Source organism: Orbicella faveolata, unplaced genomic scaffold (genome assembly GCF_042242905.1).
Source record: "Orbicella faveolata isolate gen_17 unplaced genomic scaffold, um_ofav_v1 contig_24, whole genome shotgun sequence".
NCBI lineage: Eukaryota > Metazoa > Cnidaria > Anthozoa > Scleractinia > Merulinidae > Orbicella > Orbicella faveolata.
In genome coordinates this window covers 20,215,001-20,266,064 of record NW_028301552.1, presented here as the reverse complement: position 1 = coordinate 20,266,064, position 51,064 = coordinate 20,215,001, and the positions used below count along the sequence as shown (strand labels likewise).

General features: G+C 39.5%; 2 protein-coding genes, 1 long non-coding RNA gene and 1 pseudogene across 4 annotated transcripts; 2 read left to right on the top strand and 2 right to left on the bottom strand.

Annotated features, from left to right (window-relative positions):
- Positions 1-556: 556 nt before the first annotated feature.
- Positions 557-23,449, top strand: LOC110057111 (sodium channel protein 1 brain-like; the record flags this gene model as incomplete). Its single annotated transcript, XM_089291273.1, has 23 exons — positions 557-811; positions 1,420-1,568; positions 1,795-1,875; positions 2,674-2,802; positions 6,814-6,905; positions 7,574-7,768; positions 8,385-8,442; positions 8,800-8,944; positions 9,704-9,841; positions 10,169-10,606; positions 11,559-11,732; positions 12,232-12,579; positions 13,040-13,328; positions 14,291-14,631; positions 15,754-15,927; positions 16,494-16,604; positions 16,927-17,196; positions 17,957-18,010; positions 18,541-18,678; positions 18,930-19,043; positions 19,135-19,273; positions 20,305-20,436; positions 21,034-23,449. Coding segments are annotated over 23 exons (4,884 nt in total), but the record flags the coding sequence as incomplete, so codon positions are not given.
- LOC110045210 (uncharacterized) lies at positions 4,855-5,198 on the bottom strand. Its single transcript, XR_016207767.1, has 2 exons — positions 5,122-5,198; positions 4,855-5,072 (listed from the first exon to the last, which is right to left on the bottom strand). It is a non-coding gene; the product is annotated as an uncharacterized LOC110045210 (long non-coding RNA).
- A 23,287-nt stretch (positions 23,450-46,736) lies between the features above and the next one.
- Positions 46,737-47,974, top strand: LOC149110832 (uncharacterized). Its single transcript, XM_089291232.1, has one exon. The coding sequence runs from the start codon at positions 47,069-47,071 to the stop codon at positions 47,819-47,821; it is 753 nt and encodes a 250-aa protein (XP_089147358.1). The 5' UTR covers positions 46,737-47,068; the 3' UTR covers positions 47,822-47,974.
- On the bottom strand, positions 47,948-50,817 carry LOC149110831 (uncharacterized; annotated as a pseudogene). The gene is made up of 2 exons (XR_016207740.1): positions 50,075-50,817; positions 47,948-49,401 (listed from the first exon to the last, which is right to left on the bottom strand). The product of XR_016207740.1 is annotated as an uncharacterized LOC149110831 (transcript).
- Between the last annotated feature and the right edge of the window lie 247 nt (positions 50,818-51,064).

Here is a 51,064-nt window from a genome sequence, read left to right as displayed (position 1 = left end):
GAATACATTACAAAGTAGCGTATAATTAATTCATATTAAAGCTATTATTTGCTTGTTGGGTTGTAATGTTTATGTGCCCGCTGATTCTCACTGCGTGCGTCATCATGCGAACAAAGGAAGTCAATTTATTCTTAAGATTTTAAAAATCGTTTTGGTTAATAAAAGTCGTATCTGATATTTAAAATGCTTACGTTTCTAGGGGCGCTTTTCATTCAACCGAAAAATTTCGGAATTTTTGAAACGGGAAGCAGATGGTTCAGAAATTTCCTTGCAAAGTTTCCGGAAAATCTGAATATTGTTAAATTTCCGAAATGCAAACAATTCAACCAAAAATTCCGGAAACTCTAGAATAAAAGTTCTATGGAACAGAAATTCCCGGGAAGAAATTTTCAGAAATTTGCGTATAACCCAAGGGGGTTGTCTTCTTTTCCAAAAATTGTGAAAAATGCTGTTATTTTTTATTCGCCACTGAAAATTTCCGGAAATAAAAACCGGAATTTTTGGTCGAATGAAAAACGCCTCTAAGGGTGATCTTAGTCTACTTGTCAATGATTGAGTTGCAGGGAAGACTCCCAATGGAGCCGCGATAAAGGGTATTGATAAAAAGGGCCAAACAAATACTTCAAACCGCCAAGGGCCTTCAACAAAAAGGGTTAAGTTTGATTCAAGTTCTAAGGAAGAGGAAATGGAGACTGAGACTGAGGACCCAGGTGTGATCATAGATGAAGGTCCTGAAAGTACTAGCGTGGCTCGGGCCCCTTCGTTTTTTATTGGGAAGCCGCTGAAGGATTATGACGCCAGCAATGGAAGGGTAAGTCAACGTGTAACTGCTAAGATAATAATTATGTGAACGTAAAAAAATAAAAAAAAAAACCTATGCTGCCCGCAAGAACTTTTGGCATTTGTACTGCCGGCCTTCTGTGTAGACAATTTAGGCTAGTTTCTATTTATGAGAATATCAGCGTACTTAAATTGATCTTCTCCTGTTTTTATGGATTACTCTTTGGACATCAGTTCATTAATGTACGAGAATGATTATCTTTGATAAGAATGGCTTTGAAAATCAACGTACTTCAGATAGTCAAACATGAAGCCTCTGGGAAATCTCAATCGCCGAGCCCAAGGAAGATATGACGAATTTCCGCTCGCTTTACCCGCAGGGAACGTGTGCCCTTGGACCTTCCCGGTTTAAAATTATCTCTTAGACTCAGGTTTGGCAGGCAAGACATTCTATCTTTATTTTCGAGACTAACCGTTTTCATCATTCATTTATTCCGCACTTCGTCTGAAGATTTTATCGGCATGGAATGCATGTCGTGCCAAGAGTGCACCAGTGCTTCTCGAAACCGCATTGTCATAGAATCGCAATTTTGAGAGGTAGGGAGCCTACTTCATTTCATATTTCTTTTCTTTCCGCAGATCCCTTGCAATCACACTTATCTTGTCCTTCGCCGTCGTGGGGCTTCTCGTGCTGATCACGTGTACAGATTCAACAAGGCAGCCTCGTTAGGTCTGTTGGGACCTCTCAGTCCCCTCAGGCAGTTTGCGATAAGTGTCGTTACTAACAGGTATCCTTTAAATAACCTCAAAGCCCTCAAGTCATCCCTTCAATGGCGATATTAAATATGTATTTATTTGCCAGTTTTCGATTATGAGAACACTCAATTTTATTTTAGTGTTTGTCGGAAGTAAAAACAAGTTTGCCATTATTTTTGTTCATATTTTTTGTTTTGCTTCACATGCTGGCAAACCATTCAGTGGGTTTTGATTCCTATTCCTTAACTCTGATTGTAGATATTTTGAGTCGTTCGTTATTCTCACCATTCTGGCTAACTGTGTGTTTCTAGTGGTTGAATGTGCTCCAGAAGAAGCTGAGTAAGTAAACAAAACATATTTTCTTTTCATGAAAGAAGCTAATGTACTCACCATCACAAACAACAAACGCTTGTGGACTCAAAATCAAACATTAAGTTCACTTTTGCACTGCCATCCCAAAAGCATGTTGTCTGTCGAAAAGTAAGCCCTGAAAAATTGTTTAAACTCGGCCTCTAACGTAAATGGGAGGCGCGGTGGCCTCATGGTTAGTGTTCGCGTCTCCGGATTGAGCGCTCCGGGTTCGAGCCCTGGCCGGGGACATTGTGTTGTGTTCTTGGGCAAGACACTTTACTCTCACAGTACCTCTCTCCGCCCACGTGTATAAATGGGTACCGGCGAACTTAATGCTGGGGGTAACCCTGTGATGGACTTGCATCCCATTCAGGGGAGAGTAGAAATACTCCTAGTCGCTTCATGCTACAGAAACCGGGATAAGCTCCGGTCTGGTGGGCCACTTGGCTCCTACGTATGCAGACTTCTTTTACTTTATCTAACGCAGTTGCCAATTACTCCTCAACAAACCAACCAGTTTTAATATAAAAAAGTTTGCAATAGGTTCAGACTTGCCGCAAGTTAACCATTGACACTGCTAGAACGATTTTAACGAGGTCCTGAAAAACTCTCAAGCAAGCCACTTTATCAGTATGAGGGCAATTATATCAGAAAGAACTTTGGTGAGCCGAGCTCCAGGCCTGTCTCAAACGCTGTAATTTTTGCAACTTAGATACAATAGACGTAAACTTGCATCGAAGAACTCGCAATTTACTTCTTACAACTGACTTGGTTGTTTTATCTTAGATACGTCTTCTGTGGTATATACACCCTGGAGATGATTTTAAAGATCTTATCCCGTGGATTTATCTTTCACACATACGCTTACCTTAGAGACGCGTGGAACTGGTTGGATTTCATTGTAGTTGTTCTGGGGTAAGTTGCATTCCAATTGCACCTTATGACGGTCAATTCGCCACTAGTGCGATATAAAATTGTTGGAAATCCGCGATTCTGATTGGTTTTCGCATTGTTGAGTTCTTTGATAGAACGCGGAAACTGAGAGAACAAGGAAAAATTATCTGGATTTTTGGTTCAAAAATTTATTTAGTGGTAGTTTCTGGGCTACTCGTATTCATAGGATTGTCTTCCGAATCAGACTACTTATCCTCGTTTCCTAATCGCGCGGCTAGCAGGCGGTATAACTTATTGGCCGACCATCAGGTAAAAGCACAATCTGATTGGTTAAGCCGCAAGGTCAGTCTACCTGGCTGGTTAAGGACATCTGTTATGTAAAGACGACTCGGAACCTGGTCATTTTTAGACAATGACTTTATCTTATCGTTTCTGAAATAAACATTATTTTAAAGATCGGTCAGCTGGTACGGTAAAATAATTAGAGAGTTAAACAAGTAAAGAGAGGCGAAGTGTCGATATTTTTGGCAATTCTGATCAGTGAAAGCCCTAAATCTTCCGTGTCTCAAAAGTCGCGAATAACTTATTTATTACTGAGCTGAAAATATCAAGAACTAAATAAATTTCCCCAAAGTTGGAAATGAAAAATTTTAACCCCTCTTCAATTTTTGTGTGGAGGTAGGTTACCTTGGGGGATAAACAAAAACAACCATATTTGGATCGGCAGATGAATCGTTGCCATGGTAACCGCACTAGCTAACGTCGGCCTCAGGATCATGTTTTGAGTAAAAGTTCCCCTCTCACAAAGTAAAAGTAAACGAGTGTGGTTCTCGGGAGCATGGGAACCAATGCAAATGAAATTGATACAGATGGTAGAACCACTCTTCCAGTTTATAAAATTCGCCGTTAAAGTATTTTGGGTTTTATAAACAAGAAGAAAATGCTCGTCTTACTATGTTCTTTGTCAGCCATTTAAACAAGCAGGAAAAACGAGCACAACCATATTCGTAATTTCTCCGAAGGTACTCTTTCCCAAAAAAACAAATTAGCACCAGAGCTTACATAGATATTGAAGTTTCTCAATATCATAAAATTTATTTGGGGAAAATTATATTCTGGCCATGGGTGCTGAAGACACCTGGGGCAAATTGCAAAAAAATTGGGAAATTGTTATTTTGAGGGCGCTAATATTTGGTTCAAACAGGCTTTAGAGAGAGAAAATCAGCTTCAAAAGTATCTTTTATCATCTTGTCTGTCACCTACAATTAGTTAATAAGGTTTTGGCCAACGAATTTGATGAAAGATAAATTGATACAAAACCTACCTTGAAGGTTTTGGGAATTTCTTCAGGATGCTTTCGTCGCGTGGTTCTCTTCGGTTTCTCTCCATCGCTCGCTCCATTTTCTTGACCAAATCTAGGGCAGACTCTAATCTAACGGTTTCTCCCATGAATATCCAGTTTGCCGTGTTTCAGACCAGCGGCGATGATACAAGTAGCGCGCATACAGTTGACAAAGAACAGTTGACAAGGTCAAAACATGGTCGTTATACTTGCGATTTCTGCCGTCGAGTACCTAAATTGATCAATATTATCCAACCAGGAAGTAATGTAGACGTGTCGAGATCAATGTACAAAGCAAATGCATGCCTTTGAACAATCCAAAGTAACGTCTTTGGCTAAAAACCAAGAATGGTGAATAAACTGAAAGCGTGGGCCGGAAGTCCGAGAAGCATGACTGCTGACCGGATGTAACACAATGTAATGGGATGAGACACCAGATGTAAGTGTAATGATATCCTCTTGTAATGGGGTTGTTTTACAATGGCAATGATGGTGAAGAAAGCCAAAACGAGAAAAAAAAAAAAAAAAACGAAAAACCGAATAAAAGCATCAAAGAAAAATTAAACGTTGAGCAATCTCATATCCTGGGGAATTAGGAACAAGGTTGAAATGTTTAGGTGGAAAGTCTAACTCGGATTCATACGTATCACGGGCCCCCATGTTGAATTTTATTTTTCGTTGAATGGGTACAAGTGCAATCTGCATTTTTGGCACGCACAGCATGAATTTCCTTTTTCTTTTTTTCTTTTTTTTTTTTTGCATGCCTGTATAGACAGACAGAGTTAGAACGTCCAAGAGTTCTTAGAAAAACTAACTTCCTTGTTCTCATTCAAGTCTGCACACCCTTTGTTGTTAAAGAAAACCTGAACGTATTTTAACAACTGTCAGTACTCCTGGATGTACTGTAGCTAAAACAATAGACGATAAATAGTATCCTCTCTTATATAAACTTGATCCAGTGTAGTAAAGCCAATGGAGGCAATCAGGTTGCGTAAAACGATCAGAGAAGCGCTTTTCTTTTGTCCTCTTTTTTGACCACGGTAAAACAGTCATAAAAGCAGATCAAAAGTCCTCCTTTTATCTCTCTATCAATGATGTATTGTACCAAAAATATCTAAAGAGGAGACAATGCCATTGCGGCAATGTCGCTTTATCTGAAGCTACAAAAACAAACAAACAAACAAAAAAACACCTATATCGCATTTTAAAAGTACATCCGCTCAGTAGTTGTGCTTTGCGCATTTCCGGTCTACATACGGTTTGGTCGTAAACAACGATTTCTTCGCTTCTCAACCATGCACCACGAATGTGCGGCTCGATTTAGCCAAAGACGTAATTCAGAATCGTCGCAGACATGCATTTGCTTAGCTGTGGTCTTGATGTATCTATTTAACTTCCTGGAGGATTTCAAACTGATTATATTGATTAATTATTTCGATACTCGACGCACGACTGTGTTTGACCTGTTCGACTGTTCTTTATTCGGGTTAATGCATCATCATCTGTGGTCTAAAAGGAGATGTTGGGTGAGGCTAGCCAGTTAGAGTTGACCTTTCCGCTAGAGTCTGTGCAAGATTTGGTCAAGAAAATGGAGCGAACGAACCGAGGAGAGACCCAGACTATACGACAAAAGCATCCTGAAGAAATTCCCAAAAGTTGCAAGGTAGGCTTTGTTTCAATTTGTATTTCATCAAATTCGTTGCCAAAACCTAATCAATCAAATGTAGATAACAGATAAGATGATAGAAAATACTTATGAAGCTGATATTCTCTATCTAAAGCCTGTTCGAGCCAAATACTAGATCTCTCAAAATTTTGCAATTTTTTGCAACTTACCTCGGATGTCTTCAACACCCATGGCCAGAATATAATTTTCCCCAAATAAATTTTATGATATTTAGAAACTTCAATATCTATGTAAGCTCTGCTGTTAATTTGTTTTTTTGGGAAAGAGTACTTTCGGAGAAATTACGAATACGGATGTGCTTGTTTTTCCTGCTTGTCTAAATGGCTGACAGGAAACATAGTAAGACGAGCATTTTCTTCTTGTTTATAAAACCCAAAATACTTTAACGGTGGATTTTGTAAACTGGGAGAGTGCCTCTACCAGGTATGAATTTCATTTGAATTGGTTCATATGTACCCGAGAACCAGACTCGTTTGTTGTCATTTCTTGAGAGTGAATTTTTTGGTCAAAACATAGACCTCAGGCCGACGTGATCAAGTGCGGTTACCATGGGAACGATTCATCTGCCGATCCAAATATGGTTGTTTTTGTTCATTCCTCCAGATAACCTACCTCCACACAAAAAATGAAGGGGGGGGGGGGGGGGGAGGTGAAATATTTTCATTTCCAACTTTGTTTCACTTTCCTGGAGAACTGTTCTTAAAAATAAAACACATTCAATTTAAAAAAAACCAAACTTTTATAAGAGGCTTTTGTAAATATCCTGTTACATTGACATCCAGAAACAGCAAACTTATAAGGGTGCGTTCCTTTGGAATCCGGGTCAAGATCAGTGATCCAAGATCACTCGGATCAGGCTGCATCAAGGGGAATGATAAATCCTTCACAAGAGTGGGTTCATCAGCTCCTTCGTCGACTTCCTTATCTAAGTGATCTTGGATCACTGATCCTGATCTAGATCATCGATCCCTAAGAAACGTCGTTTCCAAACTTGTTTCCGTAGGTACATCACCGTAGCGCCAAACATCGCCAACTTGACAGGAATCAGAACAGTTCGTGTCCTTAGAGCGCTGAGAACGTTTTCTGCTTTGAAGGGTAAATTTAATTATCAGGAGCAGCTTATCTTTCAGTTTGAGTTATTTTACATCTTTCGCTGAGTCTGATCCGTCGAGGGTGCTATTTTGTGTATTTGTGAAGCAATAAATTATCACTGATGGAGTCAACTGGCATGCAGTTCGTACATGCTTAAGTATAATAAATCAACAACTAAACGTTTAGCAAAACATTTTTGGACTCATTTTGATAGAGCGGTTTTCAATTGCATGTCGTAAAACCAAACCAAATCAATTACTTACCAATTAGACGACTCAGCCAATCTTAAACCGTAGTGAAGCCAAAGCCAAACCAAAGTAATTGCCTGATTACGTTCGACAATTTTTTGAACACTGCCCTAAAATATAATAAATGAAAATAAATTCTTTTAATTTCAAGTTTTGTAAGGTTGTGTTGCATTAAGACAGTATCTTCTATTTGACGACTATTTCCAACCTTGAAGATTGACGAATTTTAAACTTGCACAAACTCATGCCCTAAGGACAAATCGTGGTTTGCATTGTGTTGAGTTTCGATTGAGCAACCACTGCTGCTCAGCCGTTCCAAAAAACTATTTCATTTTTCCACGTTGATTCTATATACTTCACTCAGTCTTTTTCATGTCTCGTGCACTCAATTTGGACAATGTATTGCATTCATATATTTTGCAGGTCTCCGAGCGATGGTAAACACGCTACTTCGTTCATTGAAGCTTTTGAGTGATGTCCTGGTCTTGTTTCTGTTCTTTCTCGGTGTCATGGCGCTTATTGGGCTACAGCTGTTTTCAGGAGAATTAAGGAACAAGTGCGTTCTCAATGTTCCAGACAACAGCTCAATAAACCTGCAGGAACGAGCCCTTAACGAAAGTAAGAAAATGGTATCATATAGATTCACTTTAGAAAATACTTTCTCTACCTACTCTTTTATTACTAATTTCGGTTCAGGAAACTCATAAAACAACCTTTAATCATTAGTTTAAATAGCTACAGAAACAGAAACAAGCGAGAGCAGGAGCAATGAGAAGAGCAGTGTGCACTTTTACAAAATACGCACCAGGTAGTTGAGAAATTCGCAAGAGGGTATTTCTACCTAATCGTTAAATGAACTTGGTTCAAGAAACTGCTGAAACGCCCTGTGATCAACAAGCTTGAGTTAAATCAGAAACAGAAACAAAAAGTGAAACAGAAGCGAAAGCAAGAGGAAACGGAACAGCATTGTGTACCTCCAGGAATGATGGACCATGCGGCTAGTTCAAAAATTGGCAAGACGTTATCATGTAAAATATATATATATACTCTATATATACCGTTATCACAGAAGAAAAAAAGATATATTTTTTGGTCAATCACATGCAAAACAAAACCAATCATGAACTAAATAAAGAGAGCTATCTTCTCTTGCAACCTGTTATCTTTTCTGTATCAACGAATGGCGAATGGCGAATAGTGAAATGAAAACTAACTAGAAAATTTTCTATTGCAGGTTTCTGGTTAATTCATGGCGACGAACCTTTGATTTGTGGGAACAGCTCAACTGCTGGGTACTATATGTCTTTCCACAATATAATATATGTCTTTCTACAAGTTAGTGATCTAAGCTGTAGAAGTATCTCTCACTTACGGATTTCTTGTACTTATTTTTCTTATTAGTATCCGGCGTGAAGTAGTGCGTTAGATTTTAAACATTCTTTTATCCGTGTAGTCTAGCTGTGAATGACCAAACTCGAAAATTGCGCTTCTTTAATTGTCTTGAATTCTATAAAATTATTAGGTCCGTTTCTTTTTCTCACTGTGTCCCTGAGTTATGAATAGTGCAAATTGACTTCCGTTGGGTTGAACTGATCCTATGTGTCTTTTTTTTTTTTTTTTTGTTACTTTTTTCTTTCTTTGCGCTTTAGATCTTGTCCTTCTAACTACACGTGCATGCCCAATGCTGGCCCAAACCCTGACCATGGTTACACGACATTTGACAACATTGGTTGGTCATTAGTCATGGCTCTACAGATACTAACGATGGATTTCTGGGAAAATCTTTATGACAAGGTATTTTTATCAACCTGTAGGGAAAAAAAAATAAGTAGAGTGCCAGCAGCACTCAGGGCGAGAACTCGGCGAGAATTTCTTATTCGTCTTTCGTCAACTGGCGTAAGCTATTGGCTTCCCTTCAATGTGAATTTGAGGTTGTTCCCTTCTTTTTTGGGATTGAGTCCCGTCTTCAACTTTTAGTCATTTATTAATAAAATAATCATTTTGACAGAGAGCGTTCTCGCGGGAAACTTAGTTGTCTTAATACCATTTTCTTTTTTACCGAGCCATACTTACATGTGCTTTAAGGCCATGAAAGTTTTGATTATTTCCTTTCTCGTAATTCAAAAAACGATGGTTTTTCTTAGGATCACTCACACTGAAGGTCTCCAGTCTTAATAGCTCCTGCAATTACTAGATAGGAAAATATATAAAAATATATATTACCAGGGCTAACGCTTCGGGAAGAAAATATCATGAAATAATCTAGGGAAGTCACAATCATTATCAAACCAGTCGAGACGTAATTATTGTTCGTCTTTGACCACGAAGATAGCTTTAATCTCCTTTACCAATCAGTGCCACAATTACACAGGAAGGCATGTGCTCTAGAGTAAAGTCTTGCCACCGAGAACACAACTCAACACACAATGCACAATGCGCACTGCACAGTGTGCACTGCACGATGACCTCGACCAGTGCTCGAGACCGGACCAGTCCAACGCACGAATTGTTTGGCCATTGCTTCTAACAACGTTATTTCGATGTTTTGCCTAGATCATCAGGTCTTCTGGAGCCCTGTACGTTCCATATTTCATAATTGGAATATTCTTCTGTTCATTTTACTTGATGAATCTGGTGTTGGCAGTGGTGTATCTGTCGTATGAACTGGAACTGTGTTCCGCGGAGAAAGAGGTAGCTCGTTGTGTCTTGTGAGCTTTTGATTACTATAGAAAAAAATCTAATCAACAACGGGTCGATGCATCTGTAAGGATTTTAATTAACAAAGTAAGGCATTTTTAAAGAGCAAAGAAATTGGAAGAGAAGAAACTTTTTATTCATGCTTTTTGTAGATGAATCTTTTAGTTTAAAACTGAATTCATGATTACCCCAAACCTATTAGGTTGAGTTTGAAACCTCCGAGACCAAGTTCCAACGTTCTATTTCTTAAAATAACCTCTTTGTTGGTTATAATATTCTGCAAACCTTACCATATGTTTTCAATGGATTTCAAAACCTTAGAGGGAAAAAAAGAATTATATGAGACGGACTGCCCCTTCTTACCAAGCTGACGAAGAGACACTTAAACATCTGGTTACCCTGGATGGGAGCTCTCCGCCTGTGCTTACAACTGACGCCCTAGACAAAGAGACCGCAAAAGGAGACTCTACGGATTCTACATCCAACGCAAACGAAGTTAAAGACACACAATTACGCCATTGTCTAATACCAGTATGCGCACGAAGGAATGGCTTAGGGATTAGGAAAGTACAGTGCAGGGTTGTCTTGCGCCAAGATTCTTGTTTTAAAACAATACGACAGCGCATGCGTGACATCACTGCCCATCCTGGTTTTGATGCCGTTATTGTGGTGCTGATTCTGTTGAACACAATAGTGCTAGCGGTATATCATCATGGGATTGACCCACAGTTTCGACACATCTTGGACAATGTGAACTTGGTAAGTTAATGTATACTTCGGCTAATGGGTTTTTAAGCAAACCTCAAAGGCAGCGCCAACGAGAACGTCACCAGACAAAATGTGTAATGAGAGGAGGATTAGCTCTTCCCGTGCGCTTTAAATCTTGATTAATTTGTTTTAACCGTTTTGCAAAGAACAATGCAAAATGGCCATTAATCCTTTGAATATTTTCGCAAAAAAAATCGCGGTGCATGGATAATTTCTGTATTTAAGTTCTTTTTCTGACAGAACACTTCATATAGCTTGATCAGTGAAAAAGAACTTCATGTTGTGTCAAAACATTCAGCGTACTGTGTGGAAACACAATCCAAAACGCTGGGAACTGTCATAAATGAACCATTATTTAAAGACTGGAATAGGTTGCAGCAATTGGATCTTAAATTCTGGTATTGATCTCGTAATAAGTACTACGTCATCTTGCTAATTACTGCGCCATCAACAATGGTCAGAAAACCTGCGATTGATATGGCTTAAAGATCAAGTTTGTTTGATGGGCTGCTTTTGTTGCTGCTATTGATTTTCTCGCTTGTCAGTGTGTTGTTTTTGCTGTTGTTTTCCATGCAGGGACCGCGGATACTATTTTAAAGCGGTATGCATAACAAATCCGACTAAGACAGACAAACATTTGGAGGTCACCATTTACCATGCATTTGCGCGCCATTATCCATGTCATATGGAGTCCTGAAAAATCCACCCAAGAAAAAAGTGGTAGATCTACATGTAAAGACCTACAGGACCCTCCCCTCCGCAGTCCCTGTAATGTTGTTGTTGTTGTCTGTCTGTCGTTGTTGGTGTTCATGATTTAATCATAATTGAGCATGTTCTTTTTGACAGAGGTACCGTTGCTGTTGTTACTAATGTTGCTGATATTTTCGTCGTCGTCGTCGTTGTTGTTGTTGTTTACCCCTACCTGTTCCTTTTCAACACTCAGGTTTTTACCGCGTTATTTGCAGCTGAGATCGTATTTCGGTTGGTTGCTATGGGACCAATGGCATTTATTCGCAGCAGATGGAATGTGTTCGATACCACTGTTGTTTCAGGGAGTTTGCTGGGTTACTTTTATAAATCTGCCGAAGGACTCAGCATCTTTCGAACTTTACGACTGGTAAGAACATAAGTTTAACCGGTATATCTGGTTTGAAAACGCTCATAAGGCCGGCGTAACTTGCAATTCCGAATTCATATCCTACGTGGTGATGCTACGGCAGTCAGGTTCACAGCTCACAGCTCATCGGCTATAAATGCAAGTAAAGGTGCACTTACAAAAATGATTAGTATAGGAGTTGTTCAGAGTAATTTAACAGCAGTATTATATTCTTGCAAAATCCAGACCTTTTCTCAAATCGTTGTCTGGATCCAGTTTTATCTTAGTAAGAAAGATTCAAAATTTAACTGCGTTTTTGACCTCCCGATATACCGGAACAAAACTATACTTCCACGCTACGCCGTCAGTAGTGATAATGTGATGAACGTTTGGTAAATGGTCAATGTAGCCGAATTCCTGCCTGTTGTTTAGCAAATCAGTGGCTGCTACTTCGTCAGTTGGGGTGACCTTATTACAACTTGCACCGCAAATAAATACCAAAACAATTTATCCTCTACAGGTGCGTGTGCTGTGTTTGGCCAAGTCCTGGAAGACAATGGAAAGACTGATGAAGGCCATCGCTAGAAGCGTAGGTCCGGTTGGCAATATAACGCTTATACTCAGCGTGGTTATTTACATATTTGCTGTGCTTGGAATAAAGATATTTGGTGAGGCCTACACGGCAGACAAGTTTGGAAAGGACGGTGTACCTCGCTGGAACTTCAATGACTTTTGGCACGCGTTCATGATGGTGTTCAGAGTGCTATGTGGAGAGTGGATTGAGCCTCTGTGGGACTGCATGAGGGCCACCAGTGCCGCTAAGGCAACACTATTCTTCCTAACTGTTCTTATCGTTGGAAATTTCATTGTGAGTAATAAACTTAAAAATTCTAGGACCAAACTCTTTGAGACTATATTCTTAAAAAAAAAAGCTTTCCAGACACCGTCTGATAACATATTAATTGCTAATTATTGATAAATTATTGAGCCAAACATGAACCAGTGATAGATCAGTCTCTTTTCCCTCCATTCAAAGTTATAGTCAAGGCAGTTAAAGCAACGCGCTCGAACATAATAATTATTGATTTTTTTAGACTTCCTTTTCTTTTTGCGACCTTTAAGCCCAAGTTTTGCAGTCAGGGCTGATTCTTAATATTTGATTTAGAGTAACAAGCGATTTCTCATATCCTGTTCGCTTTACTGAATGACGTGCCGGTCTGACCAATGTACTGATGGACCGGACGGACCAACTGACGGACCGACCGGTCTAAAGGACTGAGTTGTTAAATCGGTCAAATGAAACAATTTTTCTGGCTTACATTTTTCAGGTTCTCAATTTATTTGTGGCGCTTTTAGTAAACGCGTTTGACTTCAGAGAGGTTGATAATGATTCAAACGAAGAAATACAGTCGGAAGAGAATCCATCAAGGTGCTCCATAAAGAAAGTATTCCGAACCCGCAAGTCTCGCCTGTTTGTAGCCAAGTACCGTGAACCTTTTCGTCTGTACGAGTTACAGGTTCTTGAGAGCAGCTGCTGTCCAGTGAAAGACGATGGTCAGTTGGCGATATCCGATTCAGAGCATCATCATGCAGAATCTCCCAGCGCTACTCGTGAAGGTGACATGCCCTCAGTTGATTTAGTATACATGAAAAAATAACAATAGAGCACAAAATTACGCAATGTGTTTTTCTGTAAAGAAAAATTTTGGTCAGTGAGCCGGCATTGCTGACCATAGTTTTCCTGGGGCGGGTCCTAACTGTTAGAAAAAGAATTTGAAAAATTGTGAAGGGAACTTAACACACAGCTTATAGAATGATGTAAAGGACTGTTAACCAGAATGGTGTGACCTGAGGGTGGTATGCCTCGGCTAGACAAAGTGATCATTTATAGCGATTTGCGATGTTTTGAGACGTATTGGTTGCTTGAATGAGGTAGCTGAGGACCAAATCTCGTGAATTTGAGCTTAAATGTGAATGATGGAAATCACTGACGACCCGTTCGCTAGCCGTTCGTTTTGACCGTTAGGGTACGTTTTCGCGTGAGAGATCACATATGCAGTTTCGCAAAACCTCCAGTGATATCACTCAGCCGGTGACAAGCTTCCCCCCCGCCCCCCGCCACCAAAAAAAACACCATTGAATTCCTGAATTATTCTATTAAAGGTCATTAACTGTCTGCTAGACGATATGTAAATATTTGCAAAGACAAATTAGATGTTCACCGCGCTCAGTTCAGCTAAGAATTTATTGACAACTCTAGTACGCCAACTGAATTTTATTACCTTTCAGTACCATGACCAATACAAAAAGAGTGTGTCACTACGTTTGGCAAATAATGTACTTGCTTTTCAGTCTTACCGTTACGTTGCCAGATTTGAACAGGATAGAGTCTGTATTTGATTCTTTTTGTAAAAAAACTACTTTAAATCTGTATTTTACCTTCGTGTCCAATGGTATCCTTGTCAACAGTTATTTGGGTCGTAATGCACAGTATTGCCAAAGGTCGCAACAGATGTCAAAAGAGACAACTATTTGACCCTTATTTATCGATTTATTCAATTCTTACACATATTTTTCAGAGAGCAAGATTGACCTAGAAAGTGAAAACATTATCACGACTGAAACCGCTGTTGAGAAGGACTCTGTCCCATCAACTACGTCAACCAGTCAATACATTATGGGCACTGAGGACCCCATCTCAGAGCAAGGTGCCAGTCTATCGGCTACAAAGCCCACCCGGTACATGATGGAAATAGATGACTGTCTGCCAGAGTACTGCATGGACTGTCCGCTGTGGAAACCTTTCTCGTCAAGACGCTTCTGTTGGCTCAAGTTTCGCTGCAGGGTGCGGGTTCTAGTAGAGAAAAAGTACTTCGAGTGGTTTATTCTTGCCACTGTGTTTCTCAGCAGTTTTGCACTGGTACGTTGCACAACTCACTTTGAAATATAATGTCTTTGTGGTAATTCTTGGAAGTCAGCCTAATTTCCGGCAACTGAGCTCAGTTGGTAGAGCATCGCACCGGTATCGCGGAGGTCACGGGTTCGAGTCCCGTTGAAGCCCTGATTTTTTTCAGGCTTCTTCTTTCCAGTTGCTTAAATTGGAAAATTTACTGCGATGATCATACTTCACTTTCATCTACTACCGCAGTTCAAATATGAATTATTTCATATATACTTCACATCATTTCACTCACGGGAAGATATGAACTCAATTAATTGACCTCGCTCCCAATGTGTGGCTTCATAGCTCAGTTGGTAGAGCATCGCACCGGTATCGCGGAGGTCACGGGTTCGAGTCCCGTTGAAGCCCTGATTTTTTTTTTTTTTTTTTTTTTCAGGCTTCTTCTTTCCAGTTGCTTAAATTGGAAAATTTACCGCGATGATCATACTTCACTTTCATCTACTACCGCAGTTCAAATATGAATTATTTCATATATACTTCACATCATTTCACTCACGGGAAGATATGAACTCAATTAATTGACCTCGCTCCCAGTGTGTGGCTTCATAGCTCAGTTGGTAGAGCATCGCACCGGTATCGCGGAGGTCACGGGTTCGAGTCCCGTTGAAGCCCTGATTTTTTTTTCAGGCTTCTTCTTTCCAGTTGCTTAAATTGGAAAATTTACTGCGACGATCATACTTCACTTTCAGAGCGTTTTACAGTTAGAAACTGCCGAAGATTGCGAATGGCTGTGTCACTTAAACTTAAATAGCTACACTGTTGAGGGATTTCGCAAGCGTGTGAGATTTCTCAGCAGCCGAGCCTCCAACAAAAGGAGGCCGGGAGGAGAACAATGAGAAATCAAGTTAAGATCAAAGCTCAAGAAAATTTCTGGCTACCTCAGCCCCAAATGTATGCAGCTCCACCTCTGGTAAAAAGCACATGCACGCAAAATTCTGTCAGCTACGCAGGCTAAATACTAAGCAGCCTAGAACCGTCTGCTGAATAATTTGCTGGGCGGAACAAGATAAACAAGAAAATATTTGGTAAAGAAACTGTATTAGACCCAGCTATGAAGCAGCTTGCTTTTATATCTTGTAGATTTTTGAAGACGTTCATCTTCACAAGAAGCCTAAACTTATTAAGACATTGGAAATACTCAACTACGTTTTCGCAGCAATTTTTACACTTGAATTTGTTCTGAAAGCCATAGGATTCGGACTTGTCAAATACTTCTCCTCCGCATGGAACTGCCTGGACGCGTTCATTGTTTCGGTGAGTAAAACCTGAAGGGTCGGTTCTTCAAGTCGAATTGGGTTACTCCAGGTTAAAAGACGCTGTTTCTTCCAATTGAGGATTGGCCGATCACCAAATCATGTAAAATAAAAGATCCAAAAAGCAATAAAAACACGATAGATAAGCAACAATAGCTTCCGCTTTACCAAGATATAACAAACCAGAAAAATAACCACAAGCCTAGCAGTAACAGTTGCTTCCTCCTGCTCAAGGTAAAGTGATGTTCAGAAGAAAATTTCAATTTTTCGCACCTCAAGTCTCCTAACACTTCTGTTGGGCATGGTATTTTCCTTCCGTCTTCAGGCTAGTAACAAGCTGTCAGCTTCATTTTATTCACAAAACGTTTATTCAAAAGGCGATTAAAGTGGAAGACACGGTTGTGTGTCTTATTGATATATTACAGTCGTTAGTTCTGAATTCGCTTCAAAATATACATGCCACTCCTTGAAAACCTGCTTGTCAACGTGATGGTCGTGAACTTGGAACTGATATTTCAGCCTCAAATTATTATTTCTAGACTATACCTTGTACTTTTTTGTTCACAGATTTCACTCGCCTGTGTTTTCGAAGACAAGAATCTGTCTGTGTTTCGTTCCCTACGTACCTTGCGGGCCTTGAGACCACTGAGAGCAATCTCAAGAATGGAAGGAATGAAGGTAACAGATGCAGAGTTTATATACTAACGAGACTTGCACAGTGATGAAGGAGATGGAAGACTTGTCATCTGAGTGGCTGACAACCAAAACAATGGCCTACACCTACCCTCGTACTGATCAGCACCACCGCAGGTGGACACATTACATAGATGTACGCTTTTTACTGGTCTAAAAGGTGCAACCAAACACTGATAAAAACGTTTTTCTTGTGCAAAGGAAAGGGTGCCAGGGGCTGCCTGTGGCAATCGAAGTTCGACTTGTACAAAGTGGTGAAAACAGTTTATAACTTTCAGTAAAATGCTGCACTTGCTCTTCCTTGCAGGTTGTGGTGAACGCCCTTTTCGCTGCAATTCCAGGGATTGGAAATGTACTGCTTGTATCCCTGCTCTTCTGGCTGATATTTAGCATCCTCGGTGTTCATCTTTTCGCTGGGAAGTTTTACAAATGTGTGGACGAAGACAACGAGCCATTGCCAGCAACTACGATCCCCAGCAAGGCAGAATGCCTTAGGTATCCTGATAAATATCGCTGGGAAAATTCCAAAGTGACTTTTGACAATGTCCTGGCAGGGTTTCTCGCACTCATGCAAGTGGTAAGTATATTTCCAGTCTATTCGTACATCAAATCCCGAGGGAGTAGATACTCTCTATTTGACACTGTCGGCTTGTTTTACCTGTGGAGGGCTGAAAATCAGGTTTTGGTACCTAAAGGGTGTAACATCTCAGTTTTTGACATTTCAACATATCCTGGAACGTCTTAGACAAGTTTGCGGAGAAAGTTACAAAAAATAATAATGAGCTAAATGTCGGTTACTAAATGCGTTTACATCTGAAGAACTCTCTAGAGTAAGAATTAAGTTAGTCGACGCCAACAAAAAATGGATTCAAATATTTCCGACGAACTGCCACGTATGAATGAAGCTCTCCCAAGCACTAAAATTATTTTTAAAATAGCATAAATCTTTTGCACCAATAGATAAACGGCAAAATGAATCGAAATCTTATGAGTTAACAAAGCCAGACGGCTACGTTTAGCAACACAAACAACATCTTTCATTACTGAGATAAAGATTAATCACACGAAACAGGAACCGAACGAATGTTAACAAAGAGACGCCAAATGTAATCATAATCGTTCTTTATTAACATAAAAGGACTAACTGCATTGCCTTGATTAGGTTTCAACTAAGTTTCTAGCTAAATCCAAGATGCAAAAAGTTTTAGATTTGACGGCGTTGTTTTTCCATGTTAATTTTCATTTTATATGAGACCGTAACTGTTGCTAAATTTTCCGTTAATGCAACAATGAGTTTAAGCAAAGCCCAGTCTAAGTTTTCAATGACTCTTCTTCAGGCGACCTTTGAAGGATGGATGGAAGTCATGAAGGATGCCGTTGACTCCGCTGAGGTTTGTACAGTGACAGCATGTTCCTAAAATCATTAGACATTTCCTTCAGTTCCTTTTCCAGTAGAAAACTATCATCGTTCTTAAAGTTTTCCACGAGTAGTTATATTGTTTTTTGTTGTTGTTGTTGTTTTTTTTTTTTCTTAAAAATTCGTCTAACATTTCGCCAGCATTCTTACGTCTTACGACTTCCTACAGATAACATTCACGGCTGACTATTTCAAATTGATTCCAAAGCTTGACAGTTTGAAGTGGTAGGCGGCTATTTATGTCTTTGCATTTTACAGCGCTGTGTAAACGAAATGCAAACGAATTTCGTCTAATTACGTTCTTTATTCTCACGAAATTTCCTCGAAAATTATCATGATGATCGCAGAGATAATCTAGCGTACAATTTCAAGGCTAATAGCATGACATCAATAAGTCCTTTACAGTGCAACTAGATTATCCCGTGATTTTTGTTTCATCTTTAAGCGCTGATCGCACCACGTGACCACAGTAGCCATAATTGATACATTTTATATCTCTCGTAGGTGGACATGCAGCCAGAGTATGAAAACAATGTGGTGGCATACTGCTATTTTGTTGCTTTCATCGTCGTGGGCTCATTCTTCGTACTGAACCTGTTCGTTGGAGTCATTATCGATAATTTTAACACTTTAAAACAAAAGGTAAGTCAGCTTCGTACCTGTTATCAATCCAATCGAATCCATTAGTCGCCGAGGCCGGGTTCTCCCTGAGCAAAACGTTGCTTTCCGTCAAGAAGTGACCAAAATGACGTAGACGGTAGTCATAGAGGTATTTAACCCGGCTCAGACTCGTCGCTTCGTATTCCTTCTAATGCTCCGGCCTTTTAACAGACTAGTTTCAAACATGCATAGAGTATTTCCTATACTATTGTGTATTTTTTTTTCTTTCGCAGTACGAGGAACTGAACAGCATGGGAATGCTACTGACGGATACACAAAGGAAGTGGGTTACCTTCCTAAAGGAAGCTGCCAGAAAGAAGCCTCCGAAAAGACAAATTCGACCGAAAGTAAGTATTGTATCTCCACTTTGCTTTATTTTTATCTTTTGAAAGTCATGATTCAGTTAAATATTAAGACGCTTTTTGACTCATTCTACAGGAGAGAGTATTCGGTGTCTTATATGACGTGGTGACATCAGACAAGTTTGAGATTGCTATTCTGTCAGTGATAATGTGTAACATGGTCATGATGACGATACAACATCATGGACAATCGCCCGAGATCTCCAGCGTTTTAAATATCCTTTGCATAATTTAGCTAGCTTAAAGAAGTAAAATGCAATTGTTGTTTTTGTTTTTTGTTATTTGTTTGTTTATTCTTTTTTCTCAGAAACTAGGTTTTTTTATTGTTTTTAATCTTCATGCTAATCTTTTCTGTCAATGTGGCTTCATAATATGCATACCGATGAAGGCTATAGTCATTTGTCAATCTACTTTTACCTGTAAAAATCGCGTATCTGTCACCACTTGTCAAAGCTTTCGATAATTTTTTCATACGCTGTAATTAGCAACTTTCTGACGGCTCTCGTTTTAAGTTAGCAACAAGAAAGCAAAAACTACGCCGGAGAGTCGGAATTGTCATCTTAAGCTGTGTTCATATTAAAACCGAAACATGATTAGAGTAAACATGTTTCAACATGTTTGTTATTGCATTGTTCACATCAGATGCGGTTTCAAACACGTTTCATGCATGGTTGTATAATTTGTGCTGTTTCATAGTACTCGCTTTTGTCATTACGTTTTGCGGCAATGTTCTCCCAGATATTCTGGTTGCTACCCATCGCCGATAATTGCCGTTGTATTTCTTCATCGGCCCATATTTCAACAAGACATTGGCCTCACAATAGCCCCAGTTTTGGTTCTTTGGGGCACTCGCTTCCTCTCCGCGTCCATCCGCCATTTTGAACTTGTTTGGTCTGATAATGATTGAGACTACTTCGTGAAGCGAGGATGTTTCAATCATGCTCAGAATAATCATGTTTGAACCATAACTCGCGCAATGCATTGTCTGATGTGAACACTTTTCAGAACGAAGCATGTTTCATTCGTGATCAGACTATGTTTCGGCCTAGTGTGAAAACAGCTTTAGTTCTTTTATTCCCATTCTGTCAGTTTATGATCCTGCTGCGCTCAGTTCTTGCAGACCTTGGAGTTTGACTTGCTAGTTCGAATATAAGACTTCAGATTATTGGCAACAGTGCAGCGATCTCCGCTGTAAGACTAAGTTGTGGCTGCATATATTGACCATTTCCTTGACTGAGATTTCTACGAGTCTCCAATTTCGTATTTACCGGAATATTTGTTCTGGAAGCCATAGTCAAGATTGCCACTCTTAGGCTACACTACTTCAAGAAGCCGTGGAATGTGTTTGACTTCATCATCGTTATCAGCTCTCTCGTGGGTATGTAGCACGGATTTTTAAATTTGTATGAATCCCATCCTTAATTAGCTTTGCAATGCATGCTGATGAAGACAACGAGACTTAAGAGTAAAGCGACATTTGACACGCTGTCAATCTTGGTTTTTGCACCTGCAAGCTGATGGACGTGACATCACGGTTGAGATCAAAATACGATGTGAAGGGAAATCACAAAACAAAGCTGCATAGTCTGCGTGGCTGACCTCGTGTTCAAGCTGGGCAGGAAAAAAATAAACCTGGTCCGATTGCCGGGAGCAAGTACAGTTTGCTTTTAGGCAAGTGAAAATGAAAATTTCAAGGCAGTATGGTAGGCAAGTGAAATTAGACTCAATAATCGTGTTGGTGAAAATTCGTAATCAAAAACAATTTCAAAACTTAAGACTACAAGATGAGCAAAACAATAAGTTGAAAGCATAGATTAATTTAAAATCCAAACATACTTGATTATAAAGAGTACTTAGTAAGTGATGTAATTGATTTAGTTGATGAGGCATGAACATTGCACGCCTATTGGGCAAGTATTGTAATATTTTAGTGGGGGCAACTGAAAAACTACTCGTATTTCATTTTGATCAACAGACGTTGTACTAGACGAATTTAGTGCAAACGAAGGAGCCGTCAGCCCTAGCCTGCTCCGAGTTCTTCGAATCTTTAGAATCGCCAGGTTACTAAGGCTGGTGGAGTTCGCGAAGGGAATAAGGCAGCTTTTGTGGGCTCTCATGATCTCGTTACCAGCTCTCTTCAACATTGGCACTCTACTGTTTATGGTGATATTCATCTACGCAATCATCGGTATGTCTGCCTTTGGAAATGTCAAACGAGAAGGCGAGTTGAACGACATTGTCAACTTCGAGACATTTGGTACTTCGCTATTGCTGCTGTTTCGACTATCAACAGGGTCGGGATGGAACGACATCATGGATGCGTTGCTGCTAAAACCGCCCTACTGTGATCCAAGCTACATGGGACTTCCTCATGGTAACTGCGGCTCCTTCAGCGCCATTGTATACCTGGCCAGTTATGTCATAATAGTGTTCCTGGTGATCGTTAACATGTACATTGCCGTTATCCTGGAAAACGTGAACCGAGCACACGAGATCGAAGACTTCTGCATCACCAAGGAAAACTTCGACAGCTACTACGTTACGTGGGGTTTGTTTGTCCCGGACGGGAAGCCGTACCTTCCGTTGGATCGCTTGTCAGAGTTTGTAGCTACTCTCGACAAACCTTTCAAAATTCCTCAGCCGAACGCCGGTGTTCTGAGGCAGCTAGAGATTCCGGTACGAGCAGGAGAACTTATTCATTGCTTTGATCTGTTGAAGGCGCTGGTGCGACGCGTTTTGGAAGAACATGGTGAGTCTCCAGAAGTGTTCAAAGACATTACTGTGAGAATGGAGGCTAGCTTCAATAAGTCGTTCATTACGCACAAGAGAATTTCGTCGCTCAGTGGCTCTACTAAGACTAAACTAAGCGTAGACTTAAACGAAACTGTCACTTAAGACATGCAAAAACAACATTTGGCCAAAGTGGAATTACTCGAAAGAGGGTATTTTTCAAGGAAATGCCCCGGTTTAAAATTATCAAGCCTAGCCCCTAGGTTTAGCAATTTGTGGATGTGACACTATTTGTGTACACGTTGTCCGACCAATGTAGACCTTTCTAGCTTCTTACAACGTGGAAAATTTAAACCAGGTCCATTTGAAATTGCAAAGTTACAACAGGGTTTGGCAAAGTTGAAGAAAAAGTGCTGCTACTAAGCTAGAGCATAAATAAGACAGCCAGCAATAACTGGAAAAGACGCAATTTATATCGAGCTGCTTGACATTTTAACGCGTTTTGTATACCTGCACATTTGAGAATTAGCTTTTCCAAGGTTAGTATGCAAAGACACTACTGAAGGCAAAATGGCATCTAGAGCTTTAGGCTTGAATTAGATAACGGTGAGATGTAGCCATAGAAAAAAGCCGGCGAAGTGATTCTCGCTGCAAGGAGAGGAAATTGAGACAGGTTACAATCAATTTTCTTTTTTAACCCCCATGAAAGTTTGTTTTCCAAAATGGGTATATATATTCTGCCGACGGGTTTTTTTTTTACTTCAGTTCTACCTTAATCTCCTCACCCTGCCGTGAGAATCATTTTGCCATTTCAAGGTTGATCTCTCTTGTTTAAGAGAATGAATGTGAATTGAATATATTTTTTATATACCCGTAATCGATTTTATCACCATCAATAATTGCGTGGCGTGATGTTAGTCAACTTGCTGAAATAAATGTTACCTACTACAACGAACGGAGGAAGCCTGAGGGACTTCAGGGAATATGGGTGTGCCACAAACGTTTTGATCTCTCTGCGTTGTCTATTTGCAACACTATTTTTAGCTTAAACTCAACACGAGCGTAGCAGTATAACTCTAGATGAAACAGAATAGTTTTATTATTTTACATTTGAGTCCATCACTAAAGACAACTTTTGTCATGTTTGCTAAAGGGACATGACTTAGCATTTTAGGACCTACACAAAGACCTTTGATATATATACTAGGAACTGAAAGATACCCAACAGCGAGGATTCCTCTGTTTATGTAGCGTGTCGGGGCAAAAATGTTTTTACATCACGCATCCCACATTGATGGCACTATATACAAAACCAATCTATCCACTGGTTAGACTCAGGAGCATAATGCAACGCACTTCACTAAGTATTTGGATCGTCACGCAATGGGCACTTTGCATGAACTGTTCAGATAGTAGAGCCTCCAAAACCGTTTGAGCCAGTCAAACTTGACTCCTCTTTGCTTTAGATATCCCAGTGCGTAGCTTTCCATCCGGCATCGCAGATTTTGTACCACGTGACCGGTTCATGCACAGGGGCTCATTCTACATAGTGGTTGGACAGAGTATTAGGTTCAAATGTGATTGCCGAGTGACTTAAACCGACAGGCAAAGATTTGTAAACATATTAGAAACTGTAAAGCAATAAAACGTTTGGCACTTAACTTTGTTGTAACCTTGGGCAGCATCAGCTTTTTTCTTGTTACTAATCTATAAGTTACTCTGGAAGGATTTCGATTCGTGCTTTTGCAATCTCCAGCAAACAGTTTTCTCTGCTCTCTTGCGTCTTGAGGTTAACGCAACACGACCCAATCACCGGAACGGGAAGTCAGAATTCGATAACTCCTGTTATGAAATAATTTAAACAGAAGAAACATGCTACTTATTCGAAAACATGCAAGCTGTTCACGACCATGTTATTATGGACAAAGAGTAGACGTCTCAACTGGACTTGCCAGGAAAGTTGTGACTCAGTTCCTGTACAGATAGCCGTAACAGTATTTATCTATTCAATGCTAACAACTTGATAATTTGACGGAATGGGCGTTTAAGAAATCCAAAATGATGGAAAACAGCATTGTATACAATGCAGCCTAAAACGAATCAGCATTTACTTTAAAGCTCTCTTGCATAAACGTTGCATGTCAATGTGATGTGCCACTGAAGTGAAATGAAAGAATTCTCGCCAGCCACGCACCGATCAGCATTGAAACATTGCACGGCAAGTGATTAAAGGACCAAATCATTACTGTAGCTATACGTCTACAATTTTGTTTCCTCTACAACACGGACGTTGGGCTCCAATGTGACAGGAGTAGATAGGGGATCAAAGGCGTACTTTCTCCCAAAGGGATGAGAGCTGGCCTTCCATGGCAGTGTAACATTGGTTAACCCCCGATTAGTTGTCTCGGTAAAGGGCCACTGCGTTGGATTGCAGGATTTCCTGCTACTCAATGACGACACTTTACTTTTGAGAGGCTTCCGACGTCGGGACCATTCTTGTCGAATGTCGCGCAAGCTAAGTACTTGGTAATACTTATTCACTGCATCGGCTGCTTCTTGGTCACGCTCTCTCTCCACCTGTATCAAGTGACATCTCTCTTGACGATGCCGTTTAGATAAAGCTTCGACATTTTTCTTGATACTCACGAGGAAACTTTTCACAAGAGGCAACATCTCCTTCTTTAGATCTTTACTCTGCCTCAAAACTGTAAGAAACAATGAAAAATTTTGAAGCTCATTCGAGTTCCTGTAATGACGAAATGACAAGAACCACGTTAACGTCACTTGATCAAACATTAACGACCTTGGCGTGTATTGTTTGTGCGCATCCTTACCGCACACGCGATTCACACGCCACGCCATGCATCGACTGCACACTCTAAGTAATCAAGTGAATAATAATAGTGTTTGTGAGCACTGATATAACTTTACGTGGTCGGATTGAGCGATTTGTACGTAAATCGCTTTCTTCACCCAGTTCAGAAGTCTTGGGAACTCAAACTGGTGAATTTTTCAGAGTGATCTTCGCATAACAGTGCAAGTCCTCTATTTGTGAACACGATCAATGAGATAGGTTTTCAAGGATGTATTTTGAAATAAAAAGTGGTTAGTTATAAACGAACATCGTAGCTTCATTGTAAATAGTGTCGCTATCAATTGAGCGCTTGTTTTCTAGAACAAAAGACTGCTGGCAGCCTGTTTTTCTCTCGAAACTCGCGTTGGCGGGGGTTATGAGGCGAGACGTTTTACCCTAAAGGGAAATGGGACGAGGCATGGGCATGCCCCTTCTTCCCTACTTAGCCATACCGCCCTTGTCTCGCCTTCTTGCCTAAACGGCCACCGCCATATCGCACTTTTGCGTTCGCGATGACTGAACGCTCGTCTAAGTGACCCTTACAGAAAAAAACCGGCTGCTAGCAGACTACTAGAACAACAATTCGAATCGGATGGGTACCTTCTGAAATCAACACGATTGTAATGGACTCGTCAATGCTCTTTAATGCTGAATTTATACCCTTGAAGTAAAAAAATATGTATACAGGAGGTGGCATTACGTTTTAATTTCTGCAAAAGCATGAATTGCCAAGCGTTAGAAAAATCACATCCCAATACAATTGTCAGTAAAGAATTTGTTACCTGTGCTGATCTTTCTTCGACGACGTTCATAGATGATTCCCAGGATACAAGCTAATAACAACAAAGCCATGATGATTATGACCGTGCTGACGTATTTTGTTGACCTCACGTTAAAAAGGCTTATGGACTGCTGTTCGGCTAGGTCAAACTCTGGTTCCTAAATAAGTTTAAAAAAAAGATTGGACGACCATTGTAATGATTTCATCCATTGCTGCTACTACGCAGTTTCTGTGGCCGACTACACGGGAACCTCCCACCTTGGCCCTCAGCCCCATTCTGCTCGGTTGTTCTTCACTGAACCACTTATCAGTAACTCACTCACTCTCTTACTCACTAGCTTACATTATGTACATTAATATATTTCAAAAATGTATGTTTCTTTTGTGATAGTGTATATGACTGTGAGAGTAGCAACCGTTGATGTAAAATTACAGGGAAACATACTCATTTCAGGTAGGGAAGATCAAACATTATTTAGACCGATTTAGGTATGGATTTGAAATTATTAACTTCTTAGTAACTAATTTAAATAACAAAGGACGTTAACGAGATGAGACGCTGTATTCGCCAGACGTCTTCTTTAGGTTTATTGATTTTTGTGGCACAAACGACGCAATATGGATGTAGACTCGTGAAACCAACCATTAAGCGTTTCATAAAAAAAGAGGATGCGTTCTTGAAAATCAAATCTTTCGACAGCCAACAGTCAATTATAAACTCCTAATTAAGAACAGTGTTCTCACCTGAAGACTGTTGCTATTTTGTTCGATCCTACGAAACACCTTTTCTGTATTAGCCTTGGTGTACTCTTTAAAGCACTTTTCCAGCTTCATAGAGTGACCTGCTAGGACCACACCGTAACTAGCCTTGTAATCATAGACGCGGACGATCCTGAAGCGAGGGTCATCAAATAGATGCTTGTGAGAGGACAGCGCATAAAGGTCCACCAAGGCTCCTCTGACCTCTCCGTTTCTCAGAGCTTCGCTGATTTCCTCGTAGGTCTGATAGTTCCGCACTTAATTGTGGTAAGTGAGATAAAAATCGACAAAGTGGATCAGTGCACATCATAGTCAATTAAAACCAGTCAGTCGCTAGCTAAGAACTTCCTACGTTGAGTTTAAGGAAAGCGTAATGTTCCCCCAATAACAAACTCAGTTGTCACTAGTTTGAATTCTACAGAAAGACTGGAAAATCAGTCATATACTTTTTTTACCAGGTGCCTCATTGACTGCTCACTTAACTCACCGACTCGTTCTCTCTGTGTAGCCCCCCCCCCCCCCCCCCCCCGCGTATGCCAAGCGAGCCTTCTCGCAGGAACTTATTGAAAACTCCACATGATTGTTACACAACCAGTCAAATGTATAACAGCTAGCTAAGATGTTTAATTAATACATTATCTTTTTCACTTTACCTGAAATAGTACCTGAAACAGACCAACACACTTGGACAATCTAGAGATTTACCTGAGTTCATCCTGGCACTTTTCAGCACACCGAGTCGAAAATCGGAATTGTTGGCAATTGCTGCAACCTGCAATAAAACCAGATCGAACAAACGGAACAAAGAGATTTTAACGAGACGATTATTTCGAAGTTGCCCTCGAGTTACCACCACTGAAGTAGCGAACTTCACTAACCTCTGCACCATATAGTTCCATGTTCGTTTCCATATACTTGTAGTCTGTGAGAGCCGTGGTGATTCCTCCAATTAAAATGGCCATCACTACCAAACCACATAAGGCCCAAGCAATAGCAAACACACGAGACAGCACCCCTCTTGGGCAGCGGTCACCATAACTAAAAGGATTTCGTTTAGAGATGTTAGACTGGGGTTGTTTACCATTTACCCAAAAATTCCGGAAATTTCGGTCAGAATGTGGAGGTAAAACATTTTTGCCTCGACCAACCAGGAAATTTGTGAGATAAAAGGAACGGCCTCAAAGGTACTCCAAAATTTCCAACCGAAATTTTCGAGTGGAAAATTTGCTTATCATTTGCAATTCTTCATTTTCCATCTTGGAATTATAATCAGGTCGCAATCGTCCTAATCTCTTTCGTCAAATTGGGCTTTTTTTAAGTAAATGGTAAATGGCCAATCCGAACGGAAACCTTTGACAAACCGGTTTCTCCTAGTAAATATTAAACAACCAGGGTTCTTTAAATCCTCTGACTCACCCCACTGTAGTGGATGTAATGAAGGCCCACCAGAATCCTTCAAAAGCTCCTTGACAAAAGGACCTCGGAAATTCCGCTCTATTGGATCGAGTTTCCTGATAAGTAGAAGGAAGAAATTGTTCATCACTTAACGCCTCAGTGTTGTATAATTTTGTATTGATTATGTCCAGTGAAGTGCACTTTTTGGCAAATCCAAAAAGATCTAGATTGTTATTAATTCAACAGAAAAATACCAAAGAAAATTAGTTTCATGACCTCTTGTCTCTCATTAAAAATAGCCAAAGCACCAGCCGCCCGCCCCAGAGTATTTTCCAAGGACGTAAGAGCCTATTATCACTTCGTTAGCCTTCAGTGTAGGCCTTATTTCGGAGCGGAACGCTAGATAAATCGGTTGGATGCCGCCATCTTGGATTGTAATTGGATGCTTGGCCAATCCTTGACAGTTACCGAATCCAAGATGGCGGCCTAATACGAAAATGTGCACTGGCGCGCCCAAAATACGCCTGCACTGCAGGCTATCACTTTATCCCTACCCCCTTTCTTTTGCCAGCCTTCGATCCGCCATTGGCCATGCTGTTCGAGCAAAAATACCCGTGGTAGAAAACAAAATTTGAATTTGACCTCAATCACCCTCGTCTAAAGAACGTGCATTTGAGAAGTTGGATCCGGACAAACTTATTTCCGAAGAATTCATTTCTGCAAAAGAAGACCAAAACAGCAAGATTTGTGCACGTTTGGAAATAGAACCTTTTAGATGAAAATAAGTTCGATATGCATGAAAATGAACCTGTAGGGCGAACACATTTTCATATGAATAGTTTTGCCCGAAAACTCTTTTTCACTCAGAGGCAAAAGCCGACTCGAAAATGGCCTGTTGGACATACCATAATCCACATAATCATTCCAACCCCAAGCATCATGATGGACGTTAGCAGAAGCAAAGGCCATGTTTCAAAAAACAGATTTTCTACGATGATGCCCTTGACCTTGCGATCTATAGCAGCTATGAATGCCACACCCGAGGACTCAGCCAGCTCTACGTGGGAATACAAAGAATAGAGAATCTGCCCCCTGTGGACATTGACTGGAACACTAAAATCTGTCTGATTATCGATGCTGCCCAATAGTGCCTCAACGTCGGACTTCTGCGCCGGGTTTCCTTTTCCATCGAGCTCAAAGTTGATTATAGACGCTGATTTCCCATTGGGTAAGAGGCAGTCACTGCAGCAATATTCAACCGCGTCTTCTAAGATGCGAGGAATAAAGCCTCCCACTGTACCGTCCACGTACGTAACGTACGGGGGTGATGGATACCATGTTGTCTTGAACACCAGTGGGCAGTTACACGTCGCTGAAACTTAATTTAGAACAGATTACTTCCTGAAGTCACTGGGTTGGTCGTCACGGTTAAGGAAATGGGTGGCGTCCAAACAATAAGAAGTATTTGAAATGAACTAAAGCCTATGTGAAATTAGGTTCCAAAGTAAAAATGACCATGTGAAGAAAAGGGCGGACGCATGACCGGTATTTAAGTTGCCCCGGCCAACGACTAAACCTAAGAATTAAGTGGCATTGTATATAAGCCTTTCAGTAATGCGGCTGGACCTAGCGTGAGGTGCCGTTGCTAACGTTTATGTCTGTGTTGATGAAGTTTCAGTGTGCCATCATTCAAATAAAAGCTGTTTATTGATACTTTCATGTAGCACTTCTTTGTGCTGCACAAAGTGGCCCAAACTTTAAAGTCTGTGGATCAATCCTTGAGTGTTACTTTTCAAATGGCAGCAATTATGTGTGCAAGGCATCCTTTGCTTTAAATCTGTGGATGAAACTCACGTCTGTAAGCATTCAGATGAAAGCTATGGAAATGGAATAAAAATATATATATATAATTGAGAAATTACAGAGCCAGTACATATACGCCTCACTTACATCCGTCTTTGATTTGGGATCTCACTCCGTCACCTTTAATCGTGAAAGCTGCAATTTCTAAAGTATAATTGGTAAAATTGTTAAGCATTATGGTAGCGTTCTGTTGAGAAGGTCCAACAGTTGAAACTTTTGTGTTGGAGACATTGTTTCCGCCAAACCTTGGAGTCATCGGGTAGTAAATGCGATAGCCTAACAGAATACCGTGAACAAATCCATCTGGTACTGGACCCCAGGTGACCTCCACCTTGGAGTCCTCGCTGCTTGATGTGTGTAAAACGTTGGACGGTGGCATGCTGGGAACTAAAAGGGAAGAAAGGGAAACTTTCAGAGTTCATAAAGTTCGCTTGTGATTTTTTTTTTCCCAACAAATTTCTACAATTTGTGCTAAAAACATCCCCTGCTGATAGTTCGTACAACTCTTTTCAAATAAAATGAACAACTTTCAGGATACAATATCATTTGGTGACTTTCACAAAAATCTAGTGAGGTAGTATTACTCACACACACACACTGAGCGAACAAATGGCACAAAAATTTACAAAGAAAATGGACTTCAAAACACAGTCAATAATTGAATTTGGTTCAGTCAAAGGCGATTTGTTCAAATGAAATTCAACTTCTCTTCTTAAGTTTGATGCAGCCAATGTAACCATTAAAATAAGCAAACATTTGGCAACATACTGACCGTCTTCATCCGTAGACACAACAAATTGGTGACTAACATTTCCATCTCCTTTTGATGTAAAACCCACTATGGCAACACTGTAGTTGGTGAATTTCTTCAAAAAAGTCATCTCATAGGATATTGTGTTCGGAGGCAAAGTGATCACGGTATAATTGGACCAGTCCTCCTCTATTGCACGCCACCTCGCGTGGGAGCTGAACACTATGCTGTTATCTCTTGAAGCAGAGCGATAAAAAAGTTTGATGCCTAAAAGTAGTCCGTGAACGTGGTCTTTGGGGATTGGTTTCCACTGGACTGAGATACTTGTCGAGCTTGAGCTTTGTAGCTTAATGATTTGAGGAGGGAGACTGGGAACTAAAGAAACGAAAAGGTAGTGACTAGAGAATTTATCCAAAGTTCAACAATGTCTTCGCCTTAAACATGTCGGTGCTGCTGCGTGTAGCCTTTATTGAATTTGAGGCAAAGTCGCCAAAAATTAACTACAAGATTCCTTTTAAGATGTTAACGAATTGATGTTAAATTAATGATTATTGGATACTGTTGTTATGTGCAGCCTATAAGGGACCTTACGCAAAACACGACGGCAACGGCAACGAGAACGTCACCAAACAAAAGGTTTAAAGAGGAGAACAATGGCTGTGCACGTGCATTATAATTCTTGGTACATTTCTTTGCCGTCCTCGGCAAAACATAAACGTGAAATGACCAAATTCTGCGTTGTCTGGAGAACGTGAACCACGACGGCTAATTTTTCGTATTCCTATTCGGAACTGAACGCATCCGTAGCATATTCAGCAGGGGCAAGTTTTAATACCGATAAATACACTGAATAGATCTAAATAAATTAGAAATTCCAAAGTCAAATAGAAACACATTTTTTACTAGGCGTCGTCATCAGGCATAAGAACGGGTAAATTAATATCTGTTAACAACTTTTCAGCTCAATAGCTTGCTTCGTCTGAAAACAGGCACATTTTTGAATTTCAGAGTTATGGCTGTGCGTGACATAAAGCTATGAAAGCGTTTGTGATTTTCAGCCTTTTCAGAAATTAAAGTATTAGGAAAAGTACGTATTTAAATGTTTATTTGATTAGTTCAGGTAATCAGTTGCCTAGATAGCCAAAGTAAGTTCTAGATGTTTACACTATTTTCCGGTCACCATGTTGGTGTACTATGGAGGTACACAAACGTGGCGGCTCCATACTGGGCTCTGTAAATTTGTGCACAACATTTCGACGAATATCTGAAGTTTGGGAAAACGCACAGTCTTAAAACTTGGAGAAGTGTCTTTTTTATCAATCTCCTGTAACATGACAATTTCTTGACTTAATCCACTTATTGGTTTTCGAATTACTTTTTTTATTGCGTGACAGTGCAAGCCAGGAATAACATGGTAGTAATGTTTAGGGACAAAATCATCGTATGACGTAAAAGCAGACGAAATCGAATGCACGGATGGTTAATGCAAAAAAAGATATATTCAGATTGCTGATTTAATGACTTTTAGCCGTTAAACATTCATGGGAACATTGTGAATCGTTTTGGTTCTACAAAAGCAGCGCAAGCAGTCACAAGGGCCAAAACTATCTCAAGTTACAGTCACGACAGCATTACAGCACATTGCCTAGTAATCTCACTAACCAAAACGCGTTCTCAGTAATTTCTTGAAGACGGGACTTCGACAGAACGTAACTTGCAAATCAGAAAATCAGCGTTCACATAGTAATATTCTAACAACGAAACAAAAGAAAGTGTGACGTACTGTCTTCGCCAGTTGTGATGACGATCGGCTCCGTCGCCGCTCCAACGAACTTCGTAACTTCCTCAATATCAAAGCTATAGTTGGTGTATTTTCGTAAATTGGTTATTTCAACCGTTACGTTCGTGATTGGTACTGTGATGTTGTATGTGGTGTTGTCAGCGGTATCTAACTGGCGATAAGTGATGTAAAAACGTTTTAGGACTCCGGCGACTAAATCCTGGGGGATTGGGTCCCAGCGCAACAAAATTGATGTAGAGCCTGAATTGATGCCCTGAAATGAACCTGGTAGAACTTGAGAAGCTGGAAGAGAAGTAAACAGCTGTAAGTAAAGAAGGGGAACATACGAGCATGTATTTATCATGATGCATACAGATGATTCTTCAAAGACAAAGTTTGCAAACCTTAGAACCAACCATAAAAAAGAGAAAGAGAAAGAGAGGGAAGTTGCATAAAGAAAACAAACTAAATAAAGTGCAAAGCCATGAACGAAGATCCTGCTTGATTGAACATTGGATCTCAGTGGAGAAATAATTAGCCAAACTTGAAACTAGAAGTAACTGAACGATTATAAGTCAAAGAGTACTGCAAAGCTGACCCAATCTAATATATTTAAAATAATATTTCAGCTGGTTAAACCAGCCTTCTTCAAGTTTCGATGTTACTAAATTGTGAAAATGAAATTATAGTTTTACATAAAGGTAGGTGTCGTAACATATATTTTGAAACTAGAAAGAGTGGCGGAAATGACGAACAAAACAAACTAAACACAGTAAAACCACAGGCGTATCCAAAAAAGTGAATTTCCCGGCAACATTAGAAGACTGAAACAAATTGACAATTAACTATACGTTATGATGTTGAGACAAACGATTACTACCAACCTTCTTCCCCTGTTTCCACAGTGATAAAGGGGCTGGGTGGCCCACTTCCTTTAATGGTAAATGCCCTCACGTTAAGTTTGTATGCTGTGAAAGGCCTAAGCCAACCTATAACCGCTTGAAGGTTCGAACTATCAAAATATATGTGTCGAGTAGATTGATTTCCTTCAACCTCTTTTAAGGAGACGTTGTAGCCTATCACGATGCCATTAGCTTTATCTTGGGGAACAGGAGTCCAGAATAACTGGATCGCAGTCTGGCTAATTTTATGACCACTAAAATTTCCAGGAGATGCTACTGGAACTGGAATGAAAAATAAATTGAGGAAAATAGTAAATATTAAATTAAGACTCCATATCGAGACGTCTTTATGTACTATTTCAGAACAAAATGGTTCCTAACGACCAATGAGCTATAAGTTACTAAAAACGAGCGGAAGTGTGTGGGTGGTGCGTGGGTGGGGACTTGAAAAGATGCATGATCTAGTGCGTTACTATGCTAAACGAATGAAATGGGATTAAATAGAATGGAAATTAGGAAAAAAAGAAAGACTAACATACCATCCTGATCCGTAGACACTGATGTAGAAACCTCAGGTCCAGAACCTTTGGAGGTGAATGCCTTTACGGAAATCTGGTAAACATGAAAGTTTTTAAGGTTTATGAATCGTGCTTCCAAATTGGTGACGTATTTTGCAACTATCGCTGAAGAGTTGTTCGAGTCTGTCAGGGTCACATGGTAACCTTTAATGATGCCGAATTGACAGCATTCAGGTACAGGCGTCCATCTTACAACAAGAGAGGTTGAATTTTCACTGTGAACTGTCAGGTTACTTGGAGGTTCACCTGGGACTGATAAAAGAATAATAGACACCAAAAAGAAATAACAAGCAAGTACATCATTTAAATGATCATGTATACAAAATTGATAGTATATGGAATACTTTGAAAGAGCAGTTTTGGCGGGAGAATTTTAATACTTTTATGAAGACGATTCCCAGTGTAGCTTTCTAAAGATTTATGTTAATAGTTAACTTAAATTTTTAAATGATAGCACTATTCATTTAGATAATTTTATAACGTTTTTAAATTTTCAATTTATAACAAGGGTCTTTTTTTATGATAACATCCTTTTTTATCTTAAGTTAGCACGTAAGTATTTTACACTAGAGTTTTGCTCTAAAACGTTACAAATGACTGATTAAAATTAATTGATTGATGTATTCCGCCCAACAGTCAGCTTGTTAGTCAGTAACACAGTCAGTCTGTTATTTACAATCACCCAAACAGAAAGAAAATTAAGGTCAGTCAATTACACAGACAGGCAGTCGTCTCAGATAGTTAGATAAACATGCCGCCATACCTTTTATAAAAGTTTTCAGTTGTTCAGATTCAGTGATAAACTCTGTCAAACAACCAATAAGTCATAGGCTCCGTAAGGCACACAGACAGTAAAGCAGTTAGTCTACCAAGATCACATAGTCAGTAACTCTATCATTCAGTAATTTAAAGTATCAGTATACACCAAAATTGACCATTTTTCAAAAATTGTTTTTCGCTTTGTCAGATAGATCTTATTACGATCTTTCATTTTTTTAAAAAAAAATCAATTAAAAAGATTGATTCTATGCAAACTTACAAACGAAAAGCGTATCTTTGCATTATTTATCTCTGATAGCTTTCAACAGGTTGTCACGAGAAGTAAACTTGCATTAAAGGTGGCGTGGCAGATTACCGCGTACGAACGATTACCAAACGTTTCTGTTTGGTATAGTCGACGAGCAGGTCTGGGTGTTCTCCGTTTGAAGATCTTTGATTTAAGCTTAAATATGTTGTCGAAGAAACGCAAAAGTTCGTGTCCGTTTGCAAATAAGATACAAACGAAAAAAGTCGGGGGAAAAAGTTTTAAAAGAAATCGATCAAAATTGGGCTGATACGTGCGCTGCTAGCGACAAAGGTTCCTGCTCCGAGCATGAGAAGTTGCATGAACTGGACGAGGAAGACGTTTGACATTTTCTAAGCATTACTTCCTTAGTGCTTTCGCTGTTGGAAGCGGTAACTGTAACATCTCAACTCAATCGGTGTCTCGTGAGTTTCCTTCACGTTCTTTACGAGTGGGCTGTTTCGTTGTCTACGTCTAAACTAAGGCGTTTAAAAACAGAAGCGAAAATTATTTTCTTACTGACCAGGGGCCCGTTTCTCGAAGGTCCCGAAAAGTTTTCGCACCCGGAAAGCCATAACAAAATCTCGAACCTTATGATTACAGAGTTGTTTTATTCCACATATTATTAATGTAAACAGAGGTTCCCTTCGTACAAGAAGTTTCAAGCGTATACGCTTCTCTTTTCTTAGATACAGATGAACTAAAAATGTCTTTACGGGCCCGAAAAGTTTCCGGGGCTTTCGAGAAACGGGTTACTGGGCGCACGCGCGGTGGAATTCAGATCTTGCAAAGACTCCTTTGTAATCGATACGACCTCTATTGTTAACGTAAAATGAGCCTTCACTGCTCGTTCGACGCGTCATTATTTTTACACGTTTTGTGTAATTATCTCGCTACACGGAAAGAACGCCCCAAGGAATATCTTCTTTCGTATCTCGAAACGAAGATTTCAGTGCGTGAAGCGCACATTTTGAGTTCGCTTCGGGCGGGTTTTCAATGTTTTTCGCTGAACTTTGGAGAGAATGTTGCCCGATTATCAGGCAAAAAAATAATGGAGAATTTTTATTTTTTGCTTCCTTCAAAAGTTATTACTTTGTTAGTAAAGAGAATGCATGTTTTTTCAAAACTCAAAGTCTAACTGCGTGTCAAAAACAAACCAGACAAGTAATCAAAATTTCCCGACACTGTTTTTTTAGAGAAAGGAGTCAAGTAGACATAGCGATGTTGATCGCAAAGTTGATCGCGTCCTCCCACTCTGTAATTTGGGAAATAGAGCGCTATTTGCGGAAAACCTTAACTTTTTTAGTTTAATAAATATTTTATTTATTTATTTATTTAGTTATTTAGTTATTTCTTTATTTATTCATGAACAAAACACTTACAGTGCAATAAAACATAGAGTAAAGTAAATTCCATACAAAAAGAAAACTACGGCACTTTGAGGACTACAATAGATATAGAAATGAATTAATGCAAGGCACTACTGATTAGAAATTTGAAAACCATGACATTGAAACAGAGTAAGTAAATTATTTTGTCCTATTGAGCCGTTGGTGGGGGCAAAATTTCTGGAACAAAATCTTTTAATATAAGGCATTTCCATTTCTCATTAAAGAGCTTGGCAGTTTTGTTTTTTATTGCAATGTACGTTTCAGTCATTATGTTTTCTGGAAGTTGTATCTTAAACAGCGAGAAGAGTAAAGATTGTTCATTTAGGTTACATTTATAAATGAAGTATTTTGCCACCAACAAAGCCAAGCTTGGGGGTTGACTGTGCTTCAGTGGGTTTGTAGGTCCGTATAAAATTGTTGAGTCTGGTAACTGAATGTTTTCACTGGTGACTTGCGACCACCATTCAAAAAATTCATCCCAAAATAAAGCCACATGGGAGCACTTTAAAAACATATGCTGAATTGTATGCTGTACACTTTTACATAGATAGCATATATCATCAGCTATTATGTTGGCTCTTTTAAGTTTGTCTTTAGTGTAGATGATATTGTGGTTTATCTTGAATTGAAACATTATTAACTTTGTATTTTCCGTAACAGAAAAAGGCCACTTATATAATTTTTGGATTTCAGGAGGCTCCACTCCATAACTAATAATTCGGTTTTCATTGGTAGGTGGTTGAAATTTGTTCTAAACAATTATTTTGTGCAGGGCAGCGTTGGGAAAGATTTTCTTCGTTGTCGCACCAGTTCTGTTTCCGTGTTTGCTTCTGTCTACCAGTAGGCTATTAGGGTTTAAGATATGTTTAACTTTTGTAACACCCGCCTTATTCCATGACTCAAAAAAATATTGGCTTGGTTGCGATTTTTATTTCATGGTTGTTCCAATTATTATGGCATCGTACGGATCTGTTTTTTCTTGATCTATTTCAGCTTTGATTTTTTTTTTTTTTTTTTTTTATATCATTTCCCAAAAATTTAGAATTTCTGAATAGAAACAAGGAGTGCTGTTTAAATTGAGTCCTCTGGTTTTATAACTGCATGATAATAAGAACTTAAAACCGCCTAGGTGTCGAGTCATGTAATTTGGGATGATTTTCCACGGCGCATCCACTTCTGTATTAAGTCTTCTCACCCATGAAGCTTTCAAGGCTTTCTTCATCGACTCAAACTCACTCATTTTTAATCCACCCACATTGCCGTCTCCAATTAATGTATTTGTTTTAATTTTATGTGGTTTGTTATCCCATATAAAATCCAATATGGTTTTATCAACCCTTTTGCTGAAATTTTCAGATAATGACAAAACTGAAGCATTGTATATTAGTTTAGACAGCCCAGGTGACATGACAATGTTGATTTTCCCAAGCTGAGTCAGTTTCCTCCTTTTCCAGGAGTAAAGGATTGTTTCCAAATCTTCTAGTTTCTTATTAAAATTAAGACTTTCACATTTACTTCTATCGTTGGAGAAGTGGATACCTAAAGCATAAACATACCTTTGTAATCTACAAATCTTAAGCTTTCAGAAAATGTATACTTTACAAGGGTTTGCGTGAAACGTTCGACCGTAAAGCTGCGCCAACAAATGATAGTCATTTGGGGTGTACTGATGCCTTAATAAGTCGGTTATTTAGGACCTATGCCCTCCACGGGGTGAAAGGGTTTAAGTCAAGTAAGTCAGTTATTTAATGAGTTGGTTAGTTAATCACTAAGTAGTTTACTGAGTCAGTCACTCAATCACTCAGTGATTTGCAGTGATTCACTCTCTGAGTGAGTCAATCAATCGGTCGTTTGTGTATTCCACCAAAGAGTCAATCGCTCATGGTCATTCTGTAAATCAGTTCATCAGTCAAGCTGTTAGTCAGTTACTGTTAGCTAGATAGTAAGTCGGTAGGTTAGTCAGTCAGGAAGACAGCCAATCTATCAATCAGTCAGTCATTCAGTCAGTCAGTCAGTCAGTATGACAATCGGCCGGTCCGTAGCCTTTAGTCAGTTATTCGATTCCATAAAATAAATCAAACAATAAAGCAACTGATCAGTCATTCAGTCTGTCAGCGAAACGTCTAGCCATTACTTTTGGAGTAAACGCAGATAACTTCGCTTTTAGGATAATAACGGTTACTGTTAAGGTAGTTACATAAATAATTTCTTTCCACTAATCGAGATCTCTTTTTATCATCATTTGAGAGCAAGCGTATAGTAGAAATTGTAAAGCCCTCTGTTGGAACCTAAGCAGAGAGAGGTCTTTGAACTTGAAAAGTCTTTTTCAATTACAAGGTTGCCTTTACTAACCGCCTTCATCTGTAAATAATTCCACAGCTGCGACAGGACCATCCCCAAAGTTATTAAACCCTAGAACTTCTATCCTGTACTTCGTGTACATCTTGAGCCCTGCGAAGGTCGTCTCGTGCACAGCCAAATCATAAGTATGATTTTCCATGCTTTGCAAGCTTCCTTCCTTTGTCACTTCATAGAAAAACAACCTGTATCCTTCCATGATTCCATGTTGTTTTTCTTCCACTATCTCTTGCCAGCTGGCATATATACTGGATGCACTGGTGTTGTAATATGTCAGTGAGTCGGGGGAGGCCCCAGGAGCTGAATTATGATAGAAAATAGGCATTTGAGTAGGATTGGGTCACAAGATTGGAAATATAAATGAGCAGGCATAAAACAAAACGATCCTCGTCATAGTCGTCGACGTCGTGCAAAGTGCATAGATCAAGTGTTTACTTTACTTCCCATTGGTTGGTTTTCATTGCCCATAGCACGCTCACCGTAGTATAAAGCCAATGATTGGTTGATATTTGCGCGCTAAAATTCCAAACCGACAATAACCAATCAGAGATAGTGCACCTACGTGGAAGAGAGGAATCTTTCGAGTCTAAGAACTTCGAACTTCTTTCTTGCGGGGCAAAAATAGAATGTCCTGACCTTCCTTGCGGGCTGCTAGACTGTAGATTGAAAGAGATAAACCTGCAACCATACACGTCACTGACCCTCACCGTGGGTCCTAACTATAACAGACTCGTTTGTTGGACCGTGGCCCCTGACTGTGTGCGCAGCTATGAAAATGTTGTACAGTCTGAATATTTCCAGTCCCCCCACGCGAGTACTTCTGCGTGTATCTGTGTATGTGTTTTTAGTACTGCGTCTTCCGTGAAGTAATCTCTTGCATTTGCCTCTACGAAGTACAGCAAGAAGCCAAGCAGGTTACCGAGGACTAGACGGGGATCCTCATTGTAGTCCCAGGTCACTTCAATCTCTCGTGAGCTGACATTGTAGGCGGTCAGGTTGACAGGGGAATTGATAGGCATTGGCAATTTCAAGAAAACTTAATCAAATCAAACACATGACTGAAGACACCGTAGGGTTTTGTTCGTTAGGCTTTCTTTGCCTCAATATCTGAGACAGATGTGAACTTCTGGTATTGCCGGGATGCAAGCAACGATATTGCTTTTGACATTCCTTCCAGAATAGCCTCTTCCAAGCGTTCAGTTCGCCTCAACTAAGCGCCTGGAAGAGCCGGGCTACTTCCAGAAACACACGATGACTTTGTTGCGACTAATAACGAACTGGGGAAAAAATAAGGCCTACTCTGGGACATTAAGTCGCCTAAAGTCGCCTTAAGTCGCCTTAAGTCGCCCTAAGTCACCTAAAGTCGCCTTAAGTTACCATCGGTTACGTAATGTTTAAACGGTTTCAACACACTCAAATTGCCCCCGTAGAAGGTTATTAGACTTACAACCGTCATGTTAGGGTAAACTCCACTCTAACCCTATGGAGGAGGAGGCACGATGGCCCAATGGTTGGTGCAATGGACTCCTATTGGGGATCATTGCATTGTGTTCGTACTCTCATAGTGCCTCTCCTCGCCCAGATGTATAAATAGGTACTGGTTACGGAATAGAGGGGAGGGGGGGGGGGGGGCAAGGTGTAGCAGAGGTAACCTCAATAGGTGTGCTTTTAGTTTGTTTGTTTTTTAACACTCGTTCCCAATGCATTGGAGCCATCTTAAACTCCCCTTAAAGGGCCCTAGTCAGCCACACTTTTGTTTTTGTTTACATAGAAGAGTCTGGCTTTTATGTTTTATTCAGACCATGTCAAAGCAAAGAAAATAACTGTGAAGCTACTAAAGATAAAGGGACATACTTTCAGGAACACAACTTACGGTAAAGCAAGTACAAGACTTGGCCTTATCATGCAATATCAATAATTTTGATGGCATCGAAAATAGCAGAGGCTGACTAGGGTTCTTTAAGAAGCTGAGGACCCGACAATTACTGTATTATGCCTCAAAGCCAAGGCTGCCTTTTACATAAAAAACCTAGTATTATAATAGTCCTACACCTGTCTAGCCCCCGTGTTAGCAGGAATAATTTCTACATGAGACAATACTTAACTAGGAATGACAATCTGATGCATACTCTCTCGCAGATGGCTTTTTATTTCTATTAAGTTTTATTTTTTTTCCCTTGTATTTCATTGTAAAAGAGTTAATAAAAAAGATGACACCGTGTTCTCATCAGGAAATATATTAAATATGGAAAAATATAACAAATGACTATGCTGCAATAATTTCATTTAAGCTCATTACTTTTTGTACGATATTACTGAATCAAATCTACAGTGTTAAAGACTTAATTAATAAACAACAACAGTGAGAGGTGTCCCAGATCATCACGATGAAAAGGAAAAAACAGAAAGATATTTCTGGGTTAAGGCTCAATTCTTTCTAATCACTTTTACAATGAGCAGTAAAAATATGGTCATCCAAAGTCAATTGAACCGAACTAAGTCTACACTTTCAATACTTTACTTACCCAGTGTAAAAGAGTGACAAAAGTGGGCCATTTCTCCAGCAAAAATCATTATTTGCATTTTACTTCCACATTCGACCAACTGTAAACGTTTGAATTTCGTAATTGGACGAACCAACTTACAGCATAATGTTTATCTGTCCTTTTCGTACATTTGATAAAGCCAGGTATACACATCATCTTATACACTTTACGTGGACTGCGCTACTGATACTATCGAAAGCTAAGGTACAGAAAATTCTCTGTGATCTACTCTCAGTAGACATGGCCGCCAGGTGACTGTTTGGAACACGTGACTTAGTTTGGCCCCGTGACTAAAGTGAACGCGAGCTCACGTGAGCTACTCGCGCTCAAGCGAGTATGATTACACCGACAGGCGTTTACAAAAAACAAGAAAGAAAACAAATCGCCAAACTAATACTCTCCAAAATTTGAATACAGTAATGTGTTATCGGGTGATTTGAAATCACCCGAACACTTAGCAAGAGAACTCGAATTTTTGTGGTACAGATGTCTCGTCTCTTTGGAGCATGGAAACCAGTTAGCGGCGCAAGGGTTACTGGGAGAACCAAAATGGCGGAAACCAGTGTGTCTGGTATCGATGTACCAATTTTAAAATGTCGTTCTTGGCATTTGTAATGTGTCAGGTGGAAACTAGTAAAAGTTTGGAAGGAGTTTTTCCTGGTAGTCTGATCAACAAAACCTTTTAAAAAGATTCGATTCACTGTATTAACTGCCAGGGTCATCAAAGTTTTCTGGAGCCTGACAAGTAGGTGGTGAAATTTGACAGGACGTGTTCTTACAAAGGAACTTAGCATGCGGTACTCATTATGGTATCGGAATATTTTGTCTGACTAAGGCAGGAGAGCATCAAATCGATTGGGTCGCTAAAAAGGACTGAAATTGACAGTGGAGATGCCAAAAATGGTAGATAAGTCTACCAAGATAACCATTTTTACCCGGGCAGAGAGGCCTGGGTTTAAATTTCGGCTCCGTTTTTTTTTTTTTTCTTTTTCTTTTCCTCGTTCAGTCACAAATCGCCGTCTGGTCTATAACGCGCATGCGTCGCCCCTGCATGCTTTCACATGGAATTTACAGAAGTTGCCGTCGTGAAAAGTTAGCACGGATTCCTTGATTTCTAGGGCGATGAAATCACATACAAACGAACGCACCGTTCGCGGTAGACCAACACAAAAGGACTTTTTAAGCGTTTTCTCGAGTTTTCGCAACGGGTCGGTCTGCAAGCGAGATCCATTTACGAGCGAACATTTTGAGTGAATTTATCAAGAATCATGTTATACCAAAGGAGCCATCAACCGGGCCCATCAACTTTTCAGCTTGATAAAAAGCATCTTCAAAAGCGTCATCGTATTTTTAGACGTGATCGTGAAGCAAGTAGAATCCCAACTCGAACTCAAGGATTTCTGAGCAACAAGAGCAGAAAGGTTAGCGAATTTGTTTACGAATGTATCAGTTCGAGTACACCTAAGTAAACGCTCTGAGAAACTTCGTAAAGTATAATGAAGATAAAATCTCGAACTAAACGATATTCTTTCGTTATTTTCTTGTAACAGAGTTACGTATCTTTACAAGAGTGAAACCCATGTAGCGAATTATTGTACATTTAAGCTGAAAGAAACTAATATATGTTGACCCCAGCAAAACAATTCTTGGCTTGCACTGTCACGCAATCCTGACACAAGAAGAAATTATTTGAAAACCATTTAGTGGATAAAATCAAGAAATTGTGATGTTATAGGAGGTTAATAAAGATGACATCTCTCTAATTTTAAATTCTGTGGTTTTTCCCAAGCTCAGATATTCGTCGAAATATTTTGCACAAATTTACAGAGCCCAGTATCGAGCCGCCATGCATGTTGGTGTACCTCGTGGTACGCCAACATTGCGGCCGGAAAATAGTATAAACATCTGGAACTTACTCTGGCTATCTAGGCGACTGATTATCTGTACTGAACAAACAAGTATTTACATAAGCCCTTTTCTTAATGCTTTAACTTCGGAATGGGCTAAAAATCACGAGATAAATATATGTTTTTTGACAAACGTGTTCGTAGGTCTATGTCACGCACCGCCATAATCTGAAATTCAAAATGTCTCGTTTACTTGAGAAACGCAAAAAACAACGACAAAGGCTAAGGAAAATAGACTGAAACGTTTATAGGCTAATATAAAGACCTTGACTCATTTCTTGCCTTAAAGATCTGCAAACGAGTAATAAGCTATTACTCCAAGAAATGCAATCAAAAGCAGAATAGCTTGAGCACATCGATTCGATTGAATTTCGTACGACTTCAAATGCAGAACATTTAGCTCAATTGAAATATAGCTAGTGCTTCTCAGTATAAGGACTGCCTGGGTACACGCAGCAAAGCGTCTAGTTATAATTTGGGAGGCATTGTGAAATAAACGCATGTAAATGAGCTAAATTAATTTTAATTTCTCTGTTATTTGAATAATTTATGGAAATATACAAACAGTTTAAATTAAATGACAATATCTTGAATTTAAAATTTTTGTCACTGTGAATATATTTTATCTTCACTAATATTCATGCTACATTGCTGGTGTTTATTGTTATTATTATTCTTATAGTAGTAACTGGTCAGTGTTGTGGTAATTTTTAATAGTTCTTTTTTTTTTTTTAATGGTTTGAAATCTGGCCAGGGTTGTTTGAAAGCCGGTTAGCACTAACCTAGGTAATATATTTTTTTTGTATAGAAATATCTTTCACTGCTTATGGTTGTGTGGTTTTAAAATGAGTCAAACTCAAAATTGAAAGACAAACTACATAAACAGAAAACTGGAACGAAAAGTTACAAAAATGAAAGTAAACAAAACTCTGTCTAATCCTGGATAAGTTTAATTAGGCTTTGAACAACCCGGTCTTGGATATTTGAGACTGTGGTGACTTAAGAGTAAATGCCTATAAAAATGGACTTAAATCGCCTATCAATGGCACAAGTCAAAAAATTGATTTCGCTTGTATTTTGTCCATAGATAGGTCCTAGTAAGAATAGAAACGGACCATAGTTAGTTTCTGCTAATACAGCTTTCTTTGGTAGAAATACGCCAGAAGCGATTTCGACCCGATTGGGCTCAAAATCTACTTCCGGTTTTGCTGAATTTTCCGAATATTTGATTGCTTCGCGCTCCGCGGAACAGCTACTTGAGAATCTTTCAATGGATTTTATATTCAGTTCAGGTCTTCGTGGTATGACTGAGCGAAAAATAAAATAAATCAAAGTTAGTTTTGAGCCCGAAAAGAGATCAAACTGACGCGCAGAATTTTACAGTGTGTCACAAGAGAATTATTGCGTGAAAACATCGCCATATTTTTCTATGGGCTATAACTTTAAATACCATGAAAACACTTTCTACGGGTTAAATATACACCCACCTGTTAGGCTATCAAAAAACATCTCTGGGCAAATGATTTCAAGTCGCCCGCCTTGGCCTGTGTTTCTCATAGATTTTGCCCAAAATCCGGCGTTGGAATGTAAACAATTGCGTGACGCGGATAGCAACTCTCGAGTAAAATATTCGTTTCCAGCAATCCGATGAACGCAATTTTTGAAACGTTGTGTAGATAAAATAATGGAAAATGTTTTTTTTTTTGTTTGTTTTCTTTTTTTGTTTAAGTTAGTATAAGTATGTATGTTTTTTCATTTGTATTGCAACACCCACGACATCCCTGATAAAGAACGTTTCTACAGTACTCCGGGAAATGATTTTAATACTTATTTATTTTATTGAATCACTGATAACTTACAATATAGTGGCAGTTTTAGAGATACACTTAACCAATCCTCTATGGTTTATGGCAATTGAATCATTGACTGACAAATAAAGTCAAGTGGAAATACCATAATTTCTATAAACTACTAACTGCGTGATGGCATCTCCGCTCTTCTAGCTGTGTAGAAAATTTGTACCTACACAATATGCTCAAACTCAGCTAGAAAACCCGGAATTTCTTGAATTGAATTAGCCCAGGAAGAAACTGCGTTTAAGTTTCGATCATACTGGGAAAAAATCCATCTTTTCTACTTTGGTTGTTTGATCAATTAACTGAAATTTGCAGATCATAACACTGGTAGACAAATAAACATTACAGTGGTCGATCTAGGACTCGGTTTACACTAAAGGAGTTTTTTTGGATTCGTAAAAGTTCCCGGATTCATCAATTTTAGAGTATTCGGATTAGTAGGGGCTTACAGTGAAAGGATATTCGGATTCTTAACCGTTTACACACTACGATAATTCCGGGAACATTCATGATGGAATGGTTAACAAGCAGTTTGTTGCCTCGACAACGAGAAACAAAATGCCTCCGAAAATAAGGCTAGGGGTAGGTTGAGACAGTCTGAAGTTTTCTTTCAACTCGCTGACCACGGTACTGTTGTTCCTCATGTCAGGTCCCTCCAGGTATTTATTCTGGTCTTTTCTTAATATCTAGAACCATCGAGGTTTTCGATCGTGCCATCGTCGTCATCTGCGCAGTAAAGTATAAATTGGGTTTCTGAGGAGTATGGCATTACCCATTATAAAAGTGATTACCTACACCTGAAACAGCACGAGGTGATCACCCAGCGACCGCCATCAAATGGCCATCAATGTGCCTACGACTCGACTACGACTGGATCATGTAATCCGCCATTTTCGTTCCACCGCAAACTCAAAAGATCACAGGCGGCAAAATATCCGGATTCGAGAGAAAATCGTTTACACGACAAAACTCTCCAGATTCAAAAGTTTTCGGATTCAAAGTTCCCACTTTAAATTCCGGATTCAAAATCTCCGGAGAAACGACCAAACCGGGGAGTTTTTATTTCGGATCCGTCCACTTTTGTGTAGACGGCAAAATCAATCCGGCACTAAAACGTTCCGAATTCATCACGAATCCGGAACAATTTCCTCTAGTGTAAACCTACAATCCTGGCCATAAGTTGTTGGGACACCTCCCCCTTTTGCGCGCTAAAACCCTCGATTTCAACTAGGTCCTTAACGTTTTAGAACAAAAGATGAATAGGAGCAAGTACAATTGACGCCCCTCCCCCCTAGCAATGTTGCATGAAAACGAAGCTATTCTAAAGACTAGATCGGATGTGGGAAAAAAGGAAAAAGGGACAATAGAAAGTGGTTAGACAGTTATGTTGGAACCAAACGCGATTGCTGAAAAATCGCTATTATTGGAATAAGACGTGAATATCCATCTTCTCGTCTCTTTAGTTCGAGAATACTGTTCTAGGAGGCGAACAATTCTTGAAAAGTGGCTATTCTGAAGCTATAGACCTCTTTAGACTGTTACGTCATAGGGTGAACACGTGACTTACATCGGGTAAACAAACATTCGTGTTTGCAAAGGAATTGCAGCGAGAGACCGCGGAGTTAAAATACGTTCTCTTCTTTCGACGTAATTTCGCTTGTTTTCGTTCAAAATGGTGCACTACTGTTGTGCTTATGATTGCTACAACAACTCAACTATGGAAGACCTATCTTGGCATGGATTCCCAGAGGACAAGAAATTCCTCAAGGTGAACACATGTAGCCTGATCGCTCGATCGCGTAAATTTGTGTTATATGTGAACCTGTAATTTAATCTGTTTACCTTGTAGGTTTGGATCTCTAGGATAAAAAGGGACACGAAGAAAGATTTTGCGGTCACGAAATATTCAAAACTTTGTTCAGTTCACTTCCGAGAGGAAGATTTCGTAAACCCTCACGCTAATAAAAGGTATCTGAGAGCCGGCGCCTGTCCATCAATTTTTAGCTGGACTAAACAAACACCTGAGCGATCATTACCAGAAAAACGAAGAAAGATCGAGGAGGTGAATCTTTTGCTAGAATCGGAATTAACGGAAACGGCATCCGAGGGTGAGGGAGAATACGACGAAACTGGTAGGGAGAACTTTGTCTCGCGTTCCATTCAATCAAACATTGAGAGCATAGGTTCTCGGTGAGTGTTTTGAGAGATCTAGTGCACAGAAGAGGTAATGAAAAGAAATATTTTAGCCATTTAACTGGGTTTTCCAGTTATGAAAAGTTTCGAAGGGTACTTGAGTTTGTTCTCCCAGGTGGTCATCGAAAGCACATCACATACTGGAACACGAAGGCGAGCAAAGAGCGCAAAATTGATACGTCGTTGTTATTCGACTCTGATCAAGAATCACAAAGTGATGATGATGGGAGCTCGGAACCAGAAGCTGATCATGGTTCTTCAAGAGATCATGTTCTATCTGTGGAAGACGAGTTTTTACTAGTTATGATGAAGCTTCGTTTAGGCCTAACCAATCTTGACTTAGCAATGAGATTTAATGTCGCAGAAGCAACAATATCAAATACATTTATTACATGGTTAAATCTGTTGTTTATACAACTTGGCACCCTGAAGATCTGGCCTCACAGGAACGTCATCCTAGAAAACATGCCCAAAAAGTTCAAGGAAGATTATCCCAATAACATTATTATAATTGACTGCACTGAATTAAAAATTCAGTGTCCATCCTCCCTTGTTATTCAGTCCCAGAGTTATTCAAACTATAAATCTACAAATACATTGAAATCCCTGGTAGGAGTCGATTCCATGGGAGGCTTTATGTTTGTCTCCCAGCTATACACAGGGTCCATATCCGACAAACAGATAGTTTTTAGGAGCGGATTTCTCGATTTACTGTCAAGAAAAAAGGAAGTATCAGAAATCTTGGAAGGTGACAGCATAATGGCTGACAAGGGGTTTGACATAGGAGGAGACTTACAGAAAATCGGACTTCAACTTAACATTCCTCCATTTTTAAAAGAAAAACCTCAATTTAATGAAAATGAAGTCATAAGAACACAAACAATAGCTAAACACAGGATTCATGTTGAAAGAGCTATTGGGAAGGTCAGGCGTTTTCTTATTTTCAACAGTAGACTCACAATCAGCTCACTGGGAACCATAAATCAACTTTGGACAGTGTGCTGTTTGCTCTCAAACTTTATGGATGCTATTTTAGCTGAGGAAGTCAAAGACTAACTTAAAAATCAAGATCTACTTGCAAAGCAAAACAGTGACAGAAACGTGAGATACATTAAATACCCTGTACCTAATGCTACCAGGGAAAGTTAAGTAATGCACTTGTTTGCAACAATAACAAATACACTTGTTTTCCTTGCTTTTCCATTCAAAGGAGCCTCAATTGGTGCATTAATGTTGATGCAGTATTAACAGTTACTACTCCCAATGGGCTACACTGTAGGTGTGGCAAAGTGACTGTTCACATGGATTAACAGATGTTGCCCTCTCTTTGCTCAAGAATAGAATGGAATGCTTAAAATAAAACATGGTTAATTTAGGTAACAGTGTATTGTTCCAATAGGTAGGATCAAAGTTAATACGTTGTACAAAAAGACTACGTGATCCTGATAGATATATTACAAAGTCACACCATGGTAAGCCACTAAGGGCAAGTTGTCCCTGGATTTGTGCATAATAACCCTGTTTATCATCAGTTCTAAGCTTTGGGACTCCATCAACCATACTGCAGGGGAAGTTTCTATCCTCGCATGCTGCTTCCATGGTGTGATTCCTCCAAGTGTAGGGACACTTGATTTCTAGTAATCCGAAGGGATGGTCAGAAGTTGGGTCAAACACCTTACCATCTGGGGTAGCACCAAGGTAGGGGTAGGTGGGGTTAACAACAAGACCACTGTCATATACTGTAAAGTTCTTATCCAAGTGTTTCTGCATTTTTCTTGCATAGTGAGATCTAACTACTTTTTCATTTTGTTTTCCATGACGAATTGATGCTACATTTGAAAGATCCTTTGCTTCAAAAATACTTTTAAGAAATGGCTCTGTAGGCTCTTTTTTTTCTATGAAGTACTTTCCCAAAATTTGAAGCCGTTAGTCGAAGTTTACGTTCTTCAAACCATGTGGGCTCCTGAGCTTGACTAACAGTGTTGATCTGAAGGTCCCAAGCTCGTTCATTGTTTATGCTAATGCTTTGCAAAATTGGATCCGACTTTGTATGTGTAAAGCTACTGGGAGGAATCAATTGCTGACTGCATGCACTAGAAATTGGAATCTTGGGAAAAACCAAAACCTCCTGTGGTTGCTGATCCCTTGGAAGTGTTACACAATTGTTTGGTTTATAAAAAGCAAAGGTTGTATTGGTTTCCTTTAAATCAGTCAGTTGATACCCTAAAGTTGAACCAAGAGAGACATTCCCAAAAACAGTATGTGTAGCTGTTGAACATTCCTGATCACTGATCAGGTATGAAAAAGGGGAATGTTTTTCTACGTTTGAAAGGTAATGACACATTTCCATCACATCTTGCTGCTTCCACCCATTTAACTTGAGATGTTTACCCCTTGCATCATAAAGTTTACAAGTTACTAGAGCCAGTTTTCGCTTGCCACCTTGGTCAGACGAGGCTTTGACAAAGGTACATTTCATTACTGGTTCTGGTTCAATACTGGCACCTCGTGGCTTGTGCCACTGCTGCGGCACACTTGTACAAGTTTGATCTGCTGGGATCTCCGTGATCCCCCACATACTCCAATGATTTAGCAGGTACAACAAGGCAAAAACATGGTTACAGTGGCCTCCAACCCTGCAATTAAGTTATTTGTATTTTGTCACATTGCAACTCATCAATACAATACATTTACATACACATGGAAATATGACTAAAATTTAACTCTCTATTAGTAATTGCACACTGTAAACAATGCAAAACTATTGATTTCCATACGTTATTGAAACGTGATTGTATATGTTGCAGGTTAAATTGGTTCTCGGGTTACATCTGTTTCCAACCTAAGCTGATTTGTTTCAACCTGAACATAATTTATAAACAATTTATTGGACTTCAAAATAATTCAGATTATTGCTAAAATTGCTATCTACAGGTTAAAGCAGATTAATGTAGGTTGGAAACAGATTTTACCAAAAAAAAAACATTTCACCTGCTAACATGCACACTGACCATTGGATTTAATGAAAGCATAATTAGAGCTTTCAAAATCTGGATAAAATTTAATGAAAATTTTACCGCGTCCAAAACAAAACACAAATCTTTGTATTTTTGATAAAAAAAATTACGGCAGGTTCAAAAAGCCCAGTTAACTATCGTCGGTTTTAAATCGACGAAACACTTTTCGGCTTAGTATTCGATGTGTACGTGTGACCTGTAATCCTGACCTGTGGAATGTGACCTAAACTCACGGCCTACACCAGCGTGATAATTATATTGTGATTGTGGTGGAACTTCGAGTTATATTTACCCCGCTTTGCATGAGCATTCTGCTTCTTCCACATTTCCTTTATCTTCTCTGTCTGCAGCAATCTTCAATTTTACGGTATGAGGAGCTTCGCTCTTCTTCTGGCTTCGGAAACAACGGCCTTTGACATAACAGGTCCTCGATCGACTGTCTTCTTCTTTCACGAATACATCATGAATGTAATTTTCTGTGAAGAATTTATAACTTTTTTCTCCAATTTCTTTTTTTCCACATCCTTTTAGATGATTTACTATTGTAATCGCGGACACTTTAGCGAGATTTCGCAACGATTTTGTCCACGCTACAACAGAAAGTTCATTAGCGCCCGCCATCTTGAATGTTTTGTTTACCCAATGTAGACCACGTGACCGCGAAGCTAAAGAGGTCTATTGTCAAGGATTTTTTTTCTTCAAGATTTTATCAACATTGACAGGGGGAGAGGGGTAGGCGGGCTTGCGCGGTTTTGGTCTTAACAGAGGCTGCCTGTGAAGTCAACTGCCGTAACTGTCCCAACACTTTTGACCAGGATTGCAGTCTTAAATGAACAGCGAACATCCATCTTGTTTTGTTAGCGGAAGTCGGTCACGGAAGAGCGAATTTCAATGAAATATATATATAATTTGATTAAGCAATTAGCCAAAAATAGGTTGGCCGCCAAAACAGTTTAGGGTTTAGCCTAACTCTAACCTTAAGTTTTAAGACTGAAGAAAAAAAGAAAAAAAGCATTGAGTATTTCAGTTGTTTGAAACAGAAACATTCGCGCACAATGAACTATATGTATAGTACGTGCGTAACATGGAAAGCAATCCGTCCAGCACAGTAATTGTTCAAATTAACAGCTTACCGAGACACTCGCACTGTCGATGCCTCTTATTTATGATTTAAACTTTTATGATTTGTTTACTTTACTTTTTCTGACTTTTTAGCCGGAGAAAAGGCACTGAATGTGTTGGTACAAATAAAAAGGTTTAACCGAAAATCGATCCGTCGAAA

Excerpts from the sequence above, each read along its gene's own strand:
- LOC149110832 (XM_089291232.1), top strand. The coding sequence starts at position 47,069 with ATGATGAAGCTTCGTTTAGGCCTAACCAATCTTGACTTAGCAATGAGA.